Source organism: Sturnus vulgaris, chromosome 1 (assembly GCF_052056855.1).
Source record: "Sturnus vulgaris isolate bStuVul1 chromosome 1, bStuVul1.hap1, whole genome shotgun sequence".
NCBI classification, from domain to species: Eukaryota; Metazoa; Chordata; class Aves; order Passeriformes; family Sturnidae; genus Sturnus; species Sturnus vulgaris.
In genome coordinates this window covers 117,002,734-117,074,822 of record NC_142243.1, presented here as the reverse complement: position 1 = coordinate 117,074,822, position 72,089 = coordinate 117,002,734, and the positions used below count along the sequence as shown (strand labels likewise).

General features: G+C 38.1%; 1 protein-coding gene across 1 annotated transcript; it reads left to right on the top strand.

Moving 5' to 3' along the window:
• Positions 1-21,910: 21,910 nt before the first annotated feature.
• ALKAL1 (ALK and LTK ligand 1) lies at positions 21,911-57,249 on the top strand. Its single transcript, XM_088174915.1, has 5 exons — positions 21,911-22,232; positions 47,557-47,610; positions 51,362-51,442; positions 53,671-53,747; positions 56,596-57,249. Exons 1-4 carry the CDS (start codon positions 21,926-21,928, stop codon positions 53,733-53,735), a joined length of 507 nt encoding a protein of 168 aa, XP_088031041.1. The 5' UTR covers positions 21,911-21,925; the 3' UTR covers positions 53,736-53,747; positions 56,596-57,249.
• The last annotated feature ends 14,840 nt before the right edge of the window (positions 57,250-72,089 follow it).

The window sequence follows — 72,089 nt, the reverse complement described above, 5'->3', positions numbered from 1 at the left end:
GTTTTTCTAAAGAGATATCAACCAAGGACAAAAATGTATTTCTGTCAGTGACTAACTGCTTTGGGTTGATTTTCTCTTTTAAAAGTCTTTATGTTATGCATGGGACCTAATTAAATAGGAGACTGTTCCTCACTCAAATATAAGTTACATATATATATATATTGCTGAGCTGCTGTTGTGTTCTCTCTGTGCATGTCTCACTGAAGCAAGAACTGTATGGTTAGAGCAATAGATTGTTTGACACCTGTGCTCAATTACCAATCTTGGTTTAGTAATCTTTATTATGAATGGATTGACTCTAATATATTAAGTGCATTATGAAATATGCTTGTTATAGATCTCAATATAGAATTAAATATCTAATAATGTTTTCCTACTTTTCCAAGAATTCAAAATTTTAAAACTGTGTTTTCAGATTCTTAGTGACTTCTTTTCCATTCAGATTTATCTTAGATTACAGCAACAAATCTGTCACTCTGATCTTGAAGTCAGTAAAACCACAAGTGTTCTTCTGAAATCAATTTGATGAAGGGATGTATGTTTCAGAGCTACTGTAACAGATGAAGAAATAAGGTAGATTCTTAGGTTTCTGATACCAAAAATCCTCAGGCACATTTAAAGCATGCAGTAATGACTCTGGAATTATTCAGAGGTGAATGAGAAACCAATGGAATTCATAAATAAACAGAAGTACTGCTGTTCTGGCAACCCTTCTGGCACAGTCTGGAGACTCGAGATATCATCAAGGCAATCTGTAGCTGAAGTTGAGGAGTGAGAAGTCTGAACTCCTTTCTAAAAAGGTCAAAGAAAAATTGTTGACACTAATCAAGGCTCACATTAAAAAAGGCATGCTGAACTGAGAAAACTTCCTGGCATCTTGTCTTGATGACTCTAAGTTCTGTGTCATAAATTACATTATTTATGGATGTCTTGTACTGAATCAGCTGTGAAAGTCTGGGCCACAGCTAAGTTAAAATTTTACACTGGGATAAAGTCTAGTGAAACACATGTCAAAAATATGATCTATGATTCTGGCTGATTCTTTAGACTCAAAGCAGAAAAGAGGTCTAATGAGAAATTAAACACAGATTTATATAAGAAGAGAAATTAGGCAATATATGTACACTCATTTTAAAAATCTTCCTGGCTAATTAGTTTTGAAAGCTAAGGCAAGAAGGCAGAGAAAATTCAACTCATTGTCTTCGTTTTCTGTTTCAGATTCTATCCCTTCTTTTCCATTCTCTTCTCCTTTCGAATAATATTGAAAGGGGAATGATGTTGAATATTATTGGTACTAGCTATGAAACAGGTGCAATAAAGGAATGAGATGTTATAAAGGACATTGGATGCAAGTGCTGTGTTTTGGGTTCAAATTTTGCCCACTTCAGCTGAGCCTGTCATGTTGGAGGCATCCTGAAAATGCAATGGATTATTTGCTATTTTCCTTTTGTCTTTCATGAGCTGTTTGTACCATGGTAATTTTACATGGGAAGTAGTATCAGACTACATCTTCTCTTACTTCAAAAAAATGTAAGAGAGGTTCCGTTTGAAGTTACTCAGTTCTGTATCTTGTACTTTCACACCTAAACTGTCACAGCTTAAATTTCATTATTTGGGTTGTAGTGAGTGAAAAATAAAACTGGGTTGCTCTTAGTTTCATTGAGTTGGGGAGAACCTATGAATAACTTAGAAATTTTGCTGTATTTTATCATGTGCCATTTAAATGAACATAAATTTAACAAAAGGCAATTCAGTTATATTTAATAAATTTTATAATAATAAAAAAATAATTCATAAATGTCATGGAAGGAAATTATACTTTATTAATTGTTGTAACAGGACCTAGAGCCAGCCAAAGCTGCCTGCACATTTCCTAACATTGCTAAAACTAAAGCTTTCAGAAGATGACCTTGAACAACATCCTTTTTGCATTGCTTATCTGTTGTTCCATGACCTCCTCAACTAAAGTGTTCACTTGTGGTCCTAAAGTATAACAGAACTGCTAAAACTGCTGTCATCACCATCTCCTTGATAATCTTGGGGCAGCTCTCAGGAGAAAGGCTAGAGGTTAAAATTCATGGATGTTTTTTCTGAGAAAGAAAAACCCTTGCATAGATGATTTCCTAGCTCCCATAATTTCTATTACTACTGTTGTACCAATCTCTCTGGTTTGTCTTTTAAGTCTGTTCATTTGCTTCGAAGTCCAGACCCCTCTCCAGCAGTCTTCCTATCCATGTAAGGATGATAACTCCTTTTCCACTGCAGTGTTGTCCCTCCTCTTTTTCCCTGCTGCTTCTGGCAACATTTCTGGCTTTGTCCATTGTGTCTGTCTGGCTACAGTTTCCTCCTTCTTCCTTGCACCTTATGTTTAAACTGTCTCCTCACACATAATTGTTCAGAATTCCTCTTGATATTTCTGTCCCGAGGTTTTCAAATCTAGTGGATTTGTTCTCTCCTTTACCAGGAAAGAAAATTTAAATTAAGGAGTAGATGCAAAGTACAGAGTGCAGGCAGCACCAGAGGCAAGAGGTAGGGATTTGATGACAACAGATTAAACATATGCTTATTTGTGTTACCCTCTTCTGTTTTTAGGACAAATTAATCCAGGTTTTTTGAAAGGGAACCTAATATTTTGTTACTGGTCTTTTGTGTTTCAAGGTAAGGATGAAAGCAACCAATTCCAAAAATATATTTTTTGCCACATAGGTGAAACAAATATATACTTCTTTTAGAGGAATAATATAAACCTTTCAGTGGTAAAAATAGCAGTTCAAATGGATGTAGTGAGATGTTTTCTAGAGTTGATCCAAACAGTCAGTATAAAAATAGTAGCTTTTCTGAATGTACTGTGCAAATAAAAAAAATTTAGATTAATCTGTGTCTTACAAACTTATTCAGAACTGTTTAAATTGTGTACATATTTGTGGATGTTTTAAGACACATTTCTTACTGTAGTTGGCGACCTTTGACTGATGCTTTTTTCTGAAGGTTTGTTCAGTCTTCCTTTAAATGTTTTATTATGTATGGATACATTCTCTGGATTAGGAGAAGTGGGAACATTCAAGTCTTTCAACAAAAATGACCATGAATACTTAGCTTTCTATAACATCTTTGGCTTCCAGATGGGTACGTGAGTGCAAATATCAAAATGATATTTTGGATCTAAATGAAAAACCCACTATATCAGCTGATTCATTACTGAGCCACAGAGAGAAAATTACCATCTATGTGTTTACAATAATGCATTTGAAGTCTGGTAGGTGAGAATGCCTGTTCATCCCTACTATGCTCCATCTTAAACTCCAGAGATGTTCCAAATTACTAAATAGTTCTTCTCACATATTTACTGGCTCATGCTACAGATGAGGCCTGGAGAACCTAGTTCTATGAGCAGTGGAGGCCCTTGTGACTAAGGAATATGTGCTGAATCCAAATTAAATCAGTTGTACTAGAAATGAAGCAGAAATTCAAGCTGGTACTTGCAGTACTATAGGTACACACCCCTTTTGTCTTTCTGTAAGTCTCTGACATGGATCTTCAGCCATCACTAGTTCCTCTAGGAAGTCTGACATTTTTCTCAAGACTGGAAAATAAGTATTTCTTTTTATGATGTTCATATCCATGACGCTTGTCCTGCAGTTAGGAAAACATTAATGCAGTCTAAATGGTGGAGGGAAAGAGAAAAGGGGTATTGAAAGGAAAAATGAGTCAATGGCTTGGGAAATTTTTAGAAAGGAGGAGATGTGTGCTCACCTCCTGTGAATTCCTGTCAATTTGCAGCTGTACAAATTGGAGCAGCTGTCAAATTTCAAAGCTTTTTATTTTCAAGTAGGAAAGGGAGCTAGCTTTGATTTTCTTCATTCTAAGTAAATTTTTATCCACAATATTAATAAGCAAAAATATGCTGCCATTTTCACTTCTCTTTTGCTGGTGTGTGTGCAAATACTGTTCTGAGAGTCGCCTCATTCAACTCGGAAGAGAAGCTCTTAATTTGTTAGTTTTGCTGGATCTCCAGTACAGTGACAATATCTGGCTGATCATCAAATATATAAAGACTCTATAAAAACAGAAGTGCCTTCAGACTACAGATGGAACCATGATTAAATGACAGATAAGTGTGGTGTTTTGAGGATCTAGAGATTTGACTTAGGTATTTAAAGGAGAAGTAAAACGTCTAAGTCCCTTAATGGATCTGTGGTGATTAGTCAATTTAAAGGCTTCTGAAGACTCAAGAAGTGTTTGGGAAGGGTTCATTTTCCTCTAAGTCAGTGGAAGGTAAAAAACTGAGAGTGGTCATGGAAGTAGTTAAAACAAAGAAAAGAGTTAACTTCTTTACCAAAACTTGGAGATGTTTTGATATGGACTGAAATATGCTGGGAGAAGATACATTTGTCAGAGATAATGTTTGAGCTGAAGTCACCTTGTGTCTTGGCAAGCTGTGCAAATGCTGAAAGACAAAATTTTGAATGTGTTGCATATTTCACCATTTGCATACTCAGGCCCTTCAAGAGGCTGGCTGATCTTTGTGAAGAAGTGAATGTTTGTGTGCTCTGAGTCACTCAAGAAAAATACATCCATTCTGCTGAGAGCTACAGAGGACTCAAGCCCAGTAGGTACCATCTGGATCAGAGAAGAACCCACCAGTGACTCGGTGAGGATTTGCTTTTCTCTTCTCTTGCTTTCGTGCTGATGGCACAGCAACCCCAGCTGATTTCTATTTTGCTTACAGGAAGTAAGTGAAAGGAGAAATTCTGCATCTATTTCACATGCCAGATGAGGAGATCCTTTGCATCACCAGTGACCCAAACAATTCAGGCAATTCACCATTCTCATCCCCCAAAGCTTCCTGTCCATCAAGTCTGCTTTTGACTGCACCTTTCCAAAGAGAGTGGCTGCTGCCTGCTGCGTTGCCCTGAGTTGCCCATTAAGCAAGAGGGACATACCAGAAACCAGAAAGGGAAGAGGGCAGGGAAGACATGCCCACAAACCGTGTGAGATGAGCTAGCAAGGGAAGTACACCTGCCTGTGTGCCTCCTGAGGAGGGATGAGCAGTGTAGTGGGAAGGCTTCAGTCCAGTAGGCTGACACCACACCATGAAATCGACTTCAAAGGAAGCACCAAAAGAGGTTTCCTTAATCCAAGGACTACCTGATATTGGAACACATGAAAGTATGGAAATGTTCTGGTTAAACGTCCAATAGTAATAACATCAGATTTTATAGATGGGTCTGCCTGAATACCTAGCCATCTCCCAACACTTGATTTGTTACACAATTTTTATTCCTGAAGGAAACTGAGTGATCACTGCCATCTATTGGCAACAAATAAGTTAACATTGCCATCCCACTGAGAAAATGTGCTAGAAATTACACAATTGGCCTGAAATTGAACATGCTGCTGTTAAAGTTGTTTTGCATTTTTTTTAAATGAAAGTATTACCCCACATGAAATGTACAATTCTTATGCTAGTTTGCTTTGTCTTAGTTGGACGTTTTTGTCTCTTACAACAGAAATCTCCATTTATATGGTTCTCATGAGATTGTGCTCCTGTTTCCAACAAACACTTGGCTAGGACAGCTCCAGGGGATTTAAAAATTGAAATTTCCAAGTATGAGACAAGTTGGTTGCCTGAGGAAAAGAATTCGTGCTTATGACACAAATCTTGTGAGAAGAAACACCGTGAGATATTCTCAAAGAAGGCAATGGTCACCACGTTTAGTTCCTTGCTCATGGCACAAGTCTTGTGAGAAGAAACACCATAAGATCTAAAAGAAATCCCGATTGTCACATTTTTTATTATTATTATCATACTGGTCTTAAAAGATAAGAAAACCCTTGTTGCATGAGTGTTCTACAAATTTAAACATGTAAAGGAGAACTGACCCCACCAGCAACTATCAAATTAATCACATGCAAAACAAAGTAACCCTTATTAATATCTTAAACATTTATCTTTGATATCTGAATATTTAAGGGTACTAATTGTACAGAACTAACAAATGTAATAATGAACTAAGTAATGTTCTTCAACACCTTTATTTTGAATGTTCTTTGTTCAAAAGATTTTCATACCTACATGTAAATAATTAAAAACTAATTTTAGGCACATCCTCAATGGCTCAATGTCACTAACTTTATTAGAAGTTGGAGCTATTTATGCTAGAAAGATACAATATAAATTTACCTTGAGTAATGCCATAACTGCAATTGTGTTGTAGGTAACAAAAAAAAAATTTTTTTTTTTTTTGCTTCATATAAGTTTATACTTCGGCAACATTATTGCAACTATAGATTAGGGAATTAGTCAAAACAAATTTGGAAGAAAGAATTTTTTTCCCAATTTTTAGTCAATGGCATATAGACATTCCTAAATACATTGAAGGAGGTTCGCTCCTCTTGAAAATTAACAGATGTATTTTTTCAGAAGCCCCAAATTTCACCCATATTTGTGTTCCAATCCTAGACTGAAATTTAAATTACTTCAGCTGATATCCTTTCCTCTAAACAATCGCTGTAGATTCACCAAGTAAGATGGAAACTGATATTCTGTGTAAAAGCAGAATGGCGATTCAAATAGCCTAATATTTAATTTCTCATTCGTTTAAGATGAATGTTTTTCAGGTGCTTGGAGCAGTAAATAAAACTTTGTCAACTTGAACCACAATAAAATTTAAGACTACTAGCTTGCAGGAGGAAACTGCTCAGCACAGACCAAGGATTTCAGGGTCTTGTGCTATGGAAGTACAAGACAAGTAAAGCTCCCTGACAAGTTTTATGAATGGTGGTTTGAATTCTGTAAGAGAATATTTTCATAGAGTTGTAATCCTTTTATCTTGAAAGGATTGCTGCTTAAATTATTCTTTAAAAAATCAAGAGTGGGAGGCGACAGAGGCCTGCCAGTATTAAGGGGATCAAAGCATGTTGGTGTCAATAGATATATTTATGTTGCAGGTTTACTGTATTAAATTATTGAGGTATTTCAGAAGAGAAGAAATATTCACTATGAATAAAAGAAATATTATATTGTTAACTTTGGTTAACTTATTTCTCTTTAAAAAAAGTCTTCTTATTTTGCAATTATCTAATACATTTTCCATCAACAGCAAACTGGGAGGAGCTGTCAACTCCTTCAAGGGCAGAGAGGCCCTGCAGAGAGACCTCAAAAAATTAGAGGCCTGGGCAGTCATCAGCAATGTGGAGTTCAATGGGGAATGTGCTGGATTCTGCACCTGGGATGGGGCAACCCTGGATGTGTGTAGAGTGGGGAGGAAGATGCTGAAGAGCAGTGCTGCAGAAAGGGACCTGGGGGTCCCTGTGATGGCAAGCTGAACGTGAGCCAGCAGAGCCCTGGCAGCCAGGAGGGCCAGCCCTGTCCTGGGGGACATCAGGGACAGCATCACAGCCGGGCAAGGGAGGGGATTGTCCTGCTCTGCTCTGAGCTGGGGCAGCCTCACCTCCAGTGCTGGGGGCAGTTTTGGGTGCCACAATATAAAAAAGACATTAAGGTATTAGAGAGTGTTGAAAGAGGAGCTAAGAGCATGGTGAAGGGTCTGAAGGAGAAACCTTATCAGGAGAGGCTGAGATCACTTGGTCTGCCTGGAGAAGAGGAAACACAGGGGAAACCTCACTGCAGCCTGCAACTTCCTTTAGAAGGGAAGAGGAGGGGACAGGCAACAATCACTCTTGTGACCAGTGACAGGACCCAAGGGAATGGCCTGAAGCTATGTCAGGGGGTGTTTAGGCTGGACATCAGGAAAAAGTTTTCACCCAGAGCATGGCTGAATACTGGAACAGGCTCCCCTGGGCAGTGGTCACAGCACCAAACCTGACAGAGCTCAAGGAGTGTTTGGACAGTGCTCTAAGGCACATGATGTGACCCTTGTGATGTCCTGCACAGGGCCACTAGTTGGACTCAAGGATCCTAGTGGTCCCTTACAATACAGCATATTCTATGATTCCATGAAATAAGATTTAATTAATTTTTTCTTTAAAAGGAAACAACATGTAACATTTTTCTGTACTTGTTTAAGGCTTAGGGGAAGGATTTCTATATCAAGACAATAAATCTTCATATGAGGAGGTTTCCTGCATCTTTTACACTTTCTTGCTATAACATACAAGGAGAGGAAAACATTTTCTAAAATTGCACTAACTGTGTCTTTGTATTGTTTGTCCTTTGGGCCAGTCACCCGTGCTTTTAAGACACAGAATCACGTGGAACCACAGAATGGACCAGATGAGAAGTGACCACAGGGGCCACCTGGTCCAACCTCCCTGCTCGAGTAGGATCATCCTGACAACATTGAACAGGATTGTATCCAGATTGTTCTTGGATATCTTCAGAGAGGGAGACTCCACAACCTCTCTGGGCACTCCATTCTAGCACATGGTCACCCACACAGCAGAAATCTGTGTGTCTCTGCCTCAGTCTTCTCTCTTCCTCCCCACCATGCTCGTTGGCTAGACAAAACAGCCAGCCAGCACTGCATGCCTCAAAACACTGCTTGTGCTTTTGGCCAGCTGAAAGCAACATCCTCAGGATATTTCTATGGCTCTGCTGGCCACTTCCATCAGTAACTGCCAAAATGGAGAACTTACTCCTCTGTCTGAAGCAGTGGTGCACATATTACAGCATTTTCAGTATTTGCTATTGTTTGTTTCTTTTAGTACTTCCATTAATTTGCCCTTTGGTTTAAAGAACCAGGATCAGAAAGACCCCAGAAAGAGTTTATGATCCTCTCAGCTCATGCTTTACTTTTTTTCTCAATGTTGCCAAACCAAGAAATGTGTTTTCTTACAAATAGGAACAGGAGAAACGTAAGAGCAAACATTGCTGACACAGAAGCCCTACTTCACATAAATATACATTTTAAAATTTAATTACATTACTTACTTTTATTTCCTCTTGCCTTCCTATTTTCCTCACACTTAATAAAGCTTGAAAAAGCATTTTGTGAAGGTTGTTTAATGCAGGACTAAAACAGTCTGCTGTATCTATTTTACCTCATGCCTTGGATTATATTTTATTGTAATAATTTGTAGTGACAACATCATGACATTTTTTCATAATCAGCAGGGGTTTCTGAAATTATCTTGCCTAATTTTGGCCGTTAGTTGCCTCCTTAGAAACTTCATGGCAGAGAACAGCAAAAATTCATTATGGTCAACTGGAATAAAGATTTCATTTCTCACAAAAAATAGCATTTTAAAACAGGTGTACATATATGCAGACGTATCTATATATTAATTTTTTTGCTTATACATAGACATATGTACACACATCTGTACATTTCATCCTGGATCTGGATGAAAAGTCAGAAACCTGACACTTTTCATGAGAATGACATCCTTCTAACATCTCTCTTGATCTGCTGGCTGCCAAGCTCTTTTGCTTGCCACCCCTCCAACTGCTTTCCTGGATGCTCAGCTGCCCAGCTGCCATGCTGGCTTGCTGGCTGCCCGAGGACCCAGCTGCTCCAACAGGGAAGTGCAGGATTATGGGGGAGCAGGCAACCTCCAAACCCTGCTGCCAACTGGCTGGAACCTTGTGTAAGGAAACCTGTATTTCTGTTGAATTTTTATGGACTCCTGCAGGATCCATATGTGCTGTTTAATCCATACTCCCTGATGGAGTAGCAACCCTTCAGGGACAAAAAGTAATTTTTCTCAGTAAAACAAGAAATTTTCTGTGGCATGCAGGAGAGCTCTTCTCACATGGACACTTTAGCTACCACTGCACTAATGTGTGCTCAGCACAGTTCCAGGATATCAGAACTGTATTCAAATAAGGCTCAAGAAAAACTGAAAAAGAGCTAGAGAGGTCCTGAGAGCTGACAATAGTCAAAGACACTGAGGTATTTCAAGATACAAGTAAGTAGGGCACTTCAGAAAGATAGGAATGATCTCAAAGGATGGGAAGAATCTGGAGGGGAAATCCTGATGAACCAGTGTCTTCAGCTTTCAGACATGGAAAGCTATAAGTGTGTCATGCTTCAGAAATGCCCAAAGTCAATTTATAAAAGCTCAGGGTTGTTGCATGAGTAGAAGATTGCTTAAGAACATCACCCCTGGTTATGCAACAGCAAAACCAAGTTCATCATCTTTCATTTACCTCAGTAGCAAACCAAATTCCTCTATAATGCCCTATGCCAGAGAAAATGTCTTGCTTTGTGATTTTTTTCAGCTAGTAAATTAAATAAAATCCAACTAACATTTAACACAATTCATATTTGAGAAGAGTGCATGAAAAGAATCTGACCTGTCCGTATGTGTTTCGGGCATGTGTTTGGTGACATTTTGACAGTGGTCTTTCTCCATAAATTATTATATTTGTAGTAGTATTTCTCTTGTAAACACCTCTCCCTGAGTCTATAAAAGTTGTTTGCTTGGGTTTTTTAACTCTTGTTTTCAGATATTCAGTTCCAACTTAACTCTCCCTGTGAAAAGACCCCTTCATTTTCTAAGAAAATACAGTGAATATAATATTTAAACCAATCTCTCAGCTTCTTCCCCTTCGTATGTCAAACACATGTTTTTTGCTTTTCATAATTTCCTTTCTTATCACAGCCCACTATTCTTTTCTTCTTGTCTATCTCATGTATTCCAAATTCTTTATTCCTTCTTAATTTGCCTCAGTTTCTTCACTTTGTAAAAAAGGTGTGGAGCAGAACTTCCTTCCTCAGCCTATTCAGCCTATTCTGTCTTTCCATTTCTTTCTCCTTGCCCTTCTGATTTCACTGTAAGAGAAGTCTTCCTTCCTTTTCACATTCAACTTTTTGTTTCTTCTTAATCACCTCCTCCTACTCTGCATTGACTCAGACTTTCTTTTGCTCCTCTCTTAACCCTTCTGTGCCCTGCATCTTTCCTCCTCTCTGCATCACAGATCCTCACAGCACTCACTCAACATTCTTTTAAATTTTTTCTACCTCCTCCACTAGCTTGTTATCCTCCCTAGTTAAATTCTCTCTTTGACTCATTCAGTGTTATTATTGTTAATAATAATAATAGTAGAAAAAAAGTTTTCCATAGAAAGCAAAAGAGGTCTCTGTCAATGAATCTGACAATATAAAAAGAGAATATAGAGACAATGGTGAGGTGAATAGAACTGAAGAAGGCAATGGCACCTAATGGGACAATGAAGTCCTTGTTTCGTTCTGCATCATTTTGTTGTTTCTGTAATCTTCTACTGAGGCAAAATTGGACTAGGGATTAAAGCACTGCAAAGCTCACTTTAGATAGGTAGCTGTTTCAGATAACCAAGTGGGAGTGCTTCACTGTGTCACTGGAGCCATTTGTCAGAGACATCCATATTCTTCTTTCTTTTCCATTATTGTCTCCAGTATTTATTCTCCTACCTTACAGAGCTGACACTGTCATACAAAGCAAAAAAAGTTTATCTTTTTTTTTTTTTTTTTTAATTCTCAATTGCTCGTCAAATATTTATTAGGGCTTACAGCCAAACAAGTTAAACCTACTGAAATCAGATTTAGTAGAGGCCCATATGTTGCAGGCAGGCAGTGTGGCAGGCTATCCTTAATCTGAGTCTTTCTCCACAAACAGCTGAGGGTCTTTGTCTGGGCCAAGGATATCTGCTTATCTTAGATCCACTAGCTTTAGTAACACATTTTTTCATGGTGTTTTATAAACTGTCTAAACATCACATCTGGCAGATAAAAATCTATTTAATCTTTTTTTCTTTTTTTTTTCTTTTTTTTTTTTTTTTTTAAGAAGTGTAAGGAAGAAAGGGCTTGGGAAATGTAGTCTTTGCCTAGCTTTCTGTTGGGTTTTGTACATCTTGGTGTTGCCTACCAGGTGAGTAGGCAGCACAGGAGGAGCCCAGTGCAGTTTGCTGAGCAGCATATTCAAATTCCTGCAATTATAATGAAATGAGAGTTGTGGAGGAAGGAAAATAGATGATGAGATAGGAGAGATGGAGCAGTAGTGAATGCAGTCCTGGGTCCACTTCCTTCTTAATCAATTCTGTCTTGACCTGGGAAGGAGAACAGGAGAGCACTGCATCCCTCACAAAGATCTTTAGTTCCTTTTGCTCTCCATGCACTACTAAATTGCTCTGTCTGCCTTTGTCTTTTATATTTAGAAAAATATAAGGATACCTTTAACTGTTATACATTTGTCAAAATGATTGAAATCTCCAGTGCACTCAAAACTTGTTGAGATGGGCAGAGGGCACCACAGTCTCATCTGGACCCAGAAATTTATGAACAATATAAGGCAGCAATCCTTCTGGAAGAGACACTCCTGCTCCCCTTTGCTACCAGCAATTCACTGAATCTCCATGATATCCTCTTCTTCATGCTCTTCCCAAGAGGAGTTGTGAGCTATACAGTGGGCCTGGTGGGGGAACCAGCCATTAGGAACGAATTTCAGCTCAAAATGGTTACTTGAGCCACTTCAGCTTCCTTTTTTCTAACTCAGGTTATTCTATGACTCTGTGATCATGGTGTGCCTCGTGTTAATCCTGTCCATGACTGGAAAGGATTGATAGATAATTGGGGTTTTTTCTTTATTTTCTGCTCCATTTGGTCCTTTCTGTACCAGAAGTCGTCCCATTTTGACAAAAAAATGAGACATGTAAGGTGAGTTACCTGAATTGTGGAGCCCCTTCAGTGGTGAACAGAAAGGGATCCAGTGGAAGTTATTAGGTAGGCACAGCTTAGCTCCCTTAGGGTCTCATTGCCAGGACTTGTGGCAAAAGATGCAGTAATTCAGAATAAGGAATGTACAACCTCAGCACAACTTCCAGTTTTAATATTAGTTTCAACTAGACTGAAAATAATCTCCAGCAACAATACACTATGTAATTAACACAGCTTGATTTTCTGTCAATCTTTATTCTTTTAAAAATGTCCAAGTCAATTTGGCAAAAGAACCCCACAGAAAAAATAAATACATCACCACCACCAAAATTAAAATTATTATTAAAATGAAATAACTAAAAACATTAAAATTGTTACTGAACTTCTTTATTAAGTTGTCATAGATCAGGGCGAAAATTAACGTTTAGCAGAAATTTTGCATATGTTTAATATGGTTTCTTCTTCCTTTCCTTGGAAGCAAAGAACTTAGTAAGTGGCTTTCTGTTTGTTAGAAATATGAGGGACATGTAAAAACCTGCATGAGCGAACTAATTTGATATTTCAGTAGCGTCATGTCATTTTAAATGAAAAAATAAAAACCAAAAACCGATGTCAGGGATGGATAGCTGAGAAGAGGAGGGCAGGATCAAAACGTGTGCCAAGGAGAAGCTGAGGCAGCTGAAGGAACAGGTTAAGTGATGTTTTTTAGATTTAGGAGTAGCATGACAGGAAGGCATTAGAAAAGAGGACAAAAAATTCAAAAGGGCTAGGAAGATCTAACCCTCTAAATTTTATATTATTTTGGAGCTGAATTCTTCAACAGTCCAGTCTTGCAACACAATAGAAAGGAAATAAAATTAAATACTTGTTATTTTGCAACTTACCAGAAAAAAAACCCACGTGTAAATTATGAAATGTGTAATTGATTAGTTTCTCTTATGATAATCAAAAGTTTAGGTTAGGATCAGGGTCCTTAAAAGCATTTCAAACCTGATGCTAACAAATTAAACAGTTTATTTCTTTTATTTATAAGGTCCAAATACACTTTTATGTAATTTATTATAAGGTGAATTTTCTCTGCCATTGGCAGAGGTTTTTACAAAATAGCTTTTATCAAAGGATGGACATCTAAAGAAATAAGGAAAATCTACAATCAACTATTCCTTTGAACCATCATTTAAATTAATAAGGAATCTGGGGAGTGGGAATGGGGAGGGAGAAGATAAAGCCATTGGTCCCACTGCCCCTCCTACCAGAAGACTGCCAGACCTAGAAGTCTATTAACAATAACTATGACTATATCCAAGTGAATTTAGAAGCTATAGGAACATTGCTCACCTATTCCATTCCCATTTCTTTAACCCCATGTTCTCACCTGATGAAATAGGAACTATTCCTTAGGCATCCCTTTGGGGCCTTCTTTGCCTCAGGAGGCAGAGAGGAGGAACAGATTGGTATTTTTCCCTTCCCTTTGAGTCACTGGAGACTTTCACAGCTGGAGACAATATGTCAAAAAGATCCATTAGTAATTTATAAAATTCTCAGCTGCTTGGCTGTGTATCATAGTCACAAGTTCAGCTTTAAGTCAGTCACCAGGACTGGAGTCATCATGAAATTTTTCCTCTAGGTCAGGTAGGCAGAAGAATTCTGACATTGATAACAAGGGGATGACCTGCTTCCTGAAGTTGGTTTCTTTTAAAAATCCCCTACTCCTTCAAGGCCTTAAGGCTTTGGCATTGTTCTGGATTTTTTTTTCTGAAGTGCCTTCAGACATTATAGATTTACTTTTGGCCTGTCACAGGCATTTTAAATTTACTCTAGACTATTTAATGACACTGTGCCATCTGAAGTCTGTAGGGGGATGTGGAGGACATGTCTTATACTCCATCTGAAGTATTGCACTCTTACAGCTTCAGGTTTTGTGGACCGAATGACCATGATGGTCCTTTACAAATTCATGTCCTTATAATAAAGAGATTCCTAACATCAAATTTCTGTTTTCTGTGTAGATATTTTTAGACTCAAAGCTCTATGTTCTTTCTGATAAACTTAAGTCTTTCGCTTTAAAGCATTTTTTCCAAACTTAAAAGCATATTCTTTATTTTAGTTCTGTTTTTGTTATTCTTCCTGAGGTCTGAATTGACAATTAAAGTACAAGATTTGACCAGCAGTCTCACCAATGAGAAACAGTATTATTTGAGATTTTTCTTTTAGGACATCAGCAGTACTCCTTGGCCAACTCTTTTTCAGGCAGGAATCCACCCTCAGAGAGCTTCACTCTGCATGTGGCTGCGTTCTCATTGATTGTGTCCCCTCAGTCTCAGCACCCATATTGGCCTGCAAAACAGAGACCAATTTTCTTTACCTCTTTCCAGTCTAAAAATCAATTCCTGCTGAAAATCTCATACCAAATCAACACTGATGTGCATTTTATTCAAATAAACATTACTCCAGTAACATTTTTAGTATGGAATGCCTCAGAGAACCAGTTAATTCACTGAATTCAGACCATGTTAACTTTCAAAGCTCTTATCTAAACTGTCAAGAGGCACAAATTCAAATGCTTCTCAGTAATTTTTTGCATTGAAACCATCAATATGCAGCAGGTCTGGAAAGTTTGCCAGTCAGTGATAAAACAGACAAGAAATCAACAAGGATTCACAGGACACCACTGTGGAAATCTAGCATTAATGTAATAGATAATCAGAAAATATCTTTGCTGTAGGGAATGGCATCAAATGTCTTAACTTCTGCTTTGGAAGTAGCAAGAACCTAAGCTGGAGGACTTTTTCATTTGGGGTGGTTCCTACAGTTCGGTTTTTTTCTAAAACTTTTCAAGCCTCCTCTTTCACCACTGGCACAACATTTACATCCAAATTTTTTCTTCTTTTTAAAAAGTTGATTACTTCAGCAGTGGAGGTCAGTGAGCTCTAAACTCAGACCACTCTGCTGCAGCACAGCTGAGTGATTCTCCACCTGCAGTGAAGACTGCCCTTGAACCTTTCCATCCACAAAAATCTCTAGGTTCAGGTTTCCCTGATGAAGACTCTCATTGCAAGATGAAATTAAAATTTTTTTTTCTGAATTAGTGACTCAATGAATTGAATGTAAAGTCTTGATATTACCCTTGCTGCCAAGCCCTGAAAATGTCACTCGGTCTTTGGTGTTGTTGAAATGAAATGTTTGGGTAATGGTCCTCACGTTGGTCAGACAGATCTCTTCTAGGAAAGCATGCCACCTGCACAGTTATTCTGTCACCATCAGTTTTTGGTGCTGTCAGTAAGTTGCTTTCATGAATCTGCTGTCACAAAGGGCATAATGGTGAAGATGTCTTCCGTGCCAGGCAAGAGATTTAATTTAAACCTGCTGCATCTGCAAATAAAGTCTTTTAGCTGCTATAATGACAGGTGTTATAAGCTGTCATTACCTCAGAAAAAGAACTTTTGTCTTTTGCAGTGCATCTGACAGAGCTGAGGATCTAGGTTTAAAAGAAAAAGGCTCAAACCAGTGGGACAATTTGGTCTCTATTTTTGGTATTCTGGGGTCAGATAACAGCAGATGCCTGCAGCAGGATTCTTGTGGTGGGGGGTATGCTTTGTCCTTCTTAAATGTAATTCTGGTCAAAATCAAAAGGTGACAACAAAACAAGCCACTATTGGATATTTTCTAAAAATAAGCTCAACTGTCAATCTTCAGAGTCATGGTAATGCAAATTATTGCCTTCCTCTCTTCCATGTTCCAGCATTTGTGAAGAACTGCAAGCAGTTCAAAGGGTCCTTTGATCAGACAGATTGTTTTCAGCCCTTGAGATCAGTTGTCCTCAGCACATAACTCCTAGGTCCTGGAAAATCTTTCCAGGTTTTAAAGTCTTCCTATTTTTCTTCTTTGAAAATCTTGTAGAAGATTTTGTCCAGGGAACAATTTAAAAGGCAAGCCATGTTCATTTCTTGCTATTAAGTTCTCAGTATCAGTTAGGATAAGGAAAAAACTACTGAGATGAGATTCTTGTGAGATAACACCTATAGACTCAGGCTTGGTAGTTTATCCCATGTGCCATCTTCAGCTGAACAGTCCCAGCTGCAGGCAGTCAGTCAGTGCAGAAACAAAACCTTCACTACTGAAACTGTTTCAGGAAAAAATAAAATAATATAGAAGGACTTATTTCACAGTCCTACCAAACTTGGCTCCTCAGTGTTCTCCCTAGATCCTCTTTGCTTCCTGCTGAACAATTAGTTTTCAGGTTATTGTTTGAAATCTCTATGTCAGAAACGTCTTCCTATTTTCAGCTTGGCTTTCCAGAGCACAGGCGAGACAAAGGGCCTAAAAAATGTTATGTTGTAATTGCAGGTGCAAAATACCCCCCAAACCTCAAAGGTGGTGAGTTCATTGTAGAATTTCCTAATGATAAAGGCCAGTAAGGATCATTACAGCTTTGTCATTAAAAGTGCTTAGATATGTTTGTAACAATAAAACTTATATGCTTTTCTTTAATAAGAAAGATGATGGTCTTTATTGTATGGAATAACCACTGGAAGCCGCTATCTAAAGCTCAGTTAAGAACACGCCACAGTTCTCTGCTGTGCTACTTCTACCCAATATGTGCAAAAAGTAACATCAAGTTATGAGATGCACTGTTTTCATTTAAGATATAAGTACAGCACACTGCTTGTCACGTTTCTGTTACTAACACTGTTTTGCTTCTTTAACTGTTTGGCCTTCCCATTAGACAGTTCATTAGCATGATCTGTGCCTTAAAAGCCACTTGCAAAAACCCCTGTAGATTCATAGAAACTGCAAAAAGTATTCAAAAGGCCATCTGATCAAGTCCTCTGCACTGAGCCTCAACAGGCATGAATGCATGTGGCTGTGTAAAAACTCTGATTTTAAGGAAATGCTGTGATCTGAAAACGGCTGGAATCCTCTGTTACTTATCAGAAATTACAGCAGCCATCTATAATTTACTGCCTTGGCTAATACATTCATATTTTTGAGGTGATTTCTCACTTATTCACCTCTCCTTTAGTAACAATCCTGCATTAAATCCCTGCTCAACAAAGTCAACAGGAAAATTCCCATGAACTTCAACAGAAACAGGCTTTCTCTGTTTTTCTTCTTGATTTAGATGAGTGACCATGGAAATCTTTGCCTGACAGATTTATGTAGAGACAGCAAGACACCTAAATTTTAAATCTTCGCTTTAGCCTGTCTTTTATTTGAGTGTGTGTTTTGGGAATGCATTTAGATAATTTTTATATTTCAGTGTAAATCCCGAGGTAAAATGTCACTTCTAAACCCACATTTACCAATTTTTCATTTAATGGATTTGTGATGAAGTGTTGAGCTTGACGGAAGAAATTAAAAGTTTTTTGCTGAGCCCTGGTGACACAAGTGCAGTTGTCTCTGCGTTGAGCAAGAGAAAGCACTAGATCATCTCTCTGAGTCCCTGTCAGCCTTATGATACTTCAACAGAACTAGTTTGCTTTTAACTTCTATCAGACATACTTGTGGCTAAGGCAGAGCAGAAAATAAAAAGAACATGTAGCAGGAAAAATAATGTGATGTACCTGTTTAAATCCATTAGCTATAGGAAGCAAATAACCGGACTTATTTAAGCTCACTACTAACACGTTTTCTATTCCTAAATAAGATATTGAGTGAAGCCTTAAGATGGTCTCTTTGATGTAAATCTCATGCTGAGAGTCTTTCTCCATATAATGATGAGGACAAAAATTAGAGCTACTAACAAAAGGGCCAATGAGAATGGGGTTTCATCCCGCCAGAATTGCCTAGGATTAGTAAAACAGCATCCTCTGGATGCAGTCTGGTCTTCCTTCTTTCAACTGCTCTCTGAAGAATTCAAATATCAAAACAAAAGGAGACAAGGCTTTTCGCAATAATGGAAAACAAATCTTTTTGTTTGTTTTGTTTTTACACAAGATTTTAAGGTTCTTGAGCACAGAAAGAATCTGAAAAAGCTACTTAAAACTTGTGATTTAGATGTGCTATGGTTCTAATTGGTTCTTTTCATTTTAAGGCTTGTTCCAACTCTGGCAGAAGTGAATGAAAATCTTTGCAGTAACTTCAAGGGCTGATAGATCTGCCTCTCAAGCTGCTCTGCAGGGACACCCACTCTCTTGACTTCTTGATTATTCTTTTGAAAATACCAATAGATAACACAAAAAGGAGTAAGAAATTAAGCAACCTACCTGTTTATTTTGTCTAACTTAAAGCTAATTATAAAACAGTTCATTGCCCTCTGGGTGGATATAATGTCCATCCAAGGAAAGAAGAATACAGCTCTTCTAAAGGAGAGAAACAAGTTACAGCAGACATAAAGGACAAAGGCAAAACTGAGGGGCTCATAATGGTAAAGGGCCTAGTTGGGTTCCAATGCAAAACTTAAAAACCCTAAATAATCAACAAGTAAATTAAAGAACACAAAATCTAATAGTTTTAGTATTTGTAGCAGCATTTGTATCTTAGGAACCCACTGTGTGGGGGTGACATTTGAGAATTTTTGCTGAAAGGGTTAGAAATTTCCCAAACTGGCAGCTCCAGGTTGCTGTCCATCAAGATTGCATAGTCAGCCATGCCAGCCTGTGGACTCCCTGGATCTTCTCTGGGGATGTGGGTGAGAAAAGAGGGATTGTTTGCTTGCCTTTTGCAATACCGCTTTTAATCCTTATGAGTATTCTGCTACCTGCCTCAAACAGACATCCAATAAAGACTTTGGGGTTCTTATGAGCAGCAAAATTATTCGGTCTTAACAGTGCCATATGGATTTCCTTCCCATGTGACCTGCCCCAGGGCTAGAAGATGTAAACCTAGTCCACGACTAGTAAGGAAGTTGGGCAGAGGAGCTCGAGTCAAGCCAATACTTCGATTAGGTTCCATGGAAAAATTCAGTCCCATTCTGTGGTGTCAATATATGTCTCTGAGGGCAAAATAAAAGAATACTAAGATAATGATAAGCAAATGGAGAGAAAATTTGGGATTTATTTTGTAGTGGTTATTTTATTTCTGTTTTATTTCTCATCTGATTACTGCTCCCCTTTCCCTCTTCATTGAACTTAGCCATCGGCTTGACATCGGCTCCTTATATAAAAGAAGCAAAAGCAGGAAACCTCCTGGCAAGAAAGAGAATGGCACCTTCCTTCAGTTATCCTGGGAATCCACTGGTCAGACCAATGTATTTAGTGCAGTACACTGACCTCTAAAAATTTTTTTTGTATGATAAAACCCTTTGCAAGCCTTTATCAAACATGGTTTGATCTCTGATCTTTGTGGGATCACACCCCCAAAGGGCAGTGAGGATAGCCCAAGCAGTGGATGATGTGGAGAAGAAGCTTGTTCCCATCACCTCACAGTCCCTGTGAGATACAGCCCAGAGTGTGTGCTGCCTGAGACAGCCAGAGAAGTGTATGAATGAGGGAGTTTGGGGAAAGAGACAAAGTTTGTAGGGAAATGCGTGCCAGACAGATTCAGAATAGTTTAAATCTCTTTCAAGTCTAAATTCCCCATTTTTGCATCTTAAAGGATATCTCAAATGTTTTTTCTTTCTGTCCCACTCATTAAGTAAATATATAAGTGGTAACTTATGACAAAGAGTTATACTTGCAAAATACCAACATAAAATATTATCTGGTATAATCTGAAATATATGTGTTGCTTTTCAATCTATTAAGCCTACCTGCGTACAACTGATCTCTGAAAGCGGAGATTTTATTTGCTAATTTTTGGCTGATCTACTTAGGGCTTTAGGAGGCAAGTTTTTTAACCTGTGAGTTTAATGATTTAGTTAGGTCACTACCTTTTCTGTGAGCTTTTCATTAAGTTTAATTTCAAAATTTAAAACAGCTGTTTTGAAAAAGCAAATTTTTACAAGGTTCATAGTCCGTGAATTCACCTGCCAAAGACAGACTACCACTTTCCTTTGCCATCGAAACAGGACCAAATTTATACACACTTCAGATTTTGCTCACGGCTTCTTGGTTCAATAAAAAAGGGGGGAATTAAATAGTTTCCTTGTTGTACTCTCAAGGGAATCCCGCTAAGTTAAAGCACATTTTAATCTCTTGAGCTGGCAGCTTTATTAGTAAGCGTTCCCCAATCTTCAGGGAAATCTAATTTCACAAATAGATCGGAGTCACTTCAAACGCAGCTTTCAGTTGCCATCCACCGGGGGACAAACGGGGAGGAGGAAGTTTGTCAGAAAAGACCCTCTGTGAGCCCAAGAGTGATTACCAGAGGTGTCTCCATCGACTGCCACCCACCTAAAGTCGATAGTACTCAAATGAGTACGCCGGTGTGGACTATATAAGAGAAGCGCATGGCCCTGAAGGGCGCATCCCCCATCTCCGGGCGCAGCACCGAGCGCCCCAGTCCGCGCCCGGCGGAGCCTCCGCGGGGACACGGGCTCTCGGACGGCGGCACAGCACCTCGCTCCCCAGACCGCACCACCCCGCGCCCAGCCGGACTCGCCTCTGCCTGAAGGTAAGCGGGGACACGGGCTCTCCGGAGGGGATCTTGGCGCCGAGCGAGGGGGTGTCGCTGCTGCCCCGGCAGCGAACCGAGGGTCGTTCCCCGGTTACTGCCCGGGTTCGCCGTGCGCCCCGGCACGGCGGGGAGGGAGAGAGAGCCCGGGACCGTCGGGGAAAGCCGGCTCCCTTGAGGCTCCGATTAACTCCTTCGCCCAAGAGGATTTGCAAGGCAAGCCAACTAGAAAACCGTTTGTAAATAACAGAATTTCCCTCCCTCCCTCTTAATCCTACCCTTTTCTATAATTAGAATAGCTTACTTAGAGCATTAAGTGCTGCTCTCGAAGCCCCAGCCTGTGGTAATTGTTTTCGCCCTCTACACCCTGATTTGCGGCACTTCCAATGCAACTCGCCCCTCACTGAACTCCATCCTTTTGCCGTCCGTGCTCGCTCCCCGAAGCCCCGATGTGGCACTGCCGGGCGGCCGGAGGAGGCTGACCCATCGCGTGGGCTCCGCCGGCAGAACCGGGAGGCACCAGCGGGCGCGGGGACTCCAGGGGCAAAGGGAGCCGAGCAAATCCCCTGCAAAACCCCGTACCGCGAATATGTGCGGCGCGGTTAATAATCTTCCTCTAATCCGTGTCTATTAAACGCAGCCTCCGCGGAGCCGGGCGACAGGGGGGCCAGCGGGGCCGGCCCGTCGGGTCCGCGCTCGGCCGGCGCTCCGCGGGCCGTGCCCGGGCGGGCGGGCGGGGGTGCCCCCGGGCGCGGCATGGGGGGCGGGCGGGTGGGGTGCGGGCCGGGCCCGGCGCTGACCGCCTTCGCTCTCTGCCTCCTCCCAGCGCCGCAGAGATGCGAGGGGCGAAGAAGCGCCAGGCGCTGCCCGCCATCGTGCTCCTGCTGCTGGCCTCGGCCCCGCCGCCGCCGGGCGCCGAGGGCAGGGACGTGCCCGCCGCCGGAGCCGAGCGGGGGGCGCTCCTCGACATCCTCCTGCAAGCCCTGGGCGACGACGGCCGCCCGCTGCCGCCCCGCCCGCCGCGGCGGGACCGGGTGATCTCCCGGCGGTACAGTGGCGGCAGTGCCCCTCCGACAGAGCCCCGCGCCTCCGCCGCCGCCGCCCCGCCGCCCCCGCGGCTCTTCGCCGCCGCCCGGCACGGAGGTAAGAGACGCCGCGCTGCCCCGCGCAGGGAGCCGGGGCGTGCAGCCCCTCCGGGTCCCGTCCCCGCCGCCTCCTCCCGCTGCCGAGCCCGACGGCTCCTCTGCCGGCGCATCCCGCTGCGGGAGGGAGCGGACGGGCGGAAAGCGGTCGGGGGATGCCCTCCCATCGCCCCGGGGCTGCCTCGGCGGGGGCTCTGCCCTTGCTGAATTCGAGCCCCGCTGAGGGCAGCGCAGCCCAGCCCCGCTCCCCGGCTGGAGCTGTGGGGGTATCCGAGACGGAAGGGAGGAGAGGGTCACTGGGGCTTCGGCACCTTCGGCCGGCGGGTCAGCCGCGGCCAGCATTGATCTACAGCCCCTCAGAGCAAGCCTTCCATCTTCCCTATACTGCAGCTCAGCCCCATTTCTCCCCAGTCTTAGGGCGCTGCTCTGATCTGCACAAAGAGGTTACATGGCCAATCTGGGCGACAGCTCTCTGGACCTACTCCTTTAAACTTCCTCTTCAGCTTTGCTGGTTCCCATGTGATGCACTTCTCTAGTGTTTCAGGGCAGGTGCAGAAGATTCAGACCGAGATGGGCACGGGGCTCATTTCGCCTTTCGGAGGATGCTCAGACTGGGGCAGGGAGCCATCTGCAGCACTGGCACGGGCCAGGTCTGGCAGTGACAGCAGGGGCAGCTCAGGGCCAAGCACAGCTGCCTGGTGATAGTCACACTATCTTTGTCCAGGAGACTGACACTGCTAGGCTTCATGCAGAGCTGTGCAAAAACATTTCCTCCTGGAATGGAGCTGCCTGAGAGGTTTATGTGGGTTAGGATCGTACAGTGCTGTAAAAAAGGAGAATCTAGTGACTGTCCCTGGCTGAAGCCCGCTAATATTTTTCTCTTGTTGCCTGCCACAGACCTTGCTGGAGAGAAACCAAACTGAGGAACCCCAAGGAAGTTCGGTTTCTTAGGGATTTGTGTCCCTGGAGAGCGCCCTTGTGGCTGGTAATGGGTGAAGCTGAGATGCAGCCCTCCTCAAGTCCCACTGGTAGACTTACTCTTTTCTGTTCACTAGTCTATTTTAAATTAAATTAAGCCCAATTTTGGAAAAACAGGAAATTGGATAACAAATTCAGAAGTTAATAGGTGAATAACTGATTGGTAGGGTGGCACTTGTGCAGGGAGATTGCTGCACGTTCTAAGGAAACTGGGCTAAAATTTATCAATCAAAAAGTAATCAATGCTCTGGCCTTGGAAGCTTCTCAGTCTGATCTGCTCCAGGTATTGAACTGTACATTCATAAGGGGTTGTATTGTCTCAGTGAGCTTCCACATATTCTTGCTTTTTCAGACCATAAAGTTTCTGGTAGTTATGGAAAACCAGCTCAAACCAGATTGCCATGGATTTGTGTGCTGACTGGAGAGGATGCTGCAGGTTATCAACATGACTGGTCCTAACTGTTTATTTACTGTGGCTTGAATTCTTTTATGTGCTATGTGTAAGACCTCAACCCATGAAAAAAGTAAAATTATTTTTTCAATACAGATAACATGAAGGCTTACATTCTTGTTTTCCAGAGGATGACAGAATAGTATAAACCTGAGAATTAGTCTCAGGTATACTTTGCAATAATTATAACAATAATTACTATTATCAGGTGGTTTGAATTAAGATTCTGTTTTGGACAACCGTCTTTCCCATTTGAGATGTTTGTTCTTAACTAAATAATTCTATTTAACTGTAGAAAGCATAAATATTTCAAAATATTTATGTAACTTAGAAGGGGAATTTTCTTAAATCCGTCAGTATTATACACAGTAAGATTGTGTTTTCTGTTAGTTGTTACTTTGAGCAACTATGTTGCAGACAAAAGGAACAGCTGAACATCCTTAGAGAAATTCTCCAGCCGTCACTGGCACAGATGCAGTGTCCTTGGGGCAGCCATAAAGGTAGCTGCCTCTCCAGCCTAGAAAGAGCAGACAATTTAAATAATAGTCAAATTTTTATATTCATCTCATTTTTTGTTGCCAACACCAAGGATACAAATTATTACCTGTCATGATGGTGCGTACTTGCTTTTTGGGATACAGGATTGTGACAAGGCTTTTCTTACAAGTAATTAACTCTTTTTTTAATAACTCCTGTCACCAACACATTAATGGCAGCTTTTTACTCCACCTGATCATCAGCTGATCGGAATGGCTTATCTTCCCCTCAGACAGGAAAGTTGTTGCATTCTGTTGAGTACTCAGCCAAGCATTTGAAACTGGAGTTATGTATTTTGATTGTCTGTAGCTGCTGAAAATCAAACCCAAGTGTCTGATTTAAAAGACAATTAAGCAGCTAATTACTTCTTTTGTTTGAAACAAAAAACATCCAGAATAGTGCTGTATACAGTACAGAGAATGAAAGACAAAGAATTTCAGTGTGTTTTCTCTTTTCCTTTTTTTTTTTTTTTTCTTTTCTGAGGATGCTACTCTTTATTATCAATTACTTGAATAGCAGGAGGACTGAAATGTGCTTCTCCTCCTGTTCTCTCATTCCCTCACTCTCAGGACTCTCTTCAGCTTTAGTCCAGCCACTGACTTAGCTGCACCTCCACACTCACCCTTCTTTTATTTCATTTAGGGGCTTGGTAAATTATTTGTATAGTGAGAAAGCTGACCTTGAGTACCAGTTAGGGAATTCTAAGGGCAGCACAGGGCAAGTGGCTACAGCACATGTCCAGGGGTGAGGTTTGAGAGAGAATGGGACCTCCTTCTTAGATTGATGGGGTCCTGCTCATTTATCTCAGGCCATACTGGAAAAGCCCAGCACCCATAAGGTGTCTTTGATGAGGCAGAAAAAAGAAGAACGAAACAATTACCTGTCAGACATTGTTTGGATGCATGAAGAGGAATATGAAAGTGGTTTTGGTCTGTGATACCCCATCTGGATGTGGCTTGCAGGTGGTTCATGGAGAGGTCCTGAGTCAGGGCTATGCCATGGGAATAAGAGAGTGTTCTACTTCATGTGGTTTTGTCACATAGCAAAGGGGCATGCCTGAAATAGAATGGTCACTCAAACCTCCCCTACTGTGTGGGACAGTGAGATGATGTGATCTGCCTGGAAAGGACTCTTTAGGTCTTTCTTGCCCCTTAATGACCAGGGTTATATTCCATGTCTTGTGCTTCTTAACCATTAGAAAATTTGTGTCATGGTTCTTCTATGACCCAGAACACTTACATATGCAATAGAAATACCATTTTCACCATCACTTTAGCTGTCTTAACTTCTTATCTCTTTTATCCCTACATGTTCAAAAGTCTTATCTTGCACAGATCTGTCCCTGTTTTTCTTGATGATCTGATAAATGTGAGTGAGCACTTACTCTGAGCAGTACTTTTAGAAGAAATTTCAACTAACCAAAAAGCAATCTTCATATTTTCTAGGATTCCTGGTAGGATGTTGCTAAAAATACAAGTCATTCCTTTGAGTTATTATATCCAGTGAGATTAAAATTTCTGTCATAACATCCTTTACTTGCTTGATTTCCATTAAGTTTCTATGCTTGAGTATGATTTTTTTTTTTCACTGAGAAGTGTCTTAAAGTTTTTTAAGCTTAGTGATGAAAGCTCTTTAATGGATAATCTTTTTTATAACTATCCCCTGCTTCTGATGCATAACGGTGGTCAGCTTTTTTTATGAAGAAAGCATGTATTTTCACAAAGAGAAGATTCAGCTTCAGGTTATTTTTGGATGTCACGTCAGGGGAACTAGAATAGTTTGTCATTCTCTTAGATTTTCTTTGTTGCAGTCATTCAAGCACTTTCCTCAAAACCAGAATAGCTTCCATGTAATTAGATTTAAAGAAATCTTGAGAAATAAAAAAATCTACTTTGACTATTCTTTCCTTACATGTTGCCCACCAAGGTGCAGAAAGGAGTAATCAAAACTTATAAGCTTTCGGGGGCTGAAATTTCCCTTTTGTCCTGAGAGACCAACAAGACATTTTAAAACATTTTGAGAGTAGTCATTTTTCAAGCATGAAGGAATGAAGATAAATATTGCTTTGAGTTTATGAGCGTGTTCAAATTAGCCTCCTGAGCATATCTACTTCAGATTTAGAATAACATATCAGAGAAGAGAATTTGGCGCTCAAAATATTTAAACTTTGAGGTTGCACTTACTAATTTAGTTTTATGCCAAAATTTCTTACACATCATCAGCAGAAAACTGTAAGTTGTCCTATGACATAGTGCCAGTTTAACCATTATTCAACCTGAATTAGATTTGAAAGATATCTTTGAGGTTTATTTTAGTTTATGGCTAAATCAAACACTTGTATATCCTATGTAAGGCATAAGAAAAGTTTTATTCTTTTTCCTTACTTAAAGAGATCTCCTGTAAGTGCAGTGATAATTACAGCTGGAAGTACCTAAGAAGACCTGCTGTGCCTAATACTAAACTACTTCAGTGAATGTAATTACAGATCTGGAATAAAAAAAGGAGACCATTGAGGAATGTAAACTTTGTCTCTAAGAAATTAAAATGTATGGTATGACATAACACAGAGTTATTTGTAATACTTAAGCCTCATCCGATTATTATTATTCCTGTTAATAAGATAGCTTCTCTTTTCTTTTTTTTTTTTTTTTTTTTTTTTTTTTTTTTTTTTTAACTGTATTATGTTAATAGGAATTGTTGGGTATTCAGGAGACTTTGAAGATGAGAGTTAATAAAACTATATTTTTCAAAATCACATTTACCAAAAACACATTATCTTAGAAATTAGCAAAATAGTGGATAAAATCAGTTTAAAAGAAGAATAACTGTTACATTAAAGACATAGAAAAATCTTCTAATTTATACTATTCATTTGTGATTCTCCTAACTGACATTTTTGAATGAATTATTTTTACAGTCAAGTTCGTAGGTAGGCTTTTCTGAAACAAAACCAGGCAAACATATTCTTCTTTTGAAAGATTAATAGAATACATATTTCAAATGGGCATTTATTTTTTAATGAGGTGGACATGATCTGGAAATAAATTCTAAGTGCGTATATTCCCGATCTAGTGGTTAAAAGAAAATATATTCACATATTTTAGCAAGTGTCATGAATCTTCAAATCCTATTCAGCTGAACATCCATATGGCAGTGTCCTTGGGACAGGGCTTGGGTGCTGGGAGGAGTGAAGATTCCCTGGGGCAATGTGCTTCCCAGGCCAGTGGTTCCTAAGGCAGGTTCCTGAGAGGGGCTGTGAGGACCTCAGCACACCACGAGGCAGAAATATAGACAGTCCCAGAGGGTTCAGAGGAAATAACCATTATCTCTGCTTCTACCATGGTTAGGTGTCAGTTCCACCCAAAAAAATACAAGTGAGCAGGATAGATTTTAATTTCCTTTGATGAATGGAAGTCCCAAATGCTGCAGAAGTTATATATTCCCCCAGTTCGTGATCTGTCACACCACTGCTACGTTCGTTTCCCTGCCTGCTTGGGTTTTTAGGCGCATTGTGCAATGTGACTTTTAACAGCAATACTCTGTGTTTGGCAAACGTAACTGCCAGACATCATAGCAGGACCTCTGAACAAAAGGCATCTGAAATCTAGGATAAGACAAAAGTCTTCCATATCGTGGTGGAGAATGTCAAACCCATGGACCAACCCTGAGAGCTGACGAGGGAGTGAGCAAAGATCAAACATACATGTTGAATACATGGAGACCCAAAATACAGTGAAGTACCAGAGTAGTCCTTCAAACGTAGCGGTCTCCAAGGGCTTTGCTCTCACTCCCTTTAATTCCAATGAGGGGCACTCGATATCTGGGATGTTGTGCTGTCCTGGCACAGAAAGGGAGAAGCCTCATTGAGCTGCAGTTCCCTGAGCAGCAAACATTTCAGAGTGCACTGTGCTGTCCCAGGAGCAAGATAGGATGTCAGCGTATGGAAAGGTTTTCTGTTGAGCTATTGCTTTGATCAATAAGAGGAGATCTTCTGGGTTTTGTTTTAATCCTATTTCATATTTTTATGAAACTTGTATTAGCACAACACAATTACTAACGTGTGCAGCTCTGGCCCCTAAAAAGTGAATGTCAGAATTTTCACTATATTACACCAGAATTGTGCCTGAAGTACACCAGGACTTCTCCAATATCCAGCAAAGTGAATAGCAAAGAAAACAGAAGTTTTGTTTCAAAGTAGATCTGCATGCATTATTATCTGTAATTCAGGAGCACCATGAATTTTGTATTAGTCCAGCTTGGCCCTCAGCCAAGAAGAAGAGCTGATACATTTTTGTGCAGTTTTTTTTCTTTATATTACATACAATTTGATTTGTCTATCAAGAAAAAATGGCAGGTCTCTGTGTTTTTGTGGTTTGTTATTTCAGGTGTTAGTCTGCCAGGGAAAGCCACTGAGAGGTGGGAGAATGGCAGTGCACAGGTATAAGGCTTTGTAAAACATTTACTGTTTGGTAGATAGCCTCTAGCCTTGAAAATACACTGCTTCAAGTGTGGAGATGATGTTTTTTAAATAAGTGTGTATATTCAGGGAGAAAGTTATAAAAAGAGAATTATACATGCACTCATACATCTAGGCACACAGACTTCTCTTTTAAGCAATAAGGTTTGAGGGCAATTTGCATGAGAATGATGTTATGTTTTAGGCCCACTTGTGATTTCAGAGTTACCTATGCGACTTATAAAGGCTTATATTTTCCAAAGTGCTTAACACAGCAGAAAAACAATTGCAAAGTAGTTGTCACTGTGGAAAGCTATAAGCAAAACTTCTTAATCAATGAGATACCCAAGAAAGATGCTCCATCTGCAAAAAGAGGCATTGAAAGGCTGCAGAGAGAAAGGCGTGACTGGTTCCATGCCGAAAGTACATGTGAGGCCACTGTCTGCATTGGGATAATTTTATTCTTAAAGATCTCTCCAAGTGACCTGCAAGTAGTTTTTGGAAGGGGAACATATCCTCTTAATAATTTGTAAGACTTGTTTTAAAACATATCAAATAAGTACACTGTAATAGTCATGGTAAATATCTTCTTTTTCATTATATGCATTCAGATGACATTGTACTGGAAAAACAAACAAAAAAAAAGCTCAGTTACCTGCTTATGTTTGTTTTTGTGGTTGATGGTTAGGATCTTCTGTTCAACTGAAGGACGACTGCTTCATTTTGTCACTTGTGAATTAGAGGTTACTACTTTTGTGTAAGTCCTACAGGCTGTTTACTCAAGTTTTGTGGGTTTTAAATATTGGCCAATTGGAAAACAGTTGCTCTAGTGAGGGGTTTAATTGACTATTGATTACATACTGAGGGCACAATTCTTTAGGTTATAAACAAGATTTAACACATGAAGGATCCAAGAATTTGATTGATTAGTGGGCATTTTGATATTATCCTACATTTTGTTGTGTCTGCTTGTGCAAAATTTCATTGATGTGCAGTGCTCCACTGTTTTACCAAAACAGTGCTTAAAAATGTGTTTGTTTAATATAAGCCTTAACATCAGTGACAAATACTGTTTGGAGTTACAAATTGTGGCTACTTTGTTTTAAAACACACGGTTAAAATGTATGTAGCCAAGGAAAAACCACTCATGATAAAGGCAAAATTTTGAATGCTAAGAATATTTAAACTTTTTTTTGTAAGTTTCTTCTTGTTGTTTTTTAAAGTCTATTAAGTTTTTCTTTCTCAATTCAAGTAAGTTGGTTCAATTGCATTTCAGTACATGTTCTCTTACTACATAATTTGAAATCTGTGTCTTTGGCTTAAAGAAAAACATTTAAAGTTACCTTATCAAAGCAATTGTTGTCATGTTCCTTGCAGATTTTAGACAGCATCCTGTGCCATAGCACAAATCTAATTAATGCTTTGCTACTCAAATTATTTTCTCCTTTTTTTAACTTAAGTCTGTAAAATAAACTGAAAAGCAAAATAAAACCCTACTGGAAACAGTCAGACAATTTTTCTTCGTTAACCTGTGTTATTTATGACGACTTTAAAATGAAGTGTTAGAAAATGCATCCTTGTCAGTGTATGTGGCAGTAGTGGATATATGCCCTGGATTAGTAAAACACTTAAATCCCATTGGATTAAAATAAGTAAGGAGATAGCTGTGATTTTATTACTCTAATCATGATAGAGTAATTACTTCTTTGTCTATTTATGACATGGTGTGCCTAACACATGAGACACTTCTCTGCTGTCACAGAAATTTCAATTTAAGAAATTTAGGAAAAGGATTTTCAGAACTTGTCTTTTACACAGTAAACGAAGAGTTATGGCTGTGATATACTAATAAGAGGATTTCTTGTGGCTTTCAGGAAAATCTTCTGGGTCAGAAGGTAATCTAGAGCAGGCTAATTGCTTGCATTTGATGCTATGCACCTAAAGTTTGAATGGACCTCTTGGTCAGCAGTAAATTAACAAAGCCCACCATTTGGGCTTCCCATTATTATATGATCAAATGCTATGTTCGTTCAGTATTCAGTACCCCCCTTATTCAGTACCAAGTCACTTTTCCAGATATCAGGAAACTTTCATTCTTTCAGAAAAGAGACTACTACAAAATAAATAATTTGTGTGGATAAGACTGGCAAAGGTACAGCAGATTTACACTCAGATCTACTCCCCATGAACAGGGTGGCTCTACATTACCTACACAATGGAGTCACTCCAGGCATGGATGTGCAACTCAGCTGCATGGGAATATGGAGGATCACTTACATAAGATGCAGTCAGGGCTTTCAAAATCCTTGAAACAAATCCAAATGACACATTTATACTGAAGCCCACTGTCCCAGAACAAAGCAACACCTCCAGAAATGCCTTGCTTCTCCTTCTTTACTTTTGGCTGGGATAGCTTTTCCTTTCCTGTCTGAACAAGGAGTGAGAGAAGGAGAAAATCTGGAGATTAACTATTACAAATGCGTTAAGTGTTATCTTAGAATAAATAGAAAACCTCTCAAGTATTAAGAGTAACACTTTCTCTGCAGTAGCACTATCTCAGAATACCAGAATATTTTAACAGTGACAGTGGTATAAAAAATCAGGGAAATATTAAAGTTGCTCAGTCACAAAACATGGAAAGTGTTTTCTGCTTTTTTATTTAAAGTTAGCTCTCTGCTCAGCACCTTTTGGCCCACTGAAATGTATGTTTGCATGTATGTTACACCTGCTTACGGTCCTTGAAGATAAAACTTCCAATATTAGTATGTCTAAGTAGCTTACTATTATTGATTCATTTATAGGAAACACTCGCATAAAATATTTTGATCTTAGTTATATTTTATAAGCAGTCTCCTTATGTAACTATGAGAGCGTAAAATGACCTTAGCCTGAGTATAAACCTAACATATGATCACTGGGAACGTCTTTAAAGTAGCAGTTTAAAATAAAGTGTCTATAATGGAGAAATAGTGTATTATTAATCCATTTGTGACAATTCTGTATCTGTTCTAACTTGGAAAGATATAGAAATATTTCTAAAATAAGCACAGGAAATTTAAAGTACAGTTAAACATTACCATTTGCACAGCAATCAACCTGGAGCCTATTCATATTTAGAAAAAAGAACAGGGTCTAATTAAGCTCCAGCAAACTCAATTCTATTTCCTTTCACACCAATAGAGTTTGCCTGTTTGTCAGCGCTGAGTTTGGCTTGTAATGCAGCTAAGCACATGTCATCAGTTTTCATTCAGTCAATTCAACTAGTTCATATACTGCCTTTGATGTATTGCAGCTGTTCTTGTGTTTAATTTATGCAAATATTCCAGAATCTACATTTATTAGCAGCCATGATAGCTAAAACAGAGTGCTTTGCATTGAGTCCTGCAGAATTGCACGAAGTGAATTTCCTCTTAATGCTTACAGATTTATAGTCGCTGTATCTTATTCTAAGAGTGGTTTTGCCTTAAGTCAAGAGACCTCCAATAACTTTCCAGGCATATCTTGGAGTCTCTGGATTCATCTGAAATATCATCTGAAATATCTTGATAGTTTAGTGATTCCAAGTAGCTGATAGACAAATCAATGAAAATTGCTTTCTGTTATAGAAAAAAAAAAAAAAGATGAGTAGGGAAAGATAACTTCAGTAAATAATGCCTTGACCGGTTTTTCCTGTATGTCTCATTTTTTCAGTGAATTATCCTTTTGTAAGTTTAATCAACAATTAGTATAGTAATACATCTTTCTTCTTGGAAAGGGGGAAGTACATATTCATGGCTTAGTATTCAAAATAGAAGGGGTTTCATAATACCCTGCATTTTCTCATTTGAATTATTTAGGGATATGCCATCCTATTTATAAGATTTTATTTTAAAAAGAGGGATGTTTTGCTTAAACTGATACATCAGATCTGTAATAGTTTTGAGATTTTTTTTTCTTTACTTTTTAAAATAAAAAATATGTATTTTAGTGTTTTACGTGTTCACATGTCTGTCAGAGGAGAAAAAAAAAAAGGTGAAGTATGCACATAGTGCTTATCTGTATGTATGTGGTGCTGTTCCAGAGCTTCATAATGTAAAACATAGTAGTTAAATAACTTTTTATATTTCAAATGAAAACTTAACAGAATGCATTAAACATTGATCTTTATCCTTTCTAGTTTTAACTGTTTTCTAAAGTGATAGCTAATAGCGATAGCAGAAAATAACCACATACACTACAATTGGCTTATTTCTTGATAAAATAAGCATTTTCTGATGGAAACAGGGATTTGTTGAGAGGGAAAAAAAAGAAATCCATCCTTCTTAATGTTCTTTTGCCAAGCTAATATAAGGGTCTCCACAGGCAAGGATTAACTAATACAAATATGCTTTCTGAGCAGCTATTGAAGAATTACTAATAAACATAATTACAGCTGAGTTCAAGACAGCCAACCTTGTAAATATATCCTGGTATAATTTCATTACGCTTGGCTGAAGCCCTAGAAGAAGCCAATGCTTCAATCTCTTTGTTCAAGTCTTAATGAATTATTGGAAAGTGGCTGATTAAAAAGCATTGGATCAGAAGAGGCTGCTGCACTCTGAATGTTGCTCTCTTTGATGTTGTTTACCTCCCAAGTTGACTAATTTCCTTGGCCAATAATCTCTGTGCATGAAGCTCTGAGCCTGCTTTGTTGGACCATTATATTTGGAAGACAAATGTGGTAGGTAGCTGGTGAACATTGTAAGTGTTCGTTGGAACTCACACCTCAGAATAGAATTCTCCCCAGAAGTAGGGCACAGCTATATGGTAGTCAAAAGGGATACAACAAAATAAGTGAGATGCCCAAGCAGACCTTTAGTTTCATCTTAGAAACCACACTTTCCATAATTAGTCCTTTTTTTTTTTTCTCTTTGTTAAACCTGTTTGCTACCAGTTTCCAGTTATGTCCAAAATCAATGACTGTGTGACACTGGGAAAGAGCTGTGGCCACATTATGTGCCAGCATATACTTGTGGAGAACTCCAGATTCTAGTTAATCAAAAATGAGCACAGGCATAAGGGATTGGGATGCTAGTGCATCTTGAGATTGGACTCAGATCCTTGACTGATTCCTTGACAGTCTGAACATATTCAAAAATGTGGATGAAGCTTGAATAATTGGTGGTCCCTTCACAAAATCTTAGCATTGCTCCGTTACTTCCCACAGCACAGATAGGAGGCAGTCCCTCTGTGAGCATTCACATTTCCCAGCAGATCAGTTCCACACTGCATTGTTGGTTAAAGCAGAGTCAAGTAAGTGCAGTGTTAAACTGCATCCTGATTTTTTTCATCTCCATTAAACTAGTCTCACTTAAAGTTCTTCTCATTGCATGCATCCCTTACAATAATGCAAAAGGAGCCATAAGGTTCCCCACTCAGGCAATGGTTGACAACACTCTATTCAGATTGTGTGGAATTTTTCAGTTGAATCTGTCTTCAGATTGTCCTCTCCCACAGCCTCAGCTCTCTTAGAGTGGGGATGGGGGTTAAGAAGTTGGCATGCTTGGATTGAGGCTCTTTAGGGATGACCTTGCACTATGATTAAATTATTAAACATGGCCTGCACAGATAGAAGTGACCCAGAGTACATGGGTTTGGAGCTGAGCTATCTCATTGGTAACACACCTTGGAAGGGTCCTCTGTTGTATGTCTTCCTAAATACCACAGAAGGAGCATCAGAGCAGACTGTACTTTTACTTCATATACACAGCTTAAGGATTATTTCAAATTAACCCTATAGGTTTAGTTTGAAGAGGCAAGTATATAGGCTAAGGATATTTGAAGCATGGTAATGAGGAATGTAGCCCAGGACTAGTAATTTACCCTTTCTCATAAGAGTATGGTAAAGATTCAGAGGGTGAAATAGAGGAGGAAATAATAAGAAAGCTGATTTTGCCAGACAGGTAAAGACTTATTCATGCTGGTGGAATCTCCAGCTGGGAAAATCCATGATTGTTATAACCTCTGTGCCACCAGAACAGAAAAAAGGGTTGGCTCAGAGAAGAGAATCTGGCTCAAAGAACTTAAAATAAATATCAGATGTCAGAGCTGTGACTTAATTGTTTAGCTAAGTAGATCATGTGAATTACACACAGATTGAGGACCTGGTTTTGCTCCTGTTGAAATCAAGAAGAACAGAATCAGGGCATACTCTCCTTCCAACACTTTTCAGTCCTCAAAAATGTGTTATTTGAGAGAACACCAGCTCCTAAAATAATTGTACCGGCCAGGAATCCAGAGAGCTGCTTCTACACAACTGCTTTGTGGTTTATTGCTGTAAACATAAGCTAAGACTCTAAACAGAACCAATTTCCTTAGTTGCTCTTGGTTTTTATTCCAAAATTTCATATTCAAACAATGGATTCTGTCACTAACTATGGCAATTGGAACTCCCAGTTCAGACAGTGTTTTTTGACAGTCTCAAAGAGATAAATTGAGATGTACAATTATTTTCCTCTGTCAATTGTAGTCTTGCATTACAGCTCTTCCAGTCTTGAAATTAGCCCTGATCCCCAGCTCAAAGACATTAACTTATAAAAATCCCCTTGGGAAACTGTAGTTTTGAAAGACTCATAACTTCATAGAGATTTTTTTTTCTAAAAACATCTAAGAGATGTTTGATACTTTTGTGAATAAAAGGAGATTTTTTTTTGAGTCTCACCACTTTTAATCCTACACTAATGAATGCTTCCTTTAGTATTTTAAAATTCTCTATTAAAAATATTACCTCCCCCCCCACCTTTATTCATTAAGGCTTTATAGGAGTGAGGAAACTACCCAAAGAAGGACAGTAGCCCCTAAAAACTTGAGAGGAATTTTTGGTTACAACCAAAATTAAATTACCTGGAGCTGACTGACAATCTTACATTCAGGAAGAAGGGTATGGTTTTGGGAGAATGCTTCACATGTGCAATTGAAGTATATTTCTATTATCTGGCTAAGATCCTTCACATAGTTCTAGTGACAAGGTGAAATACTGGTGGACATGTGACAGAAAAAAAATATTTGGAAACATCTACAATAAATGCATAGACTGACATGTATTTGTACAAATTCTGTCTGAATGATGAATGACTTAGTACAGCATGTAACTGATACATTATAAAGGAACAGAGCATAGAGAAATTATTTAGTATTGTATTTCTGGACATACTTGGAAGATGTTGTGGGAAATATTCTGATTTAGATAGGGTGGTCCTTACGTGCTTGTTTCTGCATTCATACTGCAGCTAGGGCTCAGCTTCAAGTTCGTGATGATGATAATACCATTACAGCAGCCTTTTAACCAGAATTGAGCTGTGATTTCTTTTTATGTGAAATGAAAGTACAGTGTCTAGGCACTTAGCGAGTGATTATGTTTCCTTCACAAATGGTGAATTAAGCAAAGAAAAATCAAAGTTTGAGGGGAAGAGGAGGAACATAACATTCCTAGTGTTGAAAAACATGAATAGTTCATAGCAGGAGAAACTATCTTCCCCATTCCCAGTCCACCTATCCTGACACTTCAGACACAATTAAATGTTTCTTGTGTAGCTTGAGTGAGTTATCTCCCTCCAGCTTTAGGTTATATCCTTCCCACAGTTCAGTGCCCAGTCTTGGAGGAGCCAACTCTAGGGATAATCTGTTGCCCTTAAGAGGATGTTGAACTGGTGGCTGGCAAGCCCTTTCAGGCCGTAAATAGTCATTGCTCTGCTGAGGTGGGGAGGCCTCCCTGGAATTACTGTTCGTGCTGTTAATTGTCTTCATAGCAACGATTGCTAACTATTCCTGTCACTCTCTGCTCTCACTTGCAGCTCAGCAGAGGCCAGACAAGGTGTGGAGGCCAAGCAGAATGCAAAGGAGGGGAGAAGGCAAAGGGCAATGGCTTGGCAAGAGTAGGGCAGGGACAGGGAAGAGTGGGGAAGTATCTGTCTGGGTCCTTACCATGGATGTGAACAGATCTGTATCATCCTCCCCTGATTGCAAGGCAACCTTTTCTGCTTCTAAGGCTACTGAAGGGCCTTGGTTAAACAAAGTTGTCCTCCATAGCTTCTGGAGGATTGACCTTGGTATGAGAAAAGGTAAGAATGTGGTTTGTATCCACTGAAAGTGCTCCAAGTGATACAAGATGACCACCAAATAGTCCTATGCCTGTTTCTCCTATTTTGTACTCTTATATCTGGACGAGTTTTCCCATCCCTGCCCTTGCACTGTCGCAGGTGCTTTTACTTTTGAATAATATGGTGATGTGGATCACAGAGAGTGGGAAATTGAGACTACATGAACAGTTATGATATCTCAAAGATGGTCCCCAGAGTTCAACTCAGAAAGCTGGGAAAGGAAAGAACTTCTTTATTCTTTTTAATTAGCAGCATAATAAAATGAAAAACAAAGTCAAGTAAAATCAGTATGTGTTTGCTTTGTTTATTTTTACTGATCTGATTTTGCATAAGTTTTTATTGAAAAATTGTTTTCACCTGAAACATAGGAAAACTTGGAGACAAAAGTTTATCTCAGAGGACTTTGTGTCACTTCTCCTTCCTGCACTTGCATGAAGGAAGGCAGGTTTCCCAGAGTCCATCCCTCATTATGTTTGGGATGGACTGTGCTTGCAAGACTGCCATGATCCTAGCTGCAATAGCACAGCATTGTCCCTGGCTGGGGAAATCTGCTCTCATTATGTCCTGTGATGTTTCATAGAGAGGTACAAGCATTGCAGGACTGAAGCTCTTGCTTTCTCAAAAAAGACTTCATTCATTTTCTGCCACAGATGAATGGAGAAAAAACTTCAGCAGTGAAGAAAATTTAGAATACAAATGAGCACAAATTTAGAATATAAATTTAGAATAGAAATGAGCACATAACGCCTTCTGAGACAGCAGCACAATTATGGCTCTGGTGCTTTGGAAAGAGAAACTTGAAAAAAATAGACTGCTTTAAAAGTTATCTGTCACATGATGTACACCAAAGTCCATTTGGTTTTCTTAAAAACAATGATGGTTTACAGTTTGAAACATCAAAAAGGCCCTGGGTAATGGGCCTTTTTTCATAAAAACTAGTGCTGAATCAGTAGGATGTTACTTACAGATTTGCCAGAAATGTGGCAAGGAGTTTGAGACATTTAATTTCTAATCCCATGTACTCCTTTGTATGTAGTAGTAAGTAAACTGAATTAATTCAGAAACTGACTCCATTTAATGATTTGCAGTAAACAAAGAACAGGGGATTTAGGGATAAAACACTGTGGCAAATAAATGTACTTCTTCTCAAGGTTTAAGAACGTGTTTTGGTTCATGGTTTACAAGCTTGCATCATTTTTAGGTAAGATGTAGGATTTAATCAGAAGGACTCCAGGAAAAAGGCAGTAGTAGGGATTTAAGGAGAAATTATCCCTCTTAGGTGTTCATAGGCCATGATTCAGCAGGGATGGTAGAACGCTAAACATAACTGAGATAGTTATTTTGAATTAAAATTGGTATTTCTCACTTCGAATCATTTGGCTGAAGCCTATTTGATTTATTGAATCCAGCTATCTGCTATTTCAGGAAGCACATCCAAGAATCTTGTTCATAACTTTTTCAAATAAAGGGAATGTGCCAAGCTAATGTAAGACTTCTCTTGCTTGTTTATCAGTTATGAGAGATAAATAAGTGCCCCTTTATTCTTGAAGAAAGATCCAAGTCACGTCTTTTGTGTTGCTATTTATATTATAGTATGTACAGAATCTTCCATACTATTTATAACAGTGTTCCTCAAGTTTACTGCCCCATTGCTCAAATAAATTCTATAAATCCAACTGAAATTAAGTGTCTCATATATGTCACTTTTTTTCTTTATATCCACCTGAAGGTCTCTGTAATAACAATAAAATTGAAAACTACTTGAATAAAAAAATGCTCTCCGTAATTCTCTTAAAATTACATGAATGAGGTGTTGGTGAGTGAGAGGGAATATATGACCATCAGTGAGAGTAGAATTTGACTCTGGTCACTGTAAAAAGGCAGCACTTCAAATTGAATGTCAAGACTATTTTTAGAAATCTTAAAAGAAAGAATGAATATTACATTCCAAGCAAAAGGTGAGTAATGAGAAATTTGAAATACTTCAAATCTATTCACATCTGTAGTGTGCAAATCAAACAAATTTTATGAGGACATATAAACACAGATCTACAGACAAAAACTAAGCATGCAGAACTCGAAAAGTTTTATGCCTTTGCCCTTTGTATATTTTTAATGGGCTTATTTTCACATTTTACTACCATTTGTAGGTGTCCTTATCTGTTTTGGGGTTTTTTTGTCAGTTTTAGGAATCTCATTGTACAATAATTTGCGCATTTTTTTGAAATGCCCAGTATTTGCAATACTGCAGTTTCAATAGAACCAAATTGATTGCAATTATTCTCCTGAATGCCCTGTGGAGATTAATCCCCCTGGTTTTAAGGGAGAAGCTGATGGAGATAAGACTTAAAAGGGTGAATAAGAGAAATGGGACATATGTGAGTAGACATTCTGGGATAAGAGTGAATGGTTGACTCTACAGCAAAGAAGACAAAAATAGAAATGGTGACTAAATGCCAGACTGTGATTTTGAAAGCTAGTACTTCCTTTTACACCCATCTTTAGCAGAGTTAATAACAACACTGATTTTTTTAGTGTAATACTCTTGACAATGGTAAACTTCATCAATCATTATGAAAGCAGACCCTCATAGGCTTTCTCTTTGGAGTCATTCCATTGTACTTCTAAACTGCCTGATGTCACAGCCCACTTCATTACTCAAGTTTCTGGTGAATGTTCCAGAAAAAAACCTTAAAATTTTATATATACAAGACTGTTATATTGCACTGTTATGGTTCGAAAGGGAGCCTCGTTTGGTTTTTTGCCTTTGTCTATGAGGATTTCCCACCCACCTCTGGTCCAGAGCAAGCCAGAGGGAATGGAGAGAAAAGGGAACTACCTCAAAAGACCAGATGTTGTATTCATAACTAAACTTGGAAGAATTTGAAAATATATCAATTAATCTGTATTTAAAAGGAGTATTATTTGCCATGTTCACATCAGAAAAGTATTACTGGAATGAATATCAAGGTAAGAAAATGTTAAGTCACTGGTTTTGAATATCCTTAGGAGCACTGTTTCCAGTCTGGACAAATAATTAAACATATAAGCATTTATTAGACATGGGAACAGAATTAGCATTTTAGGACTTCACTAATGCGGTCCAATAGCATATCACAATGTGCCTTCCAATTTTCTGTATAAATAAAGTTGTAATGCCAAACAAAAATATTATGGACAGCAAATAAGTTCAAAGAGATTCGGATAGTGTTTATGTCTACTCTTTGAGAGGATAAATTGACCAAGTCATTAATTATGAATTCTTAATTGCACTCTATGTGTAACCCTTAAGCTCTGGAGTATATTTTGTGCTGTGGGAACTGAAAGGGCTCCCATTAGGAAGGGAAATGGAAGGCCTGGTAAACTCTGCTCTCAGAGCAAGAAGGTATGCATGACTACTTTCAACATATTCTACATTCAGTAGATGGCAGTGGTATGCAGTGATATATTAATTCCCGATTTTCTCTTGAGCAGACACCTCTGTGAATCCAAGCAGTATTGATTTGGGGATTTATCTGAGGCTTTTTCTTCCCCAGAAAATACTGTGGTACTTGATAATTCCTCACTTGCTAGAGTAGAACGTGACAGAAAATAAAAAAAATTCCTAAGTTATTGTAATCTTCTTTACGCAGCCCTTAGAGGAATCTGGTAAGTTTTGAATTTCAAGCAGCAATATTACATCCAGAAAGGAATGTGTCTGTCTGGAGCATTGCCTCATTTTCCATCTATGCTCAGTATGTACACACCAAAGTCTCAAAACAAAAGTATTCAGTAAGTGGGAACTCTGTGTGTTACTTAACAGGAGTAGTAACACAATGACCTCTTGGAACACTGCCCACAGAAATAGATATTTTCCCTTGTCTAAAGGAATGAATTGCAGATCTAGTGGGGGAAAGCAGGCTATGTGAGTTGGAGTGGGGGTATATAAACAAACAATAAGACAATTGGAAACTATTGTAAAGCTTTTAACTGCAGAAAACTGGAAGAAAAAGAACAAAACAAAAGAAGAAATACCATTTATGTAGTGGAAATAGCAGATGAGTAGTCTAAGAGAATGAAAATACATAATTTAAGTAGATATTTTCTCATATGGCAGTTATTTCTTACACAAATAATATAAAATGTTTAATGATTTATGATTGATAATGATATAAGGAGTTGCTCCTTGTTGCACAAACGTTTTTTTATTTTTTTCCTTCTCTATAGGAGACTGCAATAGGAAAAGCATAAAATCTATTAGTCTGTGAACTGAGTTGTAATACAACCAAAAATTCATCCTAAGCATTTTGAGCACTCTTAAGGACCTCAGAATCAATTGGTGGTCCCTTAGCAGGGAATAAAAATGTCACACATTTTCGAGAAAGTGCATACTCCATTTCTCTGCTGTTTCAGACACCACATGAGGAATCACAGAAACATTTTAATCTATACTGATATATCTATTGTGTACAGAAAAAAAAAGTAATATCATTCTGGTAGCAACGGCACAGCAGCATAGAAAAGATAGCATTTCCAGCCTAGGCAAAGCTGCTGGAAGTCCTCAGATTTTCAGGTAAGGACTTTGTCCAGCCCTGGGCCCAGAAGTAAGAGTTTTGTGCAATCTGGTCACAGCTGAAGTGTAATAATGAAAGGAGGAAATTAATTAATTTTAATTGGTTGGGGTACTGAAGAAAGAAGTTTATGCAAATTGATTCAACCATGCTTAATGTTATCTGTTGCTGAGGGCTGTGCTGGGAGCTGCTCTCCTGAGCACTGTGAAACCTCGGTGTGGAAAGTGCCCAGCCAGGGACTGGGATCGATTCCCTGTCCCAGCTGCCCACAGTGGTGACCACATGTTTCTGTCTATCTCTACCAGCTATAGCCAGGTCAGAGCTCTAAGCACGCTCTGTTTGTTCACAGGGTATTTTATCTGTGATTCTCAGGTTTACTCCACACCACACTGAATTCTTATCAAATGAACATTAACAATTTTTTCTCCACTAGGATGCCTTATCTTTGCTCTTTGAATTGTTTTCTATTTTGAGCAAAACTCTTTTTATTTTTTTTTAAACTGAGGCAGTACATCTATTTCTAAAAGTTGTAGGAATAATTATGTATGTAGATTAAATTCAGAGAAAGGATATTTTTGAACATTAAGTTTTTGAATAGAATTTTTTGGTTTTTTTTAACACTGTTTTTCCATGGTTTCACTTATATTTGGGACAATCATGCTGCAGATACTTTCATCCTGGCATTGCACTGTCATTCTATTTACTCATCTTCATAGCATATCACTTTACTTGGGTATTATTATCTTGTTCTGGTTGAATTTCATCTCTGTTGCTTCAATTCTTCTGGGGACTTATAAAATTCTTTAGAAATTTACATTTGAAAGATTTTCTTATCACTTTTATCACCAAACATTTTATTTTCCGTGCTAATTAAACTATCTTGACATTGTTGAAAGTATGCAACCCTCTTGCTAGTAGTGTTTCACCTTTTATTGTTGCAGCAGGCAAGAATTGCCATCTTTAGGCAAGGTGGAGAATTTGTAGTAAAGATAGTAGTAGTAGAAAAGACTGTAGTAAAGACAGTTTTGCTGACAGTGTTCCAATAGTTTTGGGAGCATGATATTTCAAGCATTGCAAGATTTATTTGTATACTATGAACCAATATAGTCTTTGTATAGTTGAAACTTAGGAGAGCCTTGTGTTTTAAAAATCTCACATTTTTTAAAAACTGCTAAAATATACTGTGTTGTAAGCAGTTTCATGACATAAAATGTTCTTTCTAAAAAGCAAAACAAAACAAAAAACCCCAATCCACATTCTATTTTCATGTCAAATTGTTTTGGAAGCCTACATCTGGGTTTATAATAGAAGAGTCAGCTGCATCTTACTGCTGACAGTTTTCTTCGGCCATTTCACAGATAGGAAAATGCTCAAGTGTAGTGGGTTGACTCTGTCTGGATGACAGAGACTCACCAATGCTTCTCTATCACTCCTCTCTGCAACTGGACAGGGGACAGAAAATATAATGAAGGTTCATGAGTTGAGATAAGGACCAGGAGAGATCAGTCACCAAATATCGTTATGGGCAAAACAGGCTGGAATTAGAGATACTAATTGAATTTACTACTTGCAAAATCAGAGCAGGATAATGCAAAGTAATATAAGACCTTAAGAACACCTTCCCCCACCCCTGACTACTTCTCAGCTCTGCCTCCTCCCACTCAGTGGCAGAGGGAGACAGGGAATGGATATTGTTCATTGCATGTCGTTTCTGCTGCTGTTCCAGCATGGTATCCCTCTCACAGGAGAAAATTCTTCATTAACTTCTCCAGCTGGAGCCCATCCCATAGAGAACAGTCCTCCACAAACTGCTGTTATATGGGCTGCTCTTTCACAGGGTGCAGTCCTTTAAGGACAGGCTGCTCCAGTGTGGATCCCCATAGGGTCACAAGTCCTGCCAGGAAAGCTGCTCTAGCGTGAGCTTCTCTCTCTCTGGGTGTGCAGATCTTTGCTAGGACTCTGCTCTACTATCATGGGCCTCCCAGAGGTTCACAGCTTTCTCTCAGGCATCCATCTACTCTGGTGTGGGCTCCTCCATGGGCTGCAGATGGATCTCTACATCCCCCCGGACCTTCATGGGCTGCAGGGGCAGAGCTGCCTCACTATGGTCTGCACCACGGGCTGTAGGGGAATCCAGCTCCAGTCAAATGTAGCACCTCCTCCCCTTCCTCCTTCTCCACTGACCTTGGTGTCTGCAGAGCTGTTCCTCTCAATGTTTTCAGTCTGCTCTTGTCTGGCTGTAGTTACGTCTACACAATAACTTCTTTTTATATTCTTCTTAAAAATGTTATCACAAAGGTGTTACCACCGTTTCTGATTAGCCCAGCCTTGACCACTGGAGCACTTTTGCTGCCCGATTGACACTAATTCTCTGAATAAACTAAAAATATACAAAAACTGTCTGCTCAGAGCATTAACAAATGGAGATCTTGATTTTTTTCTGCCTGAAGATGTGGAGGTTTTATGTTCCAAGTCAACAAACTGTTGTGTGGAGTTGGCATATTTCAGGGCTGCGATCACAGTTCTTTTTATTTGTACTCCATTGAGACATGAATGTTACTGGCACAATTATGGTGATGTGTACTGGAGACAGTGCAAACACAGGGTAAAAATCAGCACCTGCTGTCACAACTTTGTAGTCTGAACAGACAAAAGACAGAAACTAAAGGCCCAAGAAGGTGAAAAGACCCATTGAAGGTGGAGCTATGTCTTAAGTTGCAAGCTGAGGACAAACCTGAGACCAAGCTGTAGTTTATTTAATCTCTTACCTTTTTGCAATTTCACTCAAATTAGTGAAAAATTAAACATTCCTGTCAGCTGCTGGGTACTGAATAACAACTGAAAGAATAATCTTCTGGGGAATTAGCTTTACAACAGTGGTTAAATTAACTTTGAAAAGGTTATAACAGAATTTGAGAGAGGAGAGATGAATCAGCTGTTGGTTACTGATCCCTAGCTCAGACCTGGCTGGCTCTCACTATTACCACATTTATCCCAGCTAGGATAAAACTCAGGCAGATCTAGTCACCCCTTGGCTAAAGCCATGAGATCTCTGAAATGTCACAGCTTGATAAAACTAACAGTATGGATTGATTTAGAATCAACTTTGCATTATAAACTTAACCATTCTGTCTGTGAAGCAGAGCTGGGAAAACCCTCTAAATTTGCCTTTTCCCTAGAGTTCACCATAAATATTTCTGCTATTTTAGACAGAAGAGCCAGTAGCAAATCCATCTTAGCACCATTTAATAGCTGCCCATTGCCAGTGATGTCTATGGAAGGACAGGTAATATTTTGCCCCAAATGAGTAAATATATAAGGATACACATAGAGGTTCTGATGTAAATAAGAAATAAATCCTTGAACTAAGGTTATTTATGACTATAAACTGAGATTATGCCCAGAACCAATACAGGGGCAATAGCTCAAGTGCCTTTTAACTCAGATGTACTCTGTGGTGAGAAGTGCAGACTCTGTAAGCCTGGGCTTATAAGAATGCCACAGTCTAAATATTCTCCTAGATGATTAAAACCAATGTTACTATATTCCATAGGATATATACTGACTGTATTTTAATAGTTTGTGTAATGTGTCTTGAGGCAAGAATGGATTGAGTAAGCTTTATCCACTCAGTATTTCCTGTTCATGTGGGTTTCATACTTAAAATATATTATTTTTTCATTTTCCTGTTTCTTTTTTAAATTTTCTCAGTGTGACTTTGAAGTGTTTTGATTTTAGTAATAGTTTGGCAATCTATTTTATGATATTAACACTTTGGCTTTTCTTTTGTGACAATAGTATGTCAAAGGAATTTAACTTGCATTGTGAGGATATGTGAAAATGGACACCTTAACAGGTGATAGATAACGCATGAAATGTGACTGGAGTAGCTAAGGACTTGTTAGAAGCCAGAAAAAGCTGGTTCAGGGTCTTTTTCATGGTGATTTTTTGCTGCTTTATTGAAGAGCTTGTTAGAAGTAGGTATGGACTTGATACCCTGCTTCTGGCTGCGGTGTGATCAGGAGTCAGTGACACATGCTCTATTCAAAGAAGATATTCATTAGTTTGATTGAAATGCTGGCTCCTTTGAGACCTCAGACTCGCAGTTGTGTGCAGACAGAAGGGCTTGGCTACGCTGCTGGAAGAAGGGAGAGAATGACTGTGCTTGTGTTGGGCAATTCACAGTTCAGGGGGAGTAGCCCCTGCCATGAGAGCCAGAAGCGTTGCAGGAACCTGTGCCGCCCGTGATTCTCATACAAACGAGCCGAGGTTGTTTTTGTGAGAGGCTGGGGCTCCCTGGTTGTGTTCTACCCTGCACTATTAAGCAAAGGAGCGCTTGGAGGGAGCAGAGGCACGGGCACATGCTGAAAAGCTGATTGCTGCCCGCAGGGACAGCAGCCGCAGCAGGGAGCAGCAGGCACGCAGGCAGGGTCACTGGGCTGCTTTTCAACACACCACTGACCTACATTTCCCTGCTGGGGCAGGCCAGGCTGGGCTGGTGTGAGCCCTGGCCCAGTGTGTGCTACTCGTGCAAAGCAGACTCTGCAGTGTTCCTTCTCAGGCTTACCAACACAGCTACAGCTGCGATTTTATACTGGCAATGAATAACTCCTTGACACAGCATCAATCCGTCCTCCTGTTTCACCTTCTGGGCATGAAGGGATGGGGTTTTGGCTGTATACAGACTTTTCCTAAATAATTTTATAGGGCAAATAGAGAATTTTATGGGGCAAAAGGCAGCTACTGTTCCCAAAGGAAATTCTATGCACTTCGCAAGTGTCTGTATTTAAATGTTCTTTGTCTGAGCAAGAATAGTCAGCTCCTAATCCACCCTTCACCAGGCCGTGGTTCTTCATCAGTACTTGTCCATTCAAAACTCACATCTCACATCCATTCATCTCATTCAAAGCTCACAACAACTGTTTCCCTACTTTACCTTTTTATAGTCTTCATTCTGTATAATTTTAAACTACCAGCATTTCTTATTAGAATTCTAAGTTTATTGGAGAAGGGGTGGCATTTCTTCTGCAATAAGAAAAGAAATTAGTTAAAACTGATATTTTTAAGGAATCTTAAGTAAAGTAGGTCTCCTAACCTTGATGAGTTGCTGTAAGACTTGGACATTTTATCTTAAAATCCCAGCCTAAAAATACACCCATATGACCTCTGAGAAACTGCCTAAAGCCATTGGTAACAATTTATCTTGGCAGTTAACCAACATCTTCCTATAGTATGAAAGGAAACTAGCTCTCTTCTGAGCTAAATATTAGTTCGGATTGGGAATTGAAAAAAATGAAGGAGAACACAGAGATTTAATATTACTTTGGATGTAAAGAAATATTTTTAGTGAATAAGTATATTTAACATCAAGTCCTAATGCTGCAAGTTAGTCATGCTCCTTGTCTAACTGCCAGGGAAGGTTCTTTGAATTTGATAACAGCCAGCTTACCAGTAATACCTGCAGGTACTCAAAAATTTAGTAATATGTTTTTTCAGTGGAAAATTCACAAGATGGGGGGGAGGTGTACCAGTTCTGAGGATATTTACTTGCATCACTAGTTTCTACTGTCAGCCAGAGGCAACATCCCATTGAAAAAAAAAAAAAAAGAGGAAAATAAAAGAAAAAGGAAATTTGTCTTTTTGTGTCAGTTCCATTTTCTTTTTTTTGTGATTCTTTTGTATGTTCTGAGACTTCTAGTCTCTTGTACTTTCTGGGAAATAAATGCCAAAAATGGAAAGTGAATATTTTAAAATTCACAGCAGTTTTCACAGGACAGAGGACCATTTTTTTTACTAATATTGCAATGAAAATTTGTGATTTGTAGGATACTTTTCTCTTCATTTCAAAACCCAGAAAGTGGTGTTTAGTTTGTATATATCTAAGTATTTTATGTAATTTCTTCAGGTACTTATTTACTTGTAAGTATGATAATGTATTTAATTATTTGGAGTATTTCTATACTTACAGATCCACTCAGAACTAAGATGTGCAGAATTTAGTATCAGAAAATGATTGTGCATTGTAGGATGACCATTTAGTATTCATCTGGGAATTACCTGAAATACTTCACGATGTTGTTTACATACCCACAGCCCACAACTATGAAAATTAATTCTATAGTTAATTTGGGAAGCTATTTGGTCTCTGGACATCAGATGTCTTGACATATTATGCTTTCAGGGCTTTTATTGTAATTCCTAGGTGACATAAATATATTTTTTTCTTCTCTTTTCAGAAATTTTTCCAAGAGATTCCAGTCTAAAAGACAAGTTCATAAAACATTTTACAGGTAAGGCAGCTGCTTGTGTTTTCCCACATGTGCATATTCTAAGTAGCTACAAATGTCACATCACTAATTTTTTTGAGGCTTAACACCAAATTCACCTTTCTGAAGTTAAATGTGCATATTTCAGAACTAGAAATTTTTGAAGAACTCTATTTCATTGAATAATCAACTGAACTATCTGGTCTAAAATAACTTTCAAAATGTGGTAAGTTAAAACATTATTTAAAAGTAATTATTTAACTTTTATCCTCTATTGTGCTTTCCATATTAATTTTCACATTCAGTAATTTTAGAACTTTTCATTGGACTGCACACATCTTTAAGAAACAGACCTTTGTGGACAAGAAAGTTTTCACCAAATCAGGGAAGATATTTTACATCTGTCTCATGATATCTACGTGTGGATACTTGTTATAATAGTGGAAACAGATAGAATGAGGAATGATTAAATTAATGCAAATGAAAAATAAAAATTGCTGTTTCAAATATGGAAGTTTATGATGCTTACAGCCAATTACTTGAGAACTGAGGTGGAGTTGTATAATGCTCTTAGCTTTGGGACTGTATGGTAACTACTGAGAAAAATATTGTACTCTGAATATGTGCAATACGAATTGCCAATGACAAGTTGCTTGCATTGAATCTTTGCTCTCCAGTTCCAGCTTTCTGTAACTCAGAAAAGTGAAGGCCTAAAAGTATGACACTGCAAACCTCTTGGTGATTTTCAAGGTTATTTGAAGTATTGAAACTAAAAGCTAGAGAAATAGTTGGCCATTGGAGCAGGAAACAGAGAACTGGAAATAATTATGCATTTCCTCTTTGCTGGAAATTTCAGGCAGTGTTTGACAAGAAAGGAAGGTATTTGTTGTCTCTTTTGCATGGGGGAAGTGTAGTCGAACCTTTGGGATAAGCACAGCTTTAGGGATCTTTTTGCCAATGGCTCACTGCAACCCAACAGAATCTACAGGAAATGTGTCAGAGCCAGCTGGCCCTTCACCCTTGCAGTAAACAAGACTAATTGTGAACCTGATCATTTTCAGTCCACATGAGAAAGAAATTAACATAGAGCTTCAAAGTATGCTATGCTATGTAACACAGAAACAGTGAATATTCCTCTCCTGGAAAGGACAGCCAAGAAAGATTTATGTTAGTATTTAATCAATTTACTTTTCATTTTTAGCTTTGGAAACTCCTCAGCTACCATAAAAAGCTCAACATAAGAATCTGGGGAAGCTAAGTAATGAATACAGAATGAGTTTCATTACTCAAAACCAGAGAAAAACAACCATGAGTTTTACAGAAGGTATTTTGAGTGTGGTAAATCATAGAAAATAAAAAGGGGGGAAAAATACTTGAAGGCCAGTCTCTAGAGCTATTCATTAAATTAACAGTCCTTTTCTGCATGAGTAGTTGCCATCAAAATTGCTGAAATTACTTGAGTAAGATTAGCTGGAATGAATGAAGAAAGCAGGATCATTCCAAAATACTGGTATTTTATTTGTTGGCTCAGAATTTCTGCCTAGAGTTAGTTTCTTTCTTTCTTTCTTTTTCCTTATTTTTCTTTCTTATTTTTCTTTCTTTTTCTTCCTTTCCTCTTTCTCTCTCTCTTTCTCTTTTTCTCTTTCTCTCTCTTCCTCTTTTTCATTTTTTTTTAAATATATCTTAAGATCTTCAGTGATTGAGTTTTCTACCTGTTGCTGTTTTTTATTTAATTTTATTTTTCATGGCTTTATTAGATCCTGTAATCCATAGGCATTTGCTTAAAATACAGTGGAACTTTGGGTTTTGTTATTCTGTTCCAGTTGTAATCTTCTGGCAACCCTCACTAATTAAACTGTTTGATTATAGTTCTTACTACTTCAAGAATTAGGACATCCTAAACTAATGCAGTTGTGGGGGAAAAAAAGAGAGAAGCTGAAATCAACATCATAGTCCATTATCTTTACAGTGTCAGGGTTAAGAAAATTATTGCACACTTCTCATATGCCAGGAATAATAGACACATTTTAAAGCCAAATAAGAACCATATGTAACAGTCCTTGACTGTAGGAAAAATCATAAATAATCTTATGAGTCATAAAGCAATCTATCAATTTAGCTTGGAAAGCCAGCTGACACAGAGTGTTTTGTAAGGCACAAATAAAATTAACAGCCTATTTTTTGATGACAGGGAAGAGTGCTAGAAAATCATATATTATCTGAAGGGACATGGAATTTATTGAGTGACAAAAGCCAGTGTTGTCTCCATATATGCTGGATAATTTCAGATTACATACTTCTCCTTGAGCTTAATTACTCAGATAAAAAAAAATGGCAACAATATTCCAGTTCAGACTTGCAAAGGCTGCTCTTCCAGTTTGTTGAAAATCTTATTTGTGGCTGAAAAAATCTACTGAAATCCATGTACTACTGTAAAATATATCTAATCTTTAAGTATGTTCACAGTCATAGAGGAAACTTCTCTGGCGCTCATGGCAGTTTGGTTTCACTATCCAGAGAAAATTAGCTTGATATATTTTACCAGGCTCACAAGCCATCTTTCAAGCTACAAAATAAGTATTTTTTCCCAGAAATGCTTCCTGTCTTCCTCTGAAAGGAAAGTTGGCCAACAATATCTGCTTCATGTGGATAATTTTGTAGCATTGCTTGAAATTATTCTCATTCAGGATTCCTACTTGTACTACATGTAGATTTAAATTTAGTCTTATTCATGTAATGTCAGTTCATGTCAATGACTTCTGTCCAAACCACAGGATTCTCATCCACTGCTGTCAGTGACAATCTTGCAAAACAGGTTACAAATATTACGTTGTGCTCTTCTTTTTGACTTGAATGTCACCAGGAATATTTTTCTGGGGCCATCAGTGATTTTGGAAGAGGTATTTGTCAACTTTTTACAGTTGACCCATGTTCTTATAGAAAAATAGAACCATAGAATGGTTTGGATTGTAAGGAATCTTAAAGATCCTCTAGTTCCAATCCCCTGGCCGTGAGCAGGAGCAGCTTTTTTATCAAATATTAATGTAAGCAGACGGCACAGTATATCCAGAGAAGAGAGCAGCACGCTATACCCTGGACACGTAGGGATTTGCCTTGCCAAAGATGAAACACATCCTGCGTTCTGCACATCTGTATGCTTTTTTACCAGGATTATTTTAACAGGAGATCAGATTCCTAGATGTTATTCAGCTGTCATTTTTTTCCCCTCAACACCCACACTGTATATTAAGAATTTTATAAACCATCTATGTGCAAATTAAAAGCATTAGTACATGAAAGTACTTCATCTTTCCAGGGGTTAGAAACTCATATTTGCTTAAAATGTTGCTTTTATTTATCTTTACAAATAGTATTCTCAGTCCAGGTGCATTATTCCTTCTACGTTAGACTACCGACAACTATTGAACAAACTAAGTTCTATTGTAATTGTCATTCTATTTCTCACTGTATAAGAAATGTTGTTGCTAATTTTGAATTACTGGAATTTCAAAGCTAAATCAGCCTGTCATTTTCATGTGTAATTTTTCTGTTTTTTATATCATGAGCATAAAGGCACAGCAACAGAATTTCTTTCTAGTATTTCACCAGCATTATTATATTTGTGTTTCATCATAGTTGTTTAAGGTATGGTAGAAAACTAAATGCAATTTTAGCCAAGAAAAAATGAACCTAATGCTGTGCTGCTGTCATTCATTGAAGCTGCAGAGCAGTGACACCGAGAGCTTGTTGTTAACTCCTTCTTATTTTCAAACAGGGCCAGTCACATTTTCCTCAGAGTGTAGCAAGCACTTTCATCGACTGTATCACAACACAAGGGATTGCTCAACGCCAACCTGTGAGTAGCAAAGTACCTTTTAATGCTAGCTGTGATACTTGATTGAAAACAACACACTTTTCCTATTAAGTCTTTGATATCCTGGTCCTTTTATCTAACAGTTAACTCTTTAGCACTACATTATAAAACATATCCAAGGTCTTCTAATATATAAAGATTTTCTTTTCATGCACTTGCTGTCAGCAGAACATTGTGGAGATCCTTTAAAGTGATGGTGAAATAAATGAAATTAAAATTACACTGTAAAAAACCAGGAGGCCATGCTTATGCATAGGGCAGACATGAAACCATATTCTCCTTCCTGCTCCATTCAGCTTTACTTGTGCAACATAAAATCTGAACCATTCTTTACCTCCTATTAATGCTTAATAGCAGGGTTATATCTTTAGGGTTTAGTATATTTCAGCTTGTGTATAATTTTCTATTATATGCCCATTGTTAAACAACAAAAAATAATTTGATTCGTCATTCTGTAATTGATACTTTCAGTTCTCATCAAACAACTTTCCTCTCTGAGACTGCAGAAGCTTTGCTTTAATACAGCCTGAATATAATTTTGTTGGAGACACTGAAAATTGGAAGAGTTCTTGGACAAAATGGATAGAAAAGCAAATAAAATCCCCAAACCAAAAGGAAAATATCTTAAATAGAAGTTACTTCATCATTCTCTAGTGCAATGGACAATTCAGTTAAAGTCAATGGAAAATAAGCAGTATGTTTTAATTAGAGAAGGTGAACCTCATTACGGATGCATAAGCACAAACTGTAGACAAAGTTTGGTGCTTTGGAAGCTTTTAAGATTTAATATGAAAAAACAATAGCACTTTCTGACTGCATCACTTAAAAGCACTGTTTGTGAGCAGCTGAGATGCTTTCTCACCATAGCTCAGCACCTCAGAGGATTTAGTGTTTTTAGTGGATAGAGTAGCCCTCATCTCCATTTGCCTTTATGCTTAGCAGAAGCTGGAATGTAGCAATCCATGGCTGATCCTCAAAAGATATATATACAGCTTTCTAAGCAGACAGAGGACTAGGCAAGGCGTATTTCTATTACATTCTGTGCAACAAAAATACCATGTTGGATGTTGTATGCCTTGATACATGGATCCAGAGCATGGGAATATTATTTGGACTCTTAAGTATTGCCCGAGTGTTTCACTTTATTTCTGAAGAAGCACAGTAATATTCTTTTTCTTCTAATTAAACAGCTTTTCTTAAAGTTAAAAACAAGACTGTGGTTTTGAATGGTGTGAACTTATTTTTTAGTTCAACTGTCAAAGTAAAATGCAAAATAAAAAGAGTTATGTAAACCACAGCACAATTTTTGCTCCCCCTTGCATCAAGCAAACCCAAAGCAGACAATGGGCTACATTCACCTGAAATATTCTGTTCTAAAAAGGAGAGAAAATATTCAGATTTGTCTCCACCTTATCCATCACTCAGGCTGATAGTAACCAAGATCTTTCCCTGTGTCTTTAGAGAGGTTTGATATATTCTTTCAGGCACACTTTAGTCATCATGGGATGTCTGAGGATGAGTTATTTCCTCTCCTTCTGACATGGTTATACACTGTACAAATACATTCTGAGGAACTGAAACCCATATAGCAATCACTTTCTTGCTCTTTGGCACAATTTATATTAAGTTTTATTAAAATATTTATCAAGGAAGGAAGAAATTAGCACCTGTATATTTCTTGTTATCAAATATCAGAAAGGATGGCAGTGACTCAGGGTGCACCTGAACCAAATGGTCATTTGAACCAAGGATACACGGCAGAGAGGTTGGAAGTGGGAGGTTAGTATCTTCAGTCTGTTGATTAGGAGATGCACTTAAACGTGAAAAAATATGGAATTAAATCAATATTAATATTAAATGGAACAATAAAATATTTCAAACAGCCTGACTTCCGACTATGTTATAGTCTGATAGTTAAAACAGCCTCCCAGTTAATGAGTTAAATTCCTAGTCTTCTACATCCCAGTAGGAAACTACCTGGTAGAAATTTAAATTCCTGCCATCACTTATACTTTTTCTCTAGAGCACTGATTATGCTAAGGTACAGTCTAATATTGCATCCTGCACACATAATTTCATGAATTTCCATCAGATAACAGTTTCACTGTGTAGAGTGTCTGAAATGCAAGTACAAACTTTAATTCTATGCAGGTTTTGAGGGTATCTGGCAATTGAGATTCATTATTACTGTGGGTAATTTTGTTTTATAGATTACAAAAGATGTGCAAGATTGCTAACAAGATTAGCAATGAGCCCTTTGTGTACACAGTCCTAGGATGTTTGCTATGTAAGTATCATTATCCCCACTCATTTTCTTATTTATTGAATGGTCTAGTGGTTTACTTCACACTTGTACCTTGTTATCAGTTATACATACAAAAATGTGGTATTATCAGAGTGCATCAACACGCAGCTTTGGCATTGCAGAACGGACTGGCTCCTCCCAGAAATACATAGAAGCACAAATACCTCTGACAGGTCCCTCTGTAATTTCCTACAAGTCACTTGTGGCACCACAGTCCATAATTGTGCACTGGGTGGCCTCTTACTGTTCAAAATTTCAAGAAGTCTGCTTGGTGAAAGAAAAATGCCTAAGAACATCATCATCACATTTATTTCAGGTTGTTCTGCAGAGGACTTTGTTGTTAATCCGTGGAAGAAATAGAATTTCTTGGTCTCAGGTCTCAATGCAGTCTTCATAGATAACCTGTCACTTCATTTACTTCTTAGGCCCCTTTTCATTCCCATATTGTCTCCTGAGAATTTCTGAAAAGTTAATAACCACTTCATGGTGATAGAAGGAAACTGAACATAAAGATGTGGAAAGCTAAAGGTTTCACTAAATAGTCTAGGGAAGAAACCAGTCCATTCTTGTTTATGAATAGCATGTCAAATGTGTTAATTAAACAGCATTGTCATGGATAAAAGTAGCATCTCCAAGTGAGCTGTTTTCTCCTGTTATTTGAACATTAATAAGACGGTTATACTTTCAAAGGTTAATTTGAAAATACACACATGGTTGTTGTTATTATTAACTTGGTTGTTATTATTAACCACTAAAATGTATCAAATCAGTGAATTTTATTTATTTAAATTCCGTTAAAGATAGTTTCCTTTCACCACCTCCGCCTGACAAATACTGCAAGCTCGGAGCTTGGGGGAGTTGTGTATGTCACTTCTTCCTGCATCAAGACTTCAATTCATACTAATCAAGAACAAGAAAAGAAGAGTAGGATATGAGTCAGTGTTAGCTGATTTGATTTCTCAGTGGAGGTGGGATTCATTTTGGTGGCTGTGCTTTAAAGAACATGGCAATGTTTCAGTTCTGAGAAGAAATGACATAATTTCTTTCTCTTCCTCTCTTCTTAACTATTTCCAGTCTCTTTGGCCTCTTGATTTGCAGGTGTTGCAGATGGTTTTGGACAATGTACCTGAGACTGACTAGGCATCTCATTACTTTGCTTGTGTCTTCTTTTCATGACTCAAGGCAGGAATCCTTTTCTAAATTAAAAAAAATGTTTTTTTTGAGAGGGGGTTACTTAAGTTCCTGTTTGTTTTTTAGTGTTCTCTTTTAAATCTCAGCTTTCTCAAACATCCCACCACTCTCTTACTTTCTGCAGTTTTACCTTTTTAGTCTCTGTTTTTCCTTTATCTATATCCATTTGCACCTCTGGATTCATGTATCAGGGCTTTCAGAGAGATTTCTGGTGTTCCAATTTTCTTTTTTTCATTTTCTTTCAAGAGAATGAGTCAAAGATCTGCCTACATATCCACAGTACAGAAGCATCTATCTCATCTTATTTCCACCTTTAAAACACAAAAGGATCAAAAGTTGCTATGATTTGAAAAACCAGATGTTTTAATTTGCCTGCCAAAAATACACTCAAAGACATGAAAAATAGGGAAGGAAGGTTTTAAATGGTAAGCATTGCTAGCAGCTGTGCACTGCATTCACTTAAAGTTGTATCTAGGCTGCCTTTCTCTCTACTTTGTTAAAAAAAGAGAAAACATTATGGGAAAAAGTAGAGCCATTATCTGAGTGTTTCCCAGCTGTCTCTGTGCTCCCTCACCCCATTCCTCCACTAAGTACAGCGGATAGTTTCCATTATAAATAAGACATCCTCAGATCTTCATGTTTACCCATATCCACTGATTCTTGGAATGGAAATATTTTCTCGAGAAGAGTGATGAGTGGGCAGGAGTGTCTCTTCTCTATTAGTAGGAATTGCAACTAAGGAGTCACATACGTTCATCCCTCAATAACCTTGCATTTCTAACATGATCCTCTGATTGCTTCTACTTCATCTTTTGGCAGAAGGGATCTGTTTTCCTCACCACCCTCATTCTAATGTGGAGAGGACATGGCCACAGATCCTGTTGCCTGTAAGAAAATTTCCTTTCACATTAACATCTGACAGTCTTGGAGATTCTTGGTTGCCTTGAAGAAGGAAGCTCTCTCACATGAAGAACTGACAGCTATTTTTAAGCCTTTTCCTGCCAGTACTAAAATAGGCTGCCTTTTCCTCATTAAAAAAAAAGAGCTGGAGTGCTATTATGCAAATATTTCCGTTCCTCCTCTGTAAATATCCGGGTATACAAAGAAGACGTGGTCTTTTCCTCTTCAAAATGAACTTTTGCTTGGGGAAAGCCAATCATCTGACTGCGGGACCTGTTTCTCGCAAACCGTGGCGGGATGTTTCAGCACCATGGAGAGGCGCCGCACCCCGGGCAGCCGCTGGGGTGGCTCCGGGGCCGGGATACCGGGCACAGGCTGCCCTTACAGCTCTGAGAGGTTTGGGTGGGTTTGTTTTCATTTCTTGAGTCAGATCCCTGCAAATGGAAGTACAGCATTTGATGAATGTAGAACTGCACGTGCCTATGTGCATGGGGAACTTCCCTGCAAGGTGCAGCAGCACAGACCACTTTGTGTTAAACCTCTTGGCATTGACGCTGAGGATTTGCCGCGGCAAAACTCATTAGTGCTCACAGGAGGGAAGGACCCACTGGCATTTGAAGTTAATCTTATTATTTATGCAATCTGCAGGAAACTGTGGTTTATGAACACAATTTTACTGAGCGGTCTGTTTCTCTGGTTTGAAACCAGTTATAAAACGGCATGTCCTTTTCTCTTGCAGACTTTCTACCAAGGAGAGAATTCTGATTTGCCAAGAAAGTGCCTTGAAATCTTCAAAAATGGAGACGACATCTTTTATCTTTTTGATTTAAAACATTTTGTTATTAGATGCATTTTATTTTCATATATTTGTCCGACATTCCATATTTGTGTGAAGCATTATTTTATTTTGTAAATTTGTTGCCTATAGTTCAGACAAGCCAATTATTTAAATACATTGTATATGAAGAATACTAATGATATACTGATTAAATGTTATAACCGTATGCAGGGAGTTGGTAAAATTTTGCTGTTTCTCTTGTTCCGTTGTATTTACATCATTCTGCTCAGGCTATTACTCTCATTATTTGCACTAACTTGAAATGCAGAAGTCTGTGTAACTGAAATCTGAATAAGCTGTACGTGGGGAAGTTTTACTTGCCATGGAAGATATTTTATATTATGAAGCTTTGTTAATATATACATATATATTATTGTGCATCAGAAAAAGTTTGCTCAGAAATGCACCTTGCTTTCAGGAACATTTGTATGACTATTTTGGATTTTCATCAGTTACATTTGTACCGGCACTTATGGAAAGAGTTGCAAATAATGTAAATATAAAGACTGGAAAACTGCAATGCAGTTTTGGTGGAATAAAGAACATAAAAAGAAACTATTTTACACGAGGAGTTATTTAAGTATTTTAAGAGGTCTCTTATTTAATATATATATTTAATCTACTAATGAACTTGAAATAATCTTCCACTCTGAACTTCAAATTTGTGGGTTTAATATTTTACAATCTTTCATGTTCATTAGGTAAATTTTATCCAGGCATTTATTCTTCAGCTGAATAAGTGCAAAGAAAAATGCATCAAGTACCTAGTGTGAACAGCAGAAAACAAATATGTAAAGAGGGTAATAAAAAAGTCTAACAGAAGAAAAAAATGCTTCAAAGTATAATACCATAAATCCAAGGGCTATAATGAATGAATTTGGCAGGTGATGCATCAGTCTTAAATATTTGGGAAGACTCCAAGGCACAACTGCTACATATTTTTTATTTAAAATCAAATTGTATTGGTCACATTTGCTATCAATTTCTATCTCATTTCCTTTATTGCAAGCTCATGTGATTGCTTTACAAAGAACCTAGTAACCAGTGAGGGTTTTATGGTCAGACCCAGAGTAATTGAAAACACACATTGATTAATATGCTCAAATCACAGAACTGAGGGTTCAAGATCATCCCTTCAGATCACATGTTATCTCTACCCTTTCCCTCAATGTGGGCTTCATGAACCCATTATCTTCTATGCCCTGCACTTTTCCCTCTACAGAATAGCAGGAAAACTTTGCTCTGGGTTTCCTCATCAAATAGCAAAGAGCTGCCTTGTTATCCAAAGGGATTTTCTTCCTTCTTTCAATATGTTCAGTGCATCACCCCTCCAAAGCTATTCAGTGTCCTCTGATGCTCTAAGCAGTCCAACCCACAACTTTTAGAAGCACTTACTCCATTGATAGTCCCAACCAGAAGGTTGTCCTGTGCTTTGTATTTGTCATTAATTGGATTGGTTTTCAAACTTCCTGCAATCATGTTCTTTTGGTAAAAGAAAACTTTTCAAGTCTACTCATCCATGTTGAAAGCAATATTCATACTGAAAATCCCAAGGGTTTGAATGGTGAGAAGGATATCTTTGTATCTTTGTGAGTAACACACTACCTAGAAGGATTATTGGCCAGAACACTTCAAGAGAGGAGAAAGGATGAGGCTCAGAGCAGGCAATCAGGCCCCAAGAAAAGCATTTGTCTTTAGTCCTACTTTGATATTTCCACTCTGGTTTGCTAGCTTCTTGGTCTAAAAACAAATTTCTCCTTTCTTTCCTCAAGGGACTGGAAAGAATTCAAGTATTTATGGGGTTTTTCCCATGAAAATTACATTTTGTGATATCTAAATTCCAATGAGAAGACTTAATTTGTGTTATTTAATAAAGTTTTTGAGCTGAAATCTATTGAGCTAAATCAAGAGCTTCACTTCTGAAAAAAAATAAAGAAATCATCTTTCTATTGAGTAGAAACTGACCAAGTCCTTATCTTAGAGAAGATCCACAGATGTTACAAAGATGCAAAGTAAAGATTAGTATGGCGAGTTAAAGTACTTATGGGAGAAAAAAAAAATCATGAAATGACTTAAAGGATAAAATCCCATAGTTCTTCTTTCGTATAAGTCAAACGGCTTAGATTTAGTTGTTTTGTTTTGGTTTTTTTTCTGGAAACAAATTATTCTTTGAGATATTTGTGGTATGGATCTCTTTTTTCTGTTTGGCCCCTTTTTGGTGCTCCGTATGCCCTAAATAGCTGGAAATAAAATGACCTTTTCTGAACCACCCTTCTACACATTTGTTTGTCACTATACTCCATCATAGTTTTTAGATACTAAAGGGGTACTAAAGTTAGTAGCATAAAAACCACAAAGTAGTATAACAGAGTCACTTTCATGTTCAATATGAAACATAAGTTGTAGTCCTTCTAAGATCTGTTAATGGGCTTACATTTTAGGAATCAAGTCTAGAGGAGGGCTTTTGGAAACATCAAAATAAAGAACCAAACGCCATAGAAGTTGAGAGGAGATGATACACTCAAGTAAACTGCAGTTTTGTCGCATCTTCACATGATTTCTTGCATTTTTTTCTCATGCAATTGAATCAAAAAATATTTTGGCTTCAGAGACACTTCTGGTTATGGCTTTTCCCATTACTGTGCTGTCCTTGCATGCTCAAAATTTTTTGCCTAATTTCTGTCCTGGTGGAGAATATTGGATAGGGACAGAGCCAGCATCTACAGCAATGACTCATCCCAAATGTTCACTCTGCTATACTGTCCACCTTTTTCAAACAGCTTCATTAATCCAGACTTCTGAATTACTAAAGAAAACCACTGTCAGCAAATACAGTTGTTGGTCTGCCATACTGCAGAGAGAAGGCCAACAGCATAAGGTCAACAGCAGTTTAACCTATATCTGTGTGAATGGATACCACAACCCAAAGTTTGATTTTCTGCCCTTATTGCTTGAGACCATCTTAAATTTTTATCCCAACACTGGAAATGTTTTCCTAGTCTGTGCTTTGGGTGCTATTCAAATGCAGGACAGAGACCCTATTCTCATCTAAAAGAGGTTAAAGCCACAGAGTAAAAGACTGTGAAGAAAGTGTACATGAAAACAATGAACTTTTGAGGATCAGTGAGGTGGAAAACGACTCCATTGTCAACTGTCTAAACCCATTACTTGCAGATTTGACAGCAGAGAGCAAGACAGCCAAGAGGAGTTTATAAGGAACTCTTCCTGTGATGAGGGCTCTCATTGTAGAGGGGCTTTTAAAAAAAAAATTAAAAGAACCCAATGCTACACATAGGAACCCAACATTTCCCACATAGGAAATAAGGTGATGGTATGAACACCTTGTGAGTTTCAGAAGCTGAAATTTTAACATGGAATGAGACATAGTTTTAAAAAGAAAATTATGCCATGGAAGACACCAAAAATGAGAATAAGCAAAAATGTGGAAAAGCTTAACTGTCAGATTCACCTCAGACACATGCACTGGTCACCTATTGTGAAAACCAGCAAAAGGGTTGAGAGAGCAACTGAGATGACAAACAACAAAATGAATATATGTTCAGATATATGAAAGATTTTATTAATGGCTATGTTGATTTTCAGCTGAAGGAGGAAATGGGTGAAGTTGAGACATTAGTTGGATGAATACACTAGGCATAGGAGATGCCTAATTGTTTCAACACAGCCAAAGAAACCAGCACCTCACCGACATTCTCTTCATTCCACCTGGTCCTCCTTGTCCACCATGGGATCTCTGATTCACCTGGGTCAGAAGCTTGCAGTGGTCAGCAGAAATAGAGATGTTGCTTATAGATCTGTCAGAGATACCCAGCACTGACTGGCTTGGCATGAGAGATTCTGAGCTGTGACAATAGCTTGGTGCAGAAGACCAGGATGAACAGCTGCCATGCTGGGAAAGAAGTATCTGCCTGAAACAGGTCCCACTGCTCTCACATCCCATTATCAGGGGCTACCTGCACTGGACCTGAGCTGGGAAATAAAGCTATGGAGAAGCAAAGGAAAGGTACCAATAAAAGGAGTGAGGGTGGGCAGCACTTAATACTCTGGAGTATGGGTTTGAATTCTTATGGCTAATATTTGCTACTGGTCTACATTTAATTTCATTCCTTCTCCATTAACCATATAATTGTTAAACTTTCCACCCAGTCTTATCTTCTCACTGTGTCTATGAATATGAGTGCCTTATCCTCTGCTCACAGACAGGTATTAAAAAAAATTCAAATATAAGCTCTTATCATTAAGTCCACCAAAGAAAGAACATGGTATAAATAATTTGTGAAGTTTTCATGTACCTTCACTGTAAGATGACAATTCTTAAATATTTTGACAGACAAATTTATATCATTTGATAGCATGGGTTTTGCTTTCAGACCCAAGGATGAGTAAGTTTTCAACCATCACTTTACTATCCATGTAGAGTGTTATTAATGTAATTACATTGCACAATGTAATGAGTGTAATTAATTTAGCTTTGGTGATTATTTGTCCTTATCACTCCTATAATTCTATGAAAGTGAAGTAATTCTGCTCCTTGCTTTAGTAGTTGATTAATTTGCTTACTTTTTGTGCCCTCCTATTAAAGACATTTCTTCTAAAAAGAATAGTCCTGTCATTACAATTGCTGTCCATTTTTACATTGAATATGGTAATTTTTACATTTTATAAATGAAGCAGCAAGTTTAAGGAATAATTACTAACTCATTTACTACAAACAAAACTGTTATCTTTGAAATATTCACTGAGAGTCATGGACTTCTACTTATGAAACACATTTTGCAGTAGTTTTTTGTTCTCTCCAATATGAACTACATTTATGCTGTTTGCATTCCTTATATACTATTTAGACAATGAGTTCTAAATTAAATATTTCCAATTTGTGTAACTGATATTTCTTTTCTAGTAACATTAACTTAGAGCTGAAAAATGAATTTATGTTTTCATGGAAATATTTCACTTCCATATCTCAGAAAATATTAGCTTGAAGCCCATCATTATATCTGTACTTAAAATGCAATATGAATTTTCTCATATGCATTGCTTTGCGATTATCCAGGTCAAATTTATTGTTTTCATTATTTCCCTGTCATTCAGTATCTTAGGGTCTGGTAGGAATAGTTTACAGGTCAGCTTTCATCTTTGGTACCCAAAGATGACTTCTTATCGTCAACAAAAGTACTTAAAATTGGTCAAATTTTGATTGTGCTTCATTGAGAGGAGTATATTTCACATTTGGTCATAAGAGAGGGCTAAGAAAGCAAACAAGCTGCAGTCTTTCCTTTCTTTTCCATTTTGAACCCTGCTTCTCCCAATAAATATGTCCCTGCCTTACAATGTTCTCCCTGTTTCAACTAGAAGATGTGAGGATCTATATAACTCATACATTCCTGAATGCCACTTTTAGTGCTATATGGAAATTCGTTTAAAGTTTTTGTGTCTCTAAACTTTCATGAACTTGAGGTATTTAAGGCTTTCAATGAGAATAATTTCTTGTCACACAATCTCCACATCCCTAATGCCTTACCTATACAGTGTCAATCACTAACTGCTTGGTATAATTCACTGTCAGAAAAGCCTGTAAGGAAGATGTACTCTATAGGAGCTGACTATGGACAAACTTGGTGATATTTTGAAAGTCTAAGACACTAAATAATTTCCCTGTCAGATTTTGAGAGAATTTCATAATGGCAGTTTTTAACATTTCTTATTAGGGGACTCAATTATGTTTATTAAGTTATGTTAATTAAAAGATTATATATTGCCTTAATCTAATAGGTTAATTCTGCATCTGAAGAGATCTCTCCCATTCATATACCCCAAAGAAAAGCAATAAATAACATTAATGACATCAGAAACTGAAATTTGCAAGATGGGGAAAAAGAGTCTTACACATTACCTACTGCTGAAAAACTCCATCTTTTCCATAGCCTGAGAATAACTTGTACCTCTCTTACATGAATTGTACAGCTTTCAGGACACGTTAACCAGGTTTATGGTTTATTTACAGGTGATGATCAGAGACAAAATAGAAAAAGGCTGCTTCTGAACATTAGAACTTTGAACATGCCCAGTCACACACAGCAGACTGACATAGCACATAAATCACCAATTGATATTTTGTTCTCACTTGAAGAAGAGGAATGTGTTTTTAAGTTGTTCTGAGGCTGAGTTGTTCTTGGTGAGACTGGATTTTCTCCATTTATGGAGTTATATTGAATTTTTCCAAATGAAATAAGTGTATCAACGATACTGCTTTAATTCTCATCATTAATCCTTACAGAGTCTCATGGCTGAAGGCTGACACCAAAGTGAATGCCAGAGTTCTGAGAAAACTGCCTTGTTCTCCACTGTCTCATATCCTCAGGCCAGGATGGATAGCAGTTCCTCAAGCCCAATGCAAATCTCTTGGAGAGTGTCATTGTCACTGCTTTGCTTCGAGAAGGCTTTGGATTGAGACTTCTTTCTAGTAATTTTTCATTAAGACTTGATGGCATCAATAATAGAGACAGTTTGAGAGAATTTTCTTTCCAGTTTTAGTTTTCATCCACATCGTATAATAACAAGAAACACTGATTGGGTTACACTGTATCTTTCATCACAATACTAATTTTTGGAGAAGCAGAAAAAAACTTGGAGACTTAGCAGCATAATATAAATAAAAAATTTATATATTTCAGGCATTGTTTTTAATTTCTTAGACTAGAACCAAACTAGAATCTTGTTAGACTCAAAGAGATCCTGGAGACCCCACAGTATGGTGAAGACTAATGTGCTTTGCAAGAGAAGTAATCTTTGTTTTCATGTGTATAAATTATTATTGGAAAGAATAGAGATGAGTTCCAGACTTGCTTATGTTTGAAAGGAAGGAATGATTGTTAAAACTCTCAAAATTATATTATATGCCTTTAAATTTGTAAACAGAAATGAAATAGATACCAATGGAAAACTCCTCTGAGTAAGTCAGGGAGGAAGAAAGAAACCTATGAAAAAGTGGTCATGGAAATTACAATAGCTTCAGGAAATGACTAAAATACAAAATCTAAATAAAAGCTATTCTAAAGCTCCGGAGGGAGAAATATAGGGTAAATTACACTTCAAAAAAAAGGGAGCTCAAGATAACATGAATGAGTGACAAAATATATCATGGAGTATGTAAATAGAAAATGTAGAGTGTACTTTTTCTTTATTAAAAGGAAAAAAACAAACAAAAAAAACCCCACAAACCAAAACAAAAGCAAAATAAGCAACACTAAGGGTTTTCAGAGATATCCAACGCAATGGCAAATTCCTACATGAGAAGTGTCAGAAACCTGCTGTCTCAGGTGTAGGCTTAGTTACATGCATCCTCATTTGGTGAATAAAATTTAACACATTTGGTTTGCTTTCACTTTACTTTTTCATCATAAAATAGTGAACTACGTTATTATTTAACATTAGTAATACATGTGATGGGAGGATAGGGAAGAGCAGAGAAAAAAAGTAAAAGATGTTTTCAGAGGACTTTCTAGTGGACTAGGGAGTGCATATTCCAAGGCTTCTTTCCAGTTGGTGCTCTGCCCAGAATAAAAAACCCTAAACCAGAACCACATTATGTGAAGCTGCTTCAATAAATCTGGCTTAAACAAGTGTTTAAGTTTATTAAGACTTCACTGCCTAAAAGCTGCTTGGAATTATTGCTACAGCTGGGTTATAACATTCTCTCACTGGTCCAGTACTCCTTCCTCCATGGAAATCTCATAACTTATGTCTACTTCATCATGATGATTGATAGCTTTGAGCCAAAAGAGGCACATGTATGATAATATTTTTGTCAAGTGGAATTTTTATTCTTAAGTTAACATAAGTTCTAATAATAACTGGCAACATGATATTTGCAAAATATCTCAAAGAAGATGAAATCTAGTCAAAACTTCCACTAGAAGAAGCTGTCTGTACAGTAAATCTGTCATTCCTAAATAGAATTCCTGTCACTTGTTAACTAAAGTAATGCAGTGGAAAGAAAAAGTTTTGGAGGTGACCTTGGAACTTGACTCACACTCTATAAGATTTAGCACGCCTCTTCACTGATAAAAGTTAGATTAATTTGTTTTATGTTTTGACATCTAATCGTATGGAAGAGGAGAACTGGAGAATGGGAAGAAAATGTTGAGACCTGCCTGGGCATAGCAAAACTAGTACCAGCACAGGTTTTAATGAAGATATTCTGATCCCACGTGTCTTGGAAGGTGCATTCTGGTTTTAAGCATCACAGTGATTCTGTGCCTGTAGCCTTTGCTAAGAATTATGTACTCTCTACCTTTTTAACACCTCCCAGAGCAACTTTGAGTATGTAAATAATCAGAGAAGTGCAGTTTGTTTGAGCAGGCTGAGAGTCTGGAGAAACAGATTAGAAGTGGAAGGAGAGCATGTCTATTCACTTCACTGCCTCACAGAGCCTGACTGACAATGACTATATTAGGAGCCCAACATGAAATAAAGACTCTATTCAGATTTTTTTCCCCAAACTGTAGGCACATTTATCCATCTGAATTTTATATGCTTTACTGGGGGGAATTCAATCAGCTTCTTTTTAAGAAGGCAGTATGAGCTCTGTTCTCATTTTAATAAACTTTATAATTTCCTCAATCTCACTTATATTTTGCTTTCTATGCTCTATATCACCTGCATTTTGTCTTTGTAGACAGACTGCAAACAGCTGACTGGCTGATCTGAAATGAACTGCCAATGATAACTCACTATTAATCGGGAGAGTTTTTGAAAAGGGGCTCCACATCAACTAATACTTTTAAAGCTTATTAAATATTTTTGATTTATGATTTGGAACTATGAAGTTATTGCTGGTAACAGTCATGTTAAGTAATCACAAAAATATAATCATATGGATTATTTGATGTCCAGACTGATTTATAAGACAGACCTGCTTTAATATTGCATTAATATTAGCAAAACTAAGGCTACACATGTAGAAATATGGAATACAGACCCTAAATACTGAATGAAGAATTACTTCCTGGAAACCCTGGGAAGAGTTCTAGGTTCATATTAGGTGTACTAAGAAGTTTTTTACTGAGAGAAAAAAGTGGTGCTACCTTTGTGATATGTTGCATCACAGTGTCAAACTTATCTTTTTACCTCCATATCTGTAATTTCTCTGTACAGCTTCAAGATACGTAGATTTGTTGCATAAGTGGAGAGAGAGCAGAGACAGAATACAAATGTCTGGGAGCTGGAAAGTATATGTTAGAATGACAGAATTAAAGGGCTCAGTCTGCCTAGTTGATTTTTAAAGCCTACCAAGTAATGAATAGATTTCCATGTTTAATTACTTTCCCAAGAGTAAGGCACAAAGGGACTTCATAAATTTGTATGGAGAGGTACAATAAGGACTAAAAGCTGGAAGCTGGTGTTATGCAGATTTAAATTTAGAATGGCCCTAAATCACTAATGATCTGTGGAAAAAAGTTAATCTATTGAGGTATGTTCTGTTCTCTGGGAGCATTAGGAAAGAATTAAAAATGGAAGGTTTGCAAAAAAATGTATTAGGATAATTAATAATTTTTTAGACTTAGTAAGTAGCTAAACATATTAAGATATGTTGGCCTGAAACACATAAAAATTTGGATAATCTAATGATACTTTCGGGCCTTAAAGCCTATGCTTTTTACTCTGCCCATTTCTTTCTAAATAAGACTTCAAGAGACTGGCAATGGTTATACTCTATAATTAGGAAGTCCTGTAAAGTATTTTAGGCCTGCTTTTTCCTGCAGGAAAATGAACATTTTTTGATGCTGTTCTGATAACAAAGATAACCTTGATGTAGCTTAAATTTCAGATGCCAAGGTATGTCTGTCAGAAACCTTTTGTACTTCCAGGATAAATTAAAAAGCTGTATTGAATGACAGTTCTCCTCCCTCATTCCCTAAACTATTAAAATTGTTTCTTGACAGCTTTTTTTCTATACACAGGACAGACAGGAACAAGCCAACTGTCTCTGTTATATGACTGAGTTAACAGGTAATAAGACACCCCATAGTTTTGGTTTTCCCTCTTAGTGGCTGTGTATGTGACAGGAGATCAGATAGAGAGAACTGGTTTTTTGTAGCTGAACTTTTTCTGAAATTGACAGAGCACAGTGAATGTTTCTTTTTATTTAAAAATATTTAAAACACTTTCATGCTTTCCCAACATCACTCTAATGCTGTACTCACTAACTGTGAGTAGTTATGTGAGTCCTGGATAACTGCTGGACAGAGAAATGAAAAAGACAATGTCTCTCCAGAGTGATATAAACTGCAAACCACCCAGGAATTCTTGCTGTACTGAGACATTAAATTATCTGAGGATGAAAACCAGGTTGTGACTAAAAATTCCTATTCAATAATTTTGTAAAAAATAAAGATGCCTAGTATTTTAAAGAGTTTTCTGGTATTAATTTTTTATTGGCCTGACTTTTCCCTCATGTGATTTACCTAAAAAAAGAGAAACATACAACAGTCTTGGGCCTGACTGGTCACTACAGAAGAGGATCAGCAGCAGCATTAAAATATTGCCAATGAATGGCAGTGAAGATGGTATTTTGTACACTGAGTTTATATCAGTCACCATCACATTGGCAAGTGTTTCTAATGTCTAGTACAAAAATAGAGAAATAAGGGAGTCCTGCTAGCACTATTTACTTTGGCTGTCATGAAACAGGCTATGCATCTTCTTCCATGCTGAAAAACCTCTACATAAAGGTCTGCTAATGTCTAGAACAGTTCCCACAGTCTTGGCTTGTGATGAAAGTAACATTCTCTCTGTGTCCTTCATGGCTTGCTTCCCATTTGGCCAAATCTGAATCCCTGCATGCCAGAGATCTGCACCATATGTCCTTTGTATATCTGAATGATGACAAGGATCAGCTGATATAAAACATGAGGAAAGACACGAAGGCCATGTTTGCAGGAGGCTGGTGACTGCAGGGGGCAGATTTGCACAAATTCACATCAGTGGTGTGTGTCTTCAAAGAATGAGAAGCTCCAGTTACGTGCAGGAGAAGAACATCACATGAATATTATGTTTATGCCATCTGGCACTCAGCAGCACTTGTCCACAATGTTCAGACAGACCTGCTCTGAGGTAGTAACACAAGTATTGCGACCCTTTGATCTTATGAATGATTATATAGATGCTCACTTAGGAAAGTGTTTTACTCTGTAACACAAATGTGATCTGAAAACCAATTACTTTAGTTACACAAATTACTCCAGTGGTCGGGATCATCAGGGTTGACTGCGTTGTCTTATGAAGACAATGTCAGAACATTGCAAGAGCAGGTAAACAGTCAAAAACCATAACACAGGGTGGTTCTTAGCATGTTGTTAAGTAACCTTATGGGCAATATAGGAATAATCCCCCACATCTCCTTTGGCAATGCATGTGGAACTTCTGTTTCTCTGCTATACTCATGTCCTAGTGTCTGCTACCATTAACCAGACCTCTGAGTGCACCACAGAGTGACAATCTCACATAAGAATCACAACTTGTCTTTTGCTACCCACTAGCTCACATGATGAAAATTCTTAACTTCCTCAGAATAGGTCAGTGAAGTGTTACTGAGCTGCTAGAATATCTTAATTGAAGTTTTGGGTTTGCTCAGTTATACCTTGTTTCAGTCATTGAGACGGACACAACTGGCACCATCACCAGTCCCTTATTAAAAGTTTTTGTGCCTTCTCTCAGGCAACTCCACACAAAACTGACTCCTCCTTTGCAACTTTCTTTCTGCATGACTGGCTAATCCCAAGATGTCCCTTACCTGGCTGCCAAGCCCTGTCTGTCCCTCACACGGCATCTTCTTACCTTGTCTGTCCCTTGCACAACCGCGTGCCCCTTAACTCCTCACAGCACAGCCAGCAGACTCCAGCCCAAACTGCAGCAGATTCCAACTTATTCTAGATTAGCTAACCCACTCTTTTCTAACACCCATCCTCATTGAGCAGGCAAGGCTGTTTTCACTCCTTGGTAATCAGTACAGCTATAATTCATTGAGGAAAATTGCCTTTTGCACTATCCTCACAAACCGTTTTCCCACAATTTCCCCTTATTTTCTTCCTTTTGGTGTGACTAGGCAATGCTAAATATTCTAGCTGCTATTTCCAAATGAAATTCTGTATTCAGGCACCACTTGCATTTCAAAGTAGTCTGGATGTATCTGGAGAGTTCAGAGTATCTTTATAGAGGTAGAAGGATTAGAGTCTACTTTTAAAATAGTAAGGAATTTTAGGAAATTAATTTGTAAAATGAACAGAACTTTTCACCCTGAAGGCATAAAATATCATTCAAAATGAACACAGTGAATCTGAACAATCGCATGAACAAGACAATGATCTATCTTTAATTTTCCATCTCTTCTATGAATGTTTATCCATCAGTGATTTTCTTCATTTATTTCTTCAGTTGTCTTTGAAAGACTAGCTATTAAGAACAGTAAAATAATATAGTCCAGTAGCTTTGGTAGTGCTCTTTGCAGGATAAGCTCTGTTTGCTGCTAAAAGCAAAGTTAGGGACTGGAAAAGACAGCTGAAATTGCAACTGTACCAGGTAAAAGGAATATTGCTTGAAAAGTTGGGAAATAATTGCACTGAGTTTGCTTCTCTTTTCTGTTTCTATGTCTTTTTGCTTATACTATCACAGAGATGATATGTTGGTACTTATGCTGAAAAAGACACACTTGCTTCACCGTCAATAAAGAGGATGCAATGAGTTTTTCCAAAGGTAGTGAATATAAATATTTGAGTACTATTTGATTCTGCTAAGGTAAATCTTTCTTATGGTCCTTTATTTCATTTTTTTTCAGCTTTTCTGATTTTCTGCTTGCTCTGTATCCTTTCTTTAGAATATTTACTTTGTTTCTCCTCTCTTAAGCAGATGTATATATCCCTACAAATGTATTGCACAGGAATTATTACCATGTTTGAAGCTGAGTTGTGCTAAAACTGGCCCTAGAATTATTGACAGGAAAGTATAAAAGGCCAAGGAGGTTTTCTCTGCTTGACATTTTTCAATCTCTTATTTTTCTTTCTTTACTGCTTTCTTCAGAAGATGTCTTGGAGCTACAGTAGATAGTGAAGTTCTGTAAAAAGAAAATATTATTAAAGCCATTGAGCTATTCAGCTGCCTTCTAAATTTTTAACATTTGTATGAGCATCTTTTTTTTCAAAATGGTGAATGACGTAAAACGTAAAAACTAAAGGAAAATCATGATCCAACTTTGTTTTCATTTTGTAGCTATTTCTGTAGAATTGTTTCCCAATTAATACAGTGGAAGCTTTACTGTTTGAATATTTAAATGATAATGGAACATATATTGTAGGAAACACTCCTACTATCAAAAAGTGTATACCATGTCTCAAAAGCCTGTCCATCTGAATTATATTCTGCTCTCAGAAGAATCTGTTCTCATCAACAAAATCTTGTAGAGCTTATCTTTGTTTGCTGCACCTGGTCTGGGTAGTGGACTTGAGCTGAATATGAGCCTGTGATCTGAGGGTTATTCAAGCCTAGGTGATTAGAGACTTAAAGGGTAAATGTTATTTATGAGTTAAAGACAGATGGTGCACAGCTGAGCCAAGGGACATTGGAAAAACACAGTTGGCAAGCAATGTCTCACTTTACTTTGGTTAATAAGACACTTAAGACTGCACATGCTATGTCAGAGCCCTCTTTGATTACATAAGAAATGTAGAGGACAGATAAGGCTAAGCTTTTCCACCTACTGGACTGATTCCTCAGCTGTCTCCATAGAAGCCTGGAGGTCCATGCCCTGCTCTCTTCCCTGGCCCAAGTTCTCTTTCTAACCCATTGCCCCCAGTTCCTTTTCCCAATCTACATCAGAAACTGGAGCTAAAGAGTGATTGCACTTGCATTCCCTTGCTTAAGGACAGGATGATGGGATCACAGGGCTTTCCTAAGATTTCCTGGCCATGTTTTCTTCCCTGCCTGAAATGTTAACCCATGAGGGCCATTCAGAGAACAATGGCTCAAAGAAGAAACTGCTGTTGGTGCAATTTTTCTTCACTCCTTGGACTAATTGATTTAGTTTTTATTCTGTAATATAGCCCATGCTTTGCCCAGAGTTGTATCTACTGCTGCTCACAACCCTCATCTCTATGGTGGTCAGTAGTAGAACAAACACTTAAAATATCTCTGTATTTGTATCTTGGAGAATTTATCCTTTTAAGCTCATGATAGCATAAAAATATATGGAACAGTAAGTGAGCCACGTTTCCTGTGGTTCAGTAGGAAAGTGTTCTGTAAAACATTAATTTCTCAGAATTCCATTTTATTCTCTAAGCCACCTCATGTAGGGTTATGTTAGTGAATTTGAGCAACAGTGTGTTTTTACTTGCAGGTCACTAGTACTGATCTCCTGCAAACTCACTGTCATATTTACCTTCTTAGACTGCTGATCGACTCAATCATTTTCCTGTTGCCAAGTTCAGTAGTCAAATCCCTGGAACCAGATATGTGAGTAGGTTTTGGCCAGCTTGATAAGATGTTGGAATTGTATTTGCATCCATAAATATTTATATTTTATTAAGCTTACTGGCTAGAATAAAACAACCCCTCCTCCAAACATTTAGCCACTGGGATGAGAGAAATATGATGGTAGTGTAGCCATGGCAAAATGCCAGTGGAAAGGAAGGTATTATACTGTGTTTGAGTACATCCTCCTGGAAGGCCACCAATTGGTTAGAAGGCTGGTAGCAGTTAAAGTCACAGAATAATGCGTTTGAATCACTTCAGCACACTAATAACTAAGGATTATTAAAGTCAAATAAGAATTAATACCTCAGTTGTGATTGTGACAGAGACTCAAACAAAAGCAGTGATAAAGCTTTAGTTAAACTACACTCATCTAAGGTTTCTTGACTTTAGTGTGTTTTCAAGCTTATGATTGGAGTAGCAAAATATTAATGTACTTCTATGTATGAAGAAAAAGAAAGCAGCAATGTTTAAAAAGATCTTTCAAATTAATTATATGATTTTTTGTTTCCACTGATGTGTAAAAGAATTCCTACAGCATTTGTTTTTCAAATTATATTTTACTAAACTTGTAGCTGTAACTTAAAATAAACTGGCAAGTTCTAACTAGGTTGTCAATATTTATTTCAGTAATGTTATTGATGTATTTGAAGAAATCTCTTAAATGTTGAGATATAGTGGTTTCTATAGTTGTATGTAAGCATAATTCTGACAAACCTGACTGGAACTTCAGAAAGTGGAATTCATTGATTAGAATTATCAAATGTCTGAATTCTTTGCATTTTGTTGCATTCTTAGAGGTTATTCAAAATAGCAAACTGATAATGCAACAATGGCTAATATATCAATTG

Excerpts from the sequence above, each read along its gene's own strand:
- ALKAL1 (XM_088174915.1), top strand. The coding sequence starts at position 21,926 with ATGCGAGGGGCGAAGAAGCGCCAGGCGCTGCCCGCCATCGTGCTCCTG. Across the intron at positions 22,233-47,556 it reads CGCCGCCGCCCGGCACGGAG|AAATTTTTCCAAGAGATTCC; the intron begins GTAAGAGACGCC and ends TTCTCTTTTCAG. Across the intron at positions 51,443-53,670 it reads GGATTGCTCAACGCCAACCT|ATTACAAAAGATGTGCAAGA; the intron begins GTGAGTAGCAAA and ends TTTGTTTTATAG.